We start from the raw sequence: 60,948 nt of genomic DNA on the forward strand, positions 1-60,948 counted from the left end.
TTTCTTGTAGTTTTTGATAATTACTTTTTAATTAAATTAAAGCCCCGAAATAGAAAAAATAGTATGAAAAACACGTGTCACAATGCTTTATTGTAATACTCCTATCTTGTGGACACTCGTGGCTCCGCTTCGCTACGCCACTCGTGCCACAAGATAGTCGTATTACAATAGGTCGCATTGTAACACTTGTCTTCCAATATACTATTTAATATTTCATTTTCAACAATAAGGCAGCATTCAGTTGTTTTTACTTCAGAAAACAAATGAGGCTCATTTGATAAATTATTTCTCTTTTCGATGACATAACATGTTAGTGCCCTTATACAACAAAATTCAGACACGACGATAATCGCGCGATTCTCACGGGGATCTTATTCGTATGAAAATGTTCCAAATTATTCAGGCGCAACCGCGCGAGACCCGAGTAAGAATCGCTCGATTATCGCCATGTCCGAACGCAGCCTAAACCTTCAGACAAAACGAGATTAGCAATAATTGCTGTAGCAATTTCTCCCAGAATCTTCAGAATAGGTCTAACTTGTTACGTCATCGAAAAGAAAAAAAGATCTTTATCAAACGCTATTTAAACAAATTCAATTGTTTTTCGTTTCTCATTTGTTTTATGAAATAAAAAAACTGAATGCTGCCTTATTATGGGTAGAAAATATTAAACAACAACATTTATATAGAAATATTTTGTATACAGACTTGATTTACCGAGGTATACTATATTCCATACATAGTGGGCACCTTATACAGGGTGGTGACTTGCGTAACGCATCATAGGGATTTCAATGTAAAATTCATAACATGCGATTTTTGGCTCTCCAAATTATTTTAGAGCAAAAATGAATTAAGGTTTTTTTTAGAACAAATTTTTTTACGTCAATCAACCGTATTAGTTTTCAATTTTTTGCATAATAAAGACGGAAAATTGGAAAAATAAAACCCCCATCTTTTTCAATATTCTGTGATGCCATGGAATTTTATAATACAAAAACTACGCCAATATCCGTCATGCCATGGAATGTCTGCTATAAAACAAATCAAATTCTATCAAAAGTATGTTATGAATTTTACATTGAAATCCCTATGATGCGCTACGCAAGTCACCGCCCTGTATATTACCATCATATCATATAGGTACGTTAACAGTCTGTTTCAAATTAAGTCGGCACTATAGCTAACTTTCTTAGTTGTAGAGCTAGAAAGACGATTAAATTACCAAAATTGGATATTTTTGTCTACTGAATCCAACTCTAGAGTGAAAATGTGAAAAAAACAAAACAAAATCGCATTTTTCAAATAGAAATTTTTCATATGGAACGACTGGTATATTATTACATCATATGACAGCTTAATAAATTCCGTACAAAAGTTCTTAATCTGCCATAGCCAAACTACTTCAAATAACCAAGATTTTTCAATCAGTTTCATTTCGATCTAGTTGTCCATGAAAATGGTAAAAAGACCTTTTTTGTTGTAAAGTATTTGACAACTAACTTTGAAGTTTATATACATAGTGCTGTTTAAGTGTATTTCTTGCTTTTTATGCGCCCTATACTACTTTAATATTTTACTTTAATATACAGGGTGTTCCATATAACAAAGTCACATGTTTGTTATTATCTGAAAAATGCGACGTTGTTTTGATTTTTTAATGTCAGATTTGCATTTAGTAGAAAAAATACACAATTTTGATAAATAAACCATTTTTCTAACTCTACAACTAGGAAAGTTAGCAATAGTGCCGACTTAATTTAAAACATACTGTATAGTGTATAATTATACATCTTACATTTAATCAGATCTTATGTTGTCCTCATTGTTATAAGATTGTTTGTCACTTTCGTCTCTCTCGTTATCTTACTTGGTTGGAACTGTGCGTTCCCGAACAGTTTTTGCAGGTCACTGCATCCGTTTTACATCCCCGAAAATCTCTTTGTCATTTGATAGTAAATAAAAAATCAAATGGCCATACAAATATACTAAAATCAATTAAACCTTTAGCTGGTTTCCAGCTGCACTTTTACAGGATATTTTACAAATGAATGACTATCGTATAATTATAATAGCAGCCATTTTTATGAGAGCAAGTTTTTCTAAAATGAGATGGCTTCAAAAATCTAAACAATACATAGTCCATGAATTCATCCAAAGATGCAATTCGTCGAAGAATCCACTAACAGGTTTTTGTGTTTTGTTTCAGAACCTTTGCCGGGAGCAGGTAACTCAGGATACCATTTGGGCGTACATCATCTACTGGTAAGTGAATTTTACTCTTTTCACAGCCACGTAAAATTTTTAAATGGCATTCCCCATGTGCGATATAAAAATTCAAAAATAATAATAATAATAATAATGTATCAACTCTTGGCAAATAGTTTGCAGTTTTACCCATTGGGTAAGGTGTAAACAATATCAAACAGAAATAAAAGGCTAACTGGCTTATGCAAAAGGAAAGCCACGTAGAAAGTATTTCGGACAGACACATATTTTGGGCTGTATATGTATTTTATAGTCTGTTATATCTTGAATTACTCCTCCTCACAGTTACTATCGTTCAACAGGATTTTTTTTCAGCGTTTTTCGCCTCCCTTGTAACTTATATCTTATTGAATATGACAATACCCTTTAGAAATGAAATCAGTCGTTGAATATTGTTGCGATCGTCATGAAGGACTTCTTTCAGGTTTTTAGATGATCCGTGCGTTTTCCGTTTAATTTCATGGCAACTACTACAATTTTTTATTTCGTACGTACTCACACAAAAAAACAAAAGTTGGAAACTGTTCGTTTCAACAAGATGGTGCACCCGCGCACATCTCCCTAATTGTGCGAGAATAACTGTAGGACATATTTTCCATTTTCCCGGAAATTGCCCGATTGGTATTCTCGCACGATTACGCCGTTGTGCGCGAGTGCACCATCCTGTTGAAACCATCAGTTTCCAATTTTGGTTTTTTTTGTGTGTGCGCCCTACATCGTTGTATTCTTAATAAAAAATGCTACTCAATACGGTATGTACTTTTTTACGGACCATATAAAAAATAAAGTTGATGATGATTTTTCCGAAACGAAACGTTGTATTGAAAATCTCTTAACGCTGTCTTGCAGAGCTCAAAAAGTGGCATTTTTAATTTTTTGTATACAGTGCGTTTATCTTAAACTGGAACATACGATTTTGCATGCAGTGTTATTTCCCTATGTTCCATTTAAAAATCGTATGTTCCAAAACGCACTGTATGTTCAAATAGCATCAGAAAAAAATAAAAACAAAATCGGCATTTTTCGGTCTTTCTGACATGTCCTCGTATGTAATCGGAATTTTCCGGTTCTCTTTAAGACATGATAATAACTCTTTAATTGCGCATCTTTTCTCTAATTTGACCATCGTCGTATTTTCTATGGTTTTAGAGATCCCCATGATAAACGTGTTTATTTAGGACACTCTGTATACATAATATCGGGTGATCCAAAAGTAGTGCGGACAGTTTGAATTTACCGTAAAACAAAAACAAGTTTAAAATGCCATTGATTTAAAAGCAGTGGCAGATCAATTTAAAGGGCAACTAAAAACAATCACAATTAATTAATTAATGAAAATTAAGTTAAAGTTTACAATTAAGCACTTCATCACAGTGATTGTCAAAATGTTCACCACCATGTTCAAGACACAGTTACACTCGACGGGCAATGTTGTATATTATGTGGTGTTGTGCTAGTTGCGTTATTGTCGATTTATTAATTTCCTACATAAAACAGACCAAAAACGAAATGAGTATGTGTACAATAAATAACGACGATTTTCTTGCAATGATCTTTTCAATGGGCAAAAGCAAAAAGTCTGTTCTGAGACATTTTATTACTGTTGAGCTTTATTTTCGTAATGGATTCCGGATGTCGGGAATTTGGATCATATTCAGGTACCTTTGGTTTCAACTGTGAATTCGGCATGAGATCATTAGGTAGCGTGGAAAAAGCAAAATCGGGATGAGTACGTGGGGTTTGATTTATTTCCGTAGCTCTATTTTGATTCGTAGGGCCGAAATGGAAGAAGCGAATAAACGATTAAAGACGTCCGTCTGCGGTAATAAGTCTCCATTTTGTAGGCGTGAATTAGTTAACACTAATTAAGAAGGGGATAGGCATTTATTGGATTGAATAAATTGTTTTTTAAAGATACATCTCCGCCCAAATTTAAAAAAAAAATGTTTCTATAGCATGTATTTTACCATTTAAAAGCATACTATAATAGAAAAAACTCAGTTTGCCATTTAATAGTTATTTACATAACAAGAGTGCGAAGTTCAATTTCGCGCATTGAGACTGAAGGTATTTTGACGAGGCGAAGCCGAGTCAAAATATCAGTCAAATGCGCGAAATAACTTCGCGCTAGCGTTATATACAATATTTTTTCTACAACTGAACCGATTGTTAATTAAATTTGCTGTTTAAGTTCAACTTTGTCACGTGCGCGAAATACTTTTTTCACTGTTGACGATTTCGCGCACGTTGTCAATAGCAACCTTACTTATTAATTAACCGTTTAAAAATCTAGTACTTCGCGTTTCGAAATCCGTCAGAAAATGACAGGTTTTTTTGACAGTTGTAGAAAAAGTTGTTTTTTTTCCGAGTTTAATAAAGAAAATTTAGTGGATTTTTTCTGATTATTTTGAGGTAAACTGTACAATAGACATTTGTGCCGAATAAGCTTTGATTAAAAGTCAGGGTAATTAATAATAGAGACCGTGGCCACGATAATAAATTTGGTTAATTAGAAATTCATAAATAGAAAGGAAATCTAAAAACATTTTTCTCTTGCTTACAAGAAACTTTTCTATCTTCAATTGGCATTATTTTTGTGTGGATATCTGTTAGTGTATTTCATCCCCTCATTGTTTGGTCTTAGGCGCATTGTAGGTTAATAAACAGTGTAGGTATTCATTGAACTGTTTATTCTAGTGCCATTTCATAAACCAGTTGTAATGGAAAGCGTGTCCAATACGATCTCATGCATAATTAAAGCTATAAACTCCAATCGTAACTATTGCCCTGCAGTACTTGCTTCAGTGAATTAAATCTTTTCAGAAAAGTAACGTGTAACGTAAGAAAGACAGACAGTAGCCTTGTTCCAATATGCAATAAATACAACCACCCGATCGTATTCCCATTATTGTCGAGTTTATTACATTGCAACTGTGTACAATACGAATGCATCCAGCAGTAAGATGGACTTTATCTTGAATTGATAATCTCAATTTTCCGGCGAGTATGGAGCGAAATCAACAAGTTCCGTTAGATAAATCGATTTATAAACTTTACTTGTTAAAGTTAGCTAAGTTACACAGTTTACTTTATCGGTTTTATTTCAGGAAGGAAACTTTGTTATAACTATACATACTCGCACATTTGGCAATTTCATTACAATGTAATAATTGTGCAGCTTTTAATGCGAGGGTTCACTCTTTTGTCCCATTGAAAAGATCATTGCTACCAACATGCACATATGCGATGTACATTAAAAACACACACTGGCGCTATAAATAATTCATTGGGTGGTTCCACCACGTTTTTGGTCTGCATCATGTAAGAGAGGGTGGGAATGAAATTAATAGAACTACGCAATTAATACAACTGCAATAGCCTCAATGCAATTAGGGGGTTATTTAACTGAATCTGAATTTTTTAACAATTTAAAATGACCTCCGGATAGCCCTTATTATGCATTTTTCACCATGGCTTTCTCCTTTCCAAATTTCTGAAAATTGACTTCTAAATCTGCTTACTCGCGGACAATGAAGACCATAATCACCGCAAAAAAATTATTTTCTAGCCCACGGTCACGGTAAAATACATGCAATACAAACAGTTTTTGTTTAAATTTTTCTAGAGGTGTATCTAAGAATTTAAGAATTTTTTGCAGGTGACGATGTTGATACAAAATTAGGCTCTAGACAATCCCCCTTACAGCGACAAAGATTCTGGAAAATAGGCAACGGGTCTGTAGACTTCACGGGATATACGGATATTTTTTCTCCCTCCTCTTAACTTCGCGATAATCTGTATTGTCTCTGCGTGGATAAAATTGACTGTAACTAGTGGAATTTGCATTTTTAATTTTCACTAATCACTATTGGGTTCCTTTTTTATGCCCGAATTAGCATATAGCTTGAACTGTACGGTTAATGGATCCGCAGCTCAAACACAAATTAAACTAGCGCTTAGTGCTCGAACTAGAGCTCGTATCTTGTTCCACGTACTAATCATCTCGTTGCCCAAAATTGAATTAATACAAAAAATGTCTACCTCTATCACATTATCATCAGTTCATCACATTTGCGGAGTGAGTTTTTTGTGCTGTTATGTGAACAGATTCAAAAAAATACATTTTGTCATTGCCACTTTTTGAGTTGTACGAGACATCGTTGAGAGATTTTCAAGACAATTTTTCGTTTCGGAGAAATCGTCAACCTAATTTTTTTATATGACCCGTAAAAAAGTACACCCTGTATTGAGTAGCATTTTTTATTACGAAACTAATGATATACGGCACATACACACACACAAAACAAAAGTTAGATACTGTTGGTTTCAACAGGATGGTGCGCCCACGCACAACGCTCTAATCGTGCCAAAATACCTCTCGGATAACAGTTTCCAACTTTTGTTTTTTGTATATATCGCTAAAAAATGCTACTTAATACAGGGTGTACTTTTTTTACGGGTCATATAAAAAAAAAAGTTGACGGTTTCTCCGAAACGGTGTCTCGTAGAGCTCACAAAGTGGCAATGAGAAAGTGTTTTTTTGCATCTGTCCAAATAACATCCAAATCGGTAAATTTCGGTTTTTCTGGCATATCTTCGGAAGTAATGGGAATTTTCTGGTTTTCTTTAAAGCAATTAATTGAGCAACTTTTCCCTAATTTGATCATTGTCGTATATTCTATGGTTTCGGAGATCTCCACCATTATCTTGGAAACAGTGTATATGAAACTGAATGTACATAGTATATACATAAGATGTATAGAACGCTGGCTATTATTTTGCGTTCCAGAAGAATTTGCGATTTTTGATGTAAAAGTGATATCATAACTAATTACATGTTTTGTCTATTTAGGTACAATTAAGACTCATTTGTACTGTAATTTATAAACGTATATTTATAACACGCGAGCACGAAATACTACTCATCAATTCGGTGTCGATGTTGAAACTTAAACCAAACACAATTCAATTTGCTTTTACAGAACACAAAAATCTTCTAGCAAGTTCTCGAACAAAAACAAAATGTTTCTCGGAAACACATCCGCTTTCGTTTCTTGACTTGATGGCGCCCCGATGTCTGTATATTTCTAGAATATTTACTACAATATTAATGGAAATAAATTTTGAATAATAACCGACCATTCCTAAAACTCTCTTGATTCCTTCTTGATTTTTTGGCCTTTGGGTTTTAGTAATCGCCGTAATTAGGGTCCTTTGAAGTTTCCTTTTTCAGTAACGTTTTGCTTTCTTCAATAGGACTTGCCTTGAAAAATTCAGACTGAGTAATTTTATCGAAATATATCGGAAAGATAAAAGATCTGCCTATATTTTATTAATAATGTCGTTCATTAGGGGCAGTTTTTTTAATTTTGATGAGTCCCTTTATGCACAATATACTCAAGAAATTGCATTTTGAGTTGAAAGCTACTTTGTACATCCAAAATTTCGGATAATCTTAAAACGAAGTCCAAGTTAATGTTTGTGCACGTAATTTTATTACCTACTGATTATACAGGGTGTCCATTATGTATGGAATATAGCATATTCTTGTATAGCATATTCTTTTTCTATATAAAAGTTGTTTATGTCCCATAATAAGGCAACGTTTCCGTTTTTACGTGCTGCCTAATGCTATTAGAATTGCCCACGGTGACAAAGGGGTGTAAGTAGGACTCGACTAAATATATAATTTAATGGAATGAGATATTCATAAGTGTAGTGCAATTGCTTTGAAAGGCACTTTTGATGTTAAATTTACACTTACGGATTGCGTGTCAAGGTTGTACGAGGAAGCTTTTTACTGCGACAAACGCTGGCGCCTGTGTCTTATGCACCACATCTTTCACGTCATAATTTCCTAAAAAGCACCCTACACAGTGTACCTCGATCGTCAATGTCGCATATTAAGTATTGGTTATTGTCTCGAACGAAATTAATAGTTAATGACCGCGCCATTAACTTAGTTATTATTATGCTGAATTTATTAGCATATATTTATAACGCTAAACGACCTACACCAACATTCCTTAGCGTGAGGAATGTTGCCGTTTACACGAGGATACGTTAACCCTTTTTTTCGACATTCTTGGTCGTGCGACATATTATCCATTGTTAATGATTGTTGACACGTTCCCGAAATCGTTTCACAATATTTTGGCAGGTCGATTTATAGCTCGATATTAATTACCTAAATGGCACGCCGCCTCTGTCTTTGGACATACGCTGTAACTAATTGCTGAATTGACACTTACAAGTGTAAATTTACTGTTTTAAATTGACGCTTATGAGTAGGTATACACTTGTAAATTTGTTCAAAAACTGACACGTAAGTCGAATGTGTCTTTTTCCGGACTTCGGAAACGTGCTTTCTTAAGGGGTCTATTTTGTATATTGTCGTTAACAAACGATATCGTAATCGTAACGATTTGATCTTGAACGACAGCTATATCATCACTGTTATATGTTATATGTCATACAGAATAGAGAAAGTCGTTGCCGAACGATAACCGTTGTGTAACGACATCGTTACGCGTTAGAGAATTTTATGGTTTAGCAAACTGCAAGTGCAAGTGTGAGATTGGTGGCCTATAGGACTGTCGGTCAGAAAATAATATTGCATTTTACAAATATGTTGATATTTGGTACTTACAAAGGGACGAATAGAGCATGCTACTACCTTATAAACCAATTATTTAGGTACTAAACTATTTCGGTTTAAAAAATGCACTTTAGTTGTTTTTAATATGTCAGAGTACAGTTTTTAAGCCACTTTTGTTGGCAGAGTGAACATGTACTTTTATTTCGTAAACGTTACTATTTTCAACAATGTCCGGGTCATAAAACCATAAAAACTCAAAATTTTAAGTGGGCTAACTATGTTCAAAGCCTTCTAGAATTTTGAAATATTTTCAAAAGTCTTCAACAACCCTAAAGAGTTTTTAGGGATCTTTTTGAGATTGATTCAAGAGTATCAAATGGCCCACAGCATGTTAATAGCCTCTAGCTTCTGATGGTACCTTACTAAGAGAACTTATAATATCCTTTAAAAGTACCTATTTAATAGTCCAATTAAAACCCTTCGCGAACTTTAGACATATAAAGGTTTTCAAAAATGTTTAAGGGTCTTTAAGAGTTACAGTTTCTAAAAGCACCTAAGAGACCATCCAAAGGTTTTAAAAGCCTCTATGTGTTTGCAAATATTTACTTCTTTGCCTTCTAGACGCTTTTAAAAATTAGAATCTTTGAGATCCTTTACAGCTACAGAGTTTTAAAAAACCTTGAAGGACTGAGCCTTTAGAGTTGAAGGTCTTTAAAGGTTTCAGAAGTCTCAAAGGAGCGGTTAGAACCTATATTACTTTTTAAGAGCCTTTAAAACCCTTAGTCTTTGTGAACCTTTAAGGGTCTGTATGAGTCATCATTAATCTCATAGAGGGTCTCCAAAAGTCTTTGAAAGTGTCCATGGGGACTGTATTGCTTCTTCTTCTACTCGGAGCTCACAATCCTAGGATTGGTTGGGGACGCAGTCTTCCACCCTTTCCAATTCTGCCCTAATCTTTTCATTTCTACATAACTGCATTTCTACGACTGTGCTTTCCTCGGGACCATAACCAGCCTACTTTGTTGAAAGTGGCATGGCATCTGCTCTGTCTCATATATACTACTTAGTTTAAAGAGCCTATCTTGCACTTTTGTTCCCGAATGTTCCCTATCTCTACAGCTTCTCCTGTTGCTTTCCCTACCGTTAAAGTCCTTTATAGTTTTGTCGAACTCTACCCTAAGTATTCAAAATCCTAGTTCTTTATCTGTGATATTTGGTTACTCTAATTCTGATAACGGTTCTTCTGCCCTATACAAGATGATTCAAATTTGAGGATCACCATGGGGATCTCGGAAACTGTAATAGATAGGTAAATGCCGTTTTGAAGCTGAAAAAATTCCGACTACTTTCGGAGCTCTATCTCTTTCACCTTCGTGCCCAGAAGTTGGCATATAAACCTGAATCGCTATCATGTCCACTCCTCGGTACTCTTCTGACCAAAAATCACCCTCTTCTTTCCACTTAATTACACTTAACTCTACAATACCTAAATCTAACCTAACCATCTCTTTTTTTAAATTTTCTAATCTGCCTATCCTCCCAAAACTCGTTACATTCCGTGCCCTTATTCGCATAAGGTGCTCCTTAAGCGTTTTTTGCCCTCCCCAGAGAGGCTGACTGCTTCGTGCAGAGTAGTGTGTACCATTTGGTAATACACCTTATGAATATTTAAGAGCGCCCATAAGGAATTCTTTAAATGTGTTGTAGCGAAAGTTATGGTCAAAAATCCGATTTCCAAAAAGGAAAAAAAGAAAAGGTAAACGTTTGATATGTTCAATCTTCAATATTTTGGTCTATAAGAAATAGTTATTTGCATAAAAGTCAGGAAAATGGCACATTACTGGATAGGAAATATTAAAGTACGAGGCCCCTTTGGGGCCGAGTGCTTTAATTTACGAGTCGAGTAGTGTGATTTTACTGACGAGTTTTGTATTAAATTTGACACAAAAACCGCATTTTAATATAAACTTTCAATTTCCATATTCATTAATGTTAATGTGTCAGTGATGACAGGAGTCATTACAGACGTTACCAATGTGACAGCACAAGTGCGACAGGAAACGTGACGGGTGTGGCCGGTACAGTGACAGGCGGCACGAAAAGTAGCCTGGTCTGCCTCTGTCATGGAAATTTAACTTTCCTGACAAAGTAGTCATGAAAGTGAAGGTTTCAGGACGATTTTGGGTAAAAGTCATTTTCAGGACGATCTAATATTGATCGATTTTTAGTGAAATAGCAAGCTTCTTCTTTAAAAAAGGTGTTCATTTCACATGCATTCTACTGAACTGCAGAGTACATAGAATGTGTCACGTTTTGTTCTCTTATCGATTTATATACCGTTTAAGTGACCTTAGATTTGTGTTCTTATTTAAATTTTTTACTCTAATGTATTCTCACACCTTCTATTTCCTTTGTAAACCCTTTTAGTGAAATGATTTCTTGTTTTCTAGATTTCTTATTACCGTAGTTCTTTGTTTCGCCGTTAGAGGCCCTCTGGTACAGTTTTCTATTACCTGGTTCTTTGTTTCATCGTTAGAGATTGTGATCGTCTTTTCTTTTTTTTCCTACGCCTTCTTGTTAGTGAAGATTCTATCTTCATATTGATTACATGTAAATTATTTCTTCGGTAAGCTATTACTTTTCTACTGACTTCGCCTCTACCTGTACGATAAATTTATTTTTCTTATATACACTATTAAGTTCTTTAAGCAAGGCATCAATTAATCTCTAACATTAAACCTAATCCACTTTAAATATTTGAACACCTTTAAATGAGTCTGCGGCTGATCATTCCCACATCCGTAACTTGAAGATATTCCCTCAATAAACCACCGATGCTTCTTCGAATGCATCACCGGTCCACCTTCATCTCCGAAGCACGTGACATCCGTCGAGTTTTTAAAGTCTTCACTGCAAATTTGGTAAGCGGTTAGTGGAGTTATTAAGCTGAGCAGTTTCAGCTTTTCCTTGCAAACTTCGATCGGAATTAGAGTTGTGCGAATCTTCTTCTTAATGGTACTGCTATCCGTCCCCATTTTGTTCGATCCAAAGCCCGTCGTGTATAATGTCTCCCCGTACGTTGCGAGATCCTCTTGGGATTTTGGGAGGCAAATGGGACGTACATAGTCTAAGGCTTCATTATAACTATGGGTTTGTATGAACGTGCGACTTACCAGTAAGTGAGACTCGTTTGTCAAGTCGTAAAAGTGCGATATCGTTGATGAAAGTAAACCTATTATAGAATGGGTGAACGATTTCTTCTTCCACCTCGTATTCCTGAACGTCACTGCAGTCGAGCAAATCGAATTGATTTAATTGGACACAATCGGTTAGGTTTTTGAGGGTGTAATCGCCCAGACGTACCATTATCCTAGAGACGACGTTTAAGACAAATTAATTTGGGCGCCACTTACTTGTCGTCTTCGTAAAACTGCGAATCGCACTGTCCAGAGGTGAGGACGTATCGTTCCGTTATTAAAGTTCCTCCACAAATGGCGTCCCTTTGATCGGGCAAAGTTGCGTTGACAATTACGGCTAACCACGGAAATTCGTCTACTGATATGAGATCGCTTGATAAGTAGTAGTCGTCTCTGTGCTGTAGCCCGCAGTATTTAAAATTGGAAATTTCAAGGTTCACGTCCGGAGTTTCGGGAGGGATTTTAAAATTCGGTTCAATTCCACAACATACTTTCAGCGTGTAGAAGTCTCCATCGGAATCTTCATATTCGTATTCGCAGACGAAATCCTCTAAGGCATCTACGTTGCTTGGTGAGGCATTGGCGAACGCGTCGTTTAGCTTGGGACAGTCGACAAGGTGCATGCACTCGCCCGTTTCGTTGTACGGAGTGTGGCACCGTTCTAAATTGTAACCAGTAAGCATAATTATCCGCATCAGAGAAATACTCACCTCCACCCATCGCTTCTTGGATCCATTGCAAGTAATTCGATACGCGGGTATACGTTTTGATTCGTTCACCCTGAGACTGAAATCCAAGGAGATACCATCGATTGTTCTGTAAAGACATGGCTGGAAACCCAATGGAGTGATCTTCCAGTTGATCGTCAGTGGTAGTGCACATCTCGTAGCTCGTGGTGGGGTATCCGGTGGCGCATTCTTCATTAGAAATATATCGATACTTGTGCATTCGTTGAAGCGAAACGTCGCTCCTCTGGAAGGTTCGATTCCAACCCGCAGTATATAACTCTTGTGGCGATTTTAATCGGTCAGAGGGTAGGGGCAAGCAAATAGGTTTAAGGGACTCTGCAAGTACTCTGAATTAAGTAAATGCTCGTGAGAGAGGATCATACCTGAAAAAATTACTCGCCTACTCAATCTCAGTATGGCTATGTCGTTTAGTTTCGTTTCACTGTCGTAGAAGGGATGAATGGTGAAAACTTCAATTTCGTAATTATCGAAACCGCTACACCCTGGCGAGTATCTGGTTGTCTTACATTCATTTTTTGCATCGTGTGCGTTGATTCGTACGACTGGAAGGAAGCATGTCAGCAACAAAGCGATTGTGAGTGTTTTTTTTTAAAATAAACCAATGGTAAAAAAACCTTTCAGTTTGGAGCTATACCTCCAAAATCAAGTAATACATGAAAGTGTCGTAGTGCTATCACAAGGACCGCGTGCCCCTAAAAATAGGGGTTGATCAGAATCCTACATTGAGCAAAGGATTGCAGTTTTGTAACCCTTTTCTTTAAATTCTTGGTTAACTATACAGGGTGATTTTTTTCACTTTCACTAATACACTCATAAACCGTAAGAGATGCAAAGTCGCTTCAATGGGCAAAGCTCTGCAGAATTTCCAGCTGATTAATTTTTCTATTCAAAGTTTCTTGCAGCTCTACAAATAGTAAGGTTATGGTAAAAAAATCGAAAAATGTCATTTTGGAGAATGCACTGGCGTTCAGTTATTTTCAAAGATATCAAGAAATTATTTTAACATACCCTTAGTAATTTTTTACAAAACTCACCCTGTATACCCCGGATGTATAATATTTCAACTTATTTTTTACAACAGTAATGGCATCGCGTAGTTTACTGATTGAGAATCACAGAAAAAGATCGTTAATTAATTGTCTTTCACCTTTTTACCGGTTGCCACTTTATTCAAAATCTTTTCAGCAAAAATCCGATACAACTGAATACTGAACGATCCTCGGGATCTTCACACATACATACCACACCGCATTTGGAAATTATATAATTTAATGGTACTGTGAGCCCTATTTTGGTTGAGACTGCAGTGTATTTCAGCTGTTTAAGATAGGCACCACTTTTTTGTACAACCACAGACAATTTTTTTTCGGGGCAAAAAATTTTTTTTTCCAAAAATCGACTGCACCAAAATTTCTTGGGAAAACACTTTTTCTTATTAATTTTGATGCGTAGAATCCAAAACAATTCGTACTTTTTCGATCAGACTTCTCAATCAAAAGTTATAGACTAGAAACCAATTTCCTTGCCCTTGGGCCACATAGAGATTTCAGGTTTTCGGTAATTGATAGCTGCTGTGGTCTATATGTGCCCGTTACCCATCATTGACAGTTACACCCACGAGTGAGTTAGGAAACATTTTTTAAATTGTAGCCATGAAAATCAATAAAAACCCTATTTTTTTACTGTTTTTAAATAGTAGGTCATGGCGATTTTGTTTTGTTTATTGTATCCATAGTATCTAAGGCAACCCATGCCAATCAATAAAAAGGCTAACGATAGAAACATGTCATGAAAATTTTTAAAATATGGTATAATATCTCGTAATTGTACAAAAAAATAGAGGATGTGATACATAATTGTAATCAGCAAAAATAATGCAAAAATTGACGTTCAGATATACAGGGTGTTGCATTTAAAAAATACCAGCCTTGGATCAAACCACAAAAACAGTGGTCTCAGAGACAAATGCAGCTAGATTGGTTTCACAAAATAGTTGCACAGGGTCGCAAAAACCGCAAGTTTCTATCTTTAAAAACAACTAAGATACACTGCAGTGTCAACTAGAATAGGACATGCAGTACAGTAGTTTTTTATGATGCGGCCACCCGCTATATGTGGAAACCTTAAAATGGTGCTTGATGATAAATGAGTTTGACACGCCTGAGACATAGCCGAAAAACAATAGCGACCTTTCTTATATCTTGAAGAACATGTGTATCAATTTTTAAAATGATCGGATGTTTCTGCATCAAGTTATCGTGCACACGGACAGACAGACGAACAGATAAACGAACAGATAGACCATCAGGCAGACGGACAGACAAGCAGCAATATAAAATTATAAACGATCTTGAGGATCGTTAATAAATAGGTGTACAAATTTGATTGATAAAACTGTTTTTTTAACGTAACTAACCACTCCAAATATAACGTAATGAAACGTTCTATAATTTAACACCTTCTTCGTCATAATTTATTTTTATGCGAATACGCTACTCCGCTTATATAACGAAATGAATTTTTCGCACCATTCACGGTTGAAACTTATATCAGCCAGTAGTATTATTATTAACGTACTAGCAACTCGTCACGAATTTAAAACGCACTCCCAATAATAATTTCGTCGAAACGGCGACACAGTTTTCTCGATGTATTCCGGCAATTAGCTTTCACAATGGCATGCTCCGTTGCTACGGTTTTTAGAACCGGCAATAGTGTAGCGTTTCGACTTTTACCTGCTTGAACACTCGTTCTTATCTTAACGCTCTTCATTTTGTTGCATATTAGTTCTCTTTCCTTATGTAGCGGCACACGTATAACCATTTTCTATATCGGCAATTTTGTAAATTGAACAAAATAATCTAAAGCGACCACCTGTTATAATTTCCGTCAAAAAAAGGGTGGACGGGTATTTTTAACCCCAATGCAATTAACCGACAAATGCCATTTTTGAGACTGCGCTGGCATTCAGTTATTAGATAGTTCCCTGGAACCGACCGCGCAATTTAAACAGTCTAGGTATTTCTTGAACAGGTCTCGTATAAGGATAGTCGACTATCGTTTCCAAAAACATACAATTGCTAGTCATATAACTAAAATAATCAATTTGGTACACTTTTTTCTTACACATTTTTGTGGGGTTGCAATTAACAGTTATTCACAGGAATATTAAAACGTTTTCTGGAGTTTTTAGAGTTGTACAGGGTGGTCCAAGTTGGACACTTTCTTATGGTCCTTTATTTGAAGGGATAGAAAAAAATTGGATCTAGGTATCTGTAGCTCAATTTTAAAGAGAAAATCACCGGCGCAAACAGAATTCAGCTATCTCTAATCGTTTGGCTGCTAGGGGGCGTTTCTCGAATTTAGTCGATTTCTTTAATGCCCTTTCTTATTATTAAAGATAATTGAGTTTGGTAAAATCTTTCTTAGAGCACTTTTTTATGTAGAATCCATGTCGATGCACAGTTCTTATACAGGGTGTTTGGTTTTTCGTATACGATCTTAAACTACATTTTTTCATATCCATAGGTCGCTGGTCAAATCCGGCTCGAAAGACCAAAATTAAATATATGTAGCGTACAAAAGGTTGGTAGTTTGGGGTAAATAAACAGAGAAATATCGGTAAAAGCTTTACTGCCTATCGCAATACAAAATTAAATAAATCAATAATTGTAAATACAATACGGTCGGTTAACTAATGAAATAACTAAAAAGGCATGTGAAATGTGCAAGGACTTACGGTTCAGTTTTTTGGGAAACAATCTTGTGACAATGGGGAAATTTTCTTCTTCTTCCTTCTTAACTATTTATTTACTTATATATTATATTATTTATTTGTTTTATTCGCATGAGTTTTCACGCCCTCTGTTTTTTGTGTGTTATTTGAAATTAAAAATATTTGGAAGGAATAAAAATTTCCAAATAACCAAGAAATTGTCATTTGTCATTTGTTCGCTATGGAAATCTGGATGTCTGCAGTAAAAATATCTTAATGTATAAAAAGCAATATCGCAAATAATATTTAATATAAATACAGGGTGTTTACGGTCTTCTCTGTATCCTTTTAAGGAGATCAAAAGGAGTCGACAAACCCCAAAACACCTTAGTAAAAGTTATTTAATAAGCCAGATAATATTTGTTTTATTTTTTACATTAAACGATTAGTCTGTGTACAAATCTAATGGCCGTTTGCACCGACAAATTTAAGCGGAGCTTAGCTTAAGTGTAGCTTAAAATCCATGGCAACGATTATTGGGACAATGGTTGCCATGGATTTTAAGCTACGCTTAAACTAAACTCCGCTTAAATTTGTCGGTGCAAACGGCCATTACATTCCTTTTAAGCTGTACTGCCGCCCAGAGAAGACCGCAAACACCCTGTATAACAAGTAATACATCAAAATTTAGGAAATTTTACGGTCTTTTTAAAAACTCCAAAATATATGGTGGTGGTCTATATGAAAAAATGTAGTTTAGGGTCGTATATGAAAAACCATCATAAAGTGCTCTAAGAAAAGATTTTTCCAAAATCAATTATCTTCCATAATAAGAAAGTTATGCCGCATTAAAGAAATCCCCCCCCCCCTCACGGTCACACAATTAGAGACAGCTGAATTTTGTGTGTGTCAGTGATTTTCTTTTTAAAATTGAGCTCTTGGCACTAGGTCCATTTTCTTCTATCTCTCAAAATAAAGGGTTTTCCATAAGAAAATGTCCCACTTGGACCACCCTGTAAGAGCGGTTTAGCATTAGAGAGCATAAGAAGCACTCTCGCTCTGCAAAGGCACATAAAGCCATCTAGGAGGCTGTCATGATCTGAATAGCTTTCGAATGCATTAGAAATATTCTTGAAGACGCTTTGCATAACGTTATCGGCCATTTTCCGAGAGCATTGGAAAATTCTACTGAGGTATAGAAAACTGCAAAACAGGAACAGAGATCTTTGTAAAAGCCTAGAAAGCGCTGGGAAGGGCCTAAGTCTATAAGAAAATACGTTTTCTAGCGTATTTTCTTCGCTTTCTCGGCTCTTTCAAAGAGCTTAGGCACCAACAAATCTTTTAAATAAATTCTAGAGCCTTTGTAAAGTTTTCGAGAAATATCTTGACTTTTTTAGGTCTTTCCAAAGCTAAGCATGTTTAGGGTTGTTATAATGAGATCAAGGAGGGTGTCTAGTTTCTTGAACTGGAAAGCCTTCGACTGGAAAGCACATAATATTATAGGGAAATACTTGCAGACTTTCCATAACGATATTTGGACTTTCCAAACTAGACAAGTGTATAGGAAAGTGCCTCCATGAGTCTACGGAAGACCCAAAAAGCTCTGGAAAACCGTAAAAAATTCGTTTGAATATTATTTTTTATAAATTTAACAAAAAACCACCAAAAGAATGGCGTGGGTGGCACTTTTTTCCAATGGTTCATTTGTGAGGTAGAGCAACATTACTTACAGAAGTTTGGATCGTTCAGTATAACGCTATGGTGGCATTGCGCAGAGTAGAGCACATATCTCCTGTTGATGAGAGCTCCGGTACAAGCGACTTTTTCAACCCTATTCTCTTCGTGGAGCCTATTGTCAACGGTCATTATTTGAACCAGCCAAGGAAAGCTCGTGTCATTGCGAGCGATGCCGCACTTTTTACTATTCGTCAGTCCTTTAGGATCGTCCTCGTTGACCTCGAGGTCTTCATTTTCAAAAACCAAAAAATCACTAGGTTCTGGACAACACACCTTTAAACCCGAATCATTATCGGAACACACAAACTTTTTCAACGTATCGTCGATTCCATATTTCGGATTAGTAAACGACCATAAAAGCGACGAGCACGATCTTATCGGGACACATTTCCCTAATTGTCCCATCGGCGTTTTGCACTTTTCTGAAATGTCTTTTTTGCAAATATTAGAAACAATAAATTATTCTTACCTGCCGTTGCAAGTGCGCACAGTGCGTAAGTCAGCAAAAGGAAGTACATATCTACTTTTAACGGTCTACACGAAAACCTGATTATTTGTATCGTCACATTAATTAGGTAAAATTTGGTTCATTTCATTAATGGAATTACCATCAATCGTTGAGCGTGCTTGGGTTTGTACTTCGCATTACAGTCTAACCTGTTTTTCATCTTATATATTTATAAACGAGTTGTGGTGGGGTGGTGGATCGCTCGTACTCGCTATTGCCAAAGGTACCACTATAGTAACAATAAATAAAAGGTAACACTTTGAGGCGAGCAACTACTGCTTTTCATTCGGGAAGTGATTCATTACGACTCTCATCCGTGTACGCTTTCTCATAATTTGCAAGAATTCCAGAGAAAATTTGGACGAGATAGATAAAAATTGCATTTTTTTTGCATGGCCATCTCACTAAAAGTGAGATTTTTTAATATGAAGTTTTGCAACTTTGGATCTAGAAAAAAAACACCCTGTAAGCTATGATTTATAGTAGATGTATTTATTTGACTTTTACTTAACCCAGGATAAAGGATATAAAACCTGGAATCAAAATTTAAGTATTAATTTTGACAATATACTGACGCTTGCAAATGCCCATTTTTTCTTACAAATCGAATTAATTTAAAACTACTAATTTTTCGGATATTAACCATATAATAAAAAAGTCGTACGTAAAATTCAAAAACGTATTCAAATACAGGGAGTTCTATTTAAAAAAATGTACCATTTGGGCGCCCTACTTTGTAGGCGCACCCTGTATATTCCAAATATTTTTAAAATGTGGAGAATATTCAACCATATCATAATACAAAAGCAATCTATCGAAAAGTCTTATCTTCAATGCATTAAGTTACTCCGCGCAATCGTTGGCTCACCCTGTACATTAGGTAACTAAGTCAAATAATTATCATTTGCTATTTCTCCTCCTTTCCATCCTCTCAGTCTCCTTACCTCCCTCTTCAAATCCTTACCATCCCTTGTTCATGCACGCATAATTTTTACGTCCATTTTGTAACCCTTTTACGCCCTCTTTGTGTTTCTTTCACGTCTTGTGCAAGTACTCCCTTACGTTATTTTTATACCTGCTCCATAATCACTTCTCCTTCAGGTTTCTTCACGCCTTCTTTTTCCCTTTTTCGCACCTTTTTGCGTCTTTTGAAATCTGTCTCAGACTTGCTTTCCACTCTCTTCATTCCAGATTTAAATCTTTCTTTTTTCATACACGCATTACTTCGGGCCCGTTAACTTGGCCCCCCCACTGAGAGATTTCATAGTCGTATTATTTTGAAATGAATACGCTCGTTATGCGCTCATATGCGCCACCGATAATAACTCTTGCGCCATTATCGTTTTTTAGAAATCCGAAAAAACATCTGGGGGGGGGGGGGCAAGGGAACGTAGCCCCCCCCGTACGTATTTTGTACCTTGTAACTAGGTCACGTGATACATTTGGTTATGCGCTCAATTGCGCCACTTGAATTAAAGCTAGCGCCATTACGGTTAAGCCGTGACAAATTTTCAAAAAGTGGGGGGGCCAACTTTGCGCCATTATTGTTTTTTGGTTATCCTTAAATATATTTGGGGGGGGCCAAGTGAACGGAATCCCCCATAACGCATTTTGCTACCGGTATTTGTGCCACTTGATACATCTGGTTATGAGCTCAATTGCGCCACTTGAATTAAAGCTAGCGCCATTACGGTTAAGCCATAAAAATTTTTAAAAAGTGGAGGGTCTAACTTCGCGTTTTCAAAAGTTATTTCCGGAAGTGCGTCCATTTTGAAAATATTTTACATCGATTCGGCCTTCGGAGTAACTCCTAAATACAAATTTTTCAAAACCTACCTATTTTACTTTCTCAGAATCGTTTAACTAAAGCTCCCAAAAAACACCCTGTATAGTGTTTCTGAAACACTATAATGGCGCCAAAATTTTTGTTTACGGCGCATTTTAGCGCATGATGAAAGGTACGACGTAGTAGAAAAAACATGTTAAAAAACGTAGCTTTTGAAAACGTTAAGTTAGCCCCCCCCATTTTTTAAAATTTTTTTATGGCTTAACCGTAATGGCGCTAGCTTTAATTCAAGTGGCGCAATTGAGCGCATAACCAAATGTATCAGGTGACCTAGTTACAAGGGACAAAATACGTACTGGGGGGGGGCTACGTTCACTTGCCCCCCCCCCAATGTTTTTTCGGATTTCTAAAAAACGATAATGGCGCAAGAGTTATTATCGGTGGCGCATATGAGCGCATAACGAGCGCATTCATTTCAAAATAAAACGACTATGAAATCTCTCAGTGGGGGGGCCAAGTTAACGGACCCCATTACTTTTTTACCTTTCCCTTCGTACCCTCTTTACATCTTCTTTAGGCCTACTATTAGAAGTTTTATTCAAAATGATTTTTTAGGGCTTGCTTATGTTCTTCTTAATTGATCATTAATTAATGCCCTTTCTCTGGTTATTTGTCCGTTGTAAAAACACGTAACACCTGAGATTAGTCATTAAGAAAGATGGAGACATTTAAGAATAATAAGGGCGTTCAAGAATCTTTAAGAACTTTCAAAGGTTTTTGAACAACTTATTTTCAAGTGTTTTCGGGTCCTGTAAAATATTAAAAGGTAAAAATTGAGGAGCGTACAAAAGACTATCGAATAGAGAAATAAAATAGTGGTAGCTGGTTGAAAAAAAATAGTTATGACACTGAAATATGGAAATGTTACTGTTTTTTGTGAACACCCTGTAAATTCAATTTTCTCATTACCAAAGTGTTGTCTTTTGTTCAGATTCACATTATTGATCAATGTATTTTCTAACTTTCAAATCAAGGTGGCTACGATTTATCAAAGTGGGGGTGGCTTATAGAGAATTATTCGGAAAAATTAATAATTTGGCAACATTGACAAAAAATCAAATAGTGATAGGTTTCCATGCAGAAGTTAAAAAATGACATCGAAACAACTAAACATATACAGGGTGTTCCATTCAAAAAATCAGTTGTCTATTAATACCGTGTACCCTGTACATTTAAAAATAATTTCTGTTTCATTTCATTTACAATACGATTCAATTTACAAAACAAAATGGATTTGAGCAAAGAGTTCTATCCAAATACAAACGCAAATATGAAAACACGGACGCTTTCGGTAACGCAAATCGATAAAACAAAGTCTGGCAAAGCGTATTTATGACAATAACAATCGAATCGGTTGTTTTTTTCGTTGAATCGGTGCGATATAAAACTCCCCAGCCGAAAAATAATTTACAACGAACGCTTTACACACAAAAATTCCTCTTTATATCGCTTACTAAAGCAAGAATAAACACCAATTTGTGGGGAAAAGCCCCGAACTCATAATTTTTCATATCTCTCCCGCTCTTTATTTACTGCGGAAAATTAAACCTCGATAACCTCTATTGGAAATTTTTCTCGAGCCATTTCATCCCGCGCGCCGCGGAAGGGATCTTTTCGGAGAGGAAACGCGGAAACGTTCCAAAACGTGAGATTAAATAAGTAATTTCGGTACTCCGCGGCCCCGAAATCAATCGAACTTTTCCCCTACAAACTAACGAAAGCGTGACTAACGGTCCCTTTCCTGGAGGGGTGAATGAGTCATACGTCACGGGTAGGTATTTTCGCTTAGTTAACCGATTATTTTGGGGACATTAATTGATTTTGCATAACTCGAAAATGCGATTCGGTGACTTCGCAATTGTCGACGAAGACAAATTATAGCGCGAGAGGGAAGGTGTCGGGGCCTCGCTCAAAAGTTGAAAGATGCAACAGCAGTTTAGAAGCAATTTCGAATTCTGACGTCGCGTCACGTTTACTTTAGACCAAGTTCTGAAACTATTTATTCTCGAGTATGAATACAATTTGCGCTACACGAGCACTGTTTAGTCAACGTTTACGTTTTATAGAGACAGCGAAAGGGATGGCACAATAATAGGTTTGGTTGTATGCTTTCTAAGCTTTATTCTATTTGAGCGCCTTAAATTTCCATTTATTGATTTTAAAAAGGGTTGTAAGTGAAAGTTGCATTGATTCCAGGGGGAACTTGGACTTATTTCATTTATGGGTAGATAAGTCAACACTCACCAAGCTTTTTCAATTATTATAGAGCGAATTCTTGCCAAAAATTGAGTATCTGCGTTACAACCAAGAAAAGATTCATGCAAAACAAGAAGAATGCCGCCACATTGAAAGGTAGTAAGGCATAAATACTATAAAGGAAACATAAACAATCAAAAGTAAATGACAAAGAAGATGGAATACCCCCCAGCAATACGAAGTTTTTATTACCTTTTCGCAAAGTAATCATGTCAGAGCGAGCTAGGGGTGTTACTAAAAAAATGATCAAATCCTCCTTTGCGGAGATAGTCCAGGCCCTAGAGCTCAAAACAGGGGTCCACCTTGCAAATTTCTGAGACAAAGAACCAAGATGCAGGGTTTATGTTTTTTGGGTCGCTGAATCCGAATTTGACATTTGCACAAAAACCCCCATGACGCGGGATCCGCCATCTTGGAAAAATGGCGGAAAAGCGGCGGTTTTTCCACAAAACCCGAAATAACTCATTTGGTATCGGTTTTTTGGCGAAAAAACTTCAGTAATAAATTAAAGTACATAAAATTTCCTGAGGTCGCGAATGACGTCAGTTCCGTTTTTTGCGTGCGAAATTTGAAAATTGAGAAACGTCATTTTTGGGCCGAATTTCGTCGCACAGTAGTGGCGTTAGTTTTTATCCGATTTTCATGAACAAGGACTCATCTCAAAGGAAATTTTATGTACTTTAATTTATTAATGATGTTTCTTCGTCAAAAAACCGATACCAAACGAGTTATTTCGCGTTTTGTGGAAAAACCGCCAATTTTCCGCCATTTTTGCAAGATGGCGACTCCCGCGTCATCCGAATTTTTGTGCAAATGTCAAATTCGGATTCAGCGTCCCAAAAAACATAAACCCTGCATCATGGTTCTTTGTCTCAGAAATTTGCAAGGTCCAACCTCTGGGGCCTGGACTAAGAGTACTACTTTGGAGTATTACATACATGGTATGCAGGGGTATTCCATATCATGTATGGAATACTCCCCAGTAGTACCCTCAGCAAAGGAGGATTTGATCATTTTTTTAATAACACCCTTGGCTCTGACCATGTATGGAATACCCCCCAGTAATACGATGATTTTATTACCTTTTTGCAATAGTTATCAGTGCTAGGGGTAATATTAAGAAAATGATCAAGCTTTCCTTTGCTGAGGGTACTTGGGGTATTCAATACGCCCCAGAGCTTCCGGTGCTATGTTCTTCTACAAAAACGAGTAATGTTTAGCACTCCTACAATAATTTCTTGTGGGAGAACGAAGTACCGGGGGGTCTGGGGGGTAGCAATACGATAATTTTATTACCTTATCATCTCAGAGCCAGGGGTGTTATTAAACAAGTAGAAATTGTGCACAACTCTTGTGCAGATAAAGCACATTTTTTAACCGAAATAGCCTTTGTTTTGACCACCAATGGATATATTTCTTGCAGACGTCTCATTCGCCCTTTGTGAGTACTCTCTTCCGAGTACCCGATCATGATAAAAGATCGAGGAGGAAGGGCTATGGTCGGTAGAAATTAATTCCTTTCGTTGAGGTTCCGTCGCTCACTGATCTCCAAAAAGAGTCGCACGGGAAAGTTATCGTTTGTACAAACCAATTTATTTCGATGAGACCTTTCATTAGAATACCATGAAGGGTAGAACATGTGCCCCCCAAATAAGCGAGCATTTGATGGAATAAAAGATTGCCTTTTTTACATCTTTTAATGTCTGTAGAACATTGTTTGTTGTGTTAGTGGATTCCAGATGTCTGGAAACGAGATGTTGGGGATTTGGATCGTATTCAGTTATCGTAATTAAGGCCATTTGATTACAACCGAGAATTTGGAATGAGGTCGTGGAAACTGCCTCGTAGCATATATGTGGGTCATATTTGGGAATGATTTAATATCTTTCTTTTTTATTTGATTCGTCTGGCGAGAATTAAGCAAGCGAATAATTAACCATGGCCGTCTTGGTTAATAAGAAGGCATTTTGTAAGCATTCTTTAATTAATAAGGGAAAAAAAAGGACTAGTTTTGGGAAAAATTTGTTAAGATTCATGGTTAAGCACACACCGAGACTAGTGCGTGGTCTTTATAACGAAAATTAAAATGAATCAATTAGCGCCCGTACATAGGAGTCTTCTTCGGTCAAGGACAGATTAATTAAACGCATTGGGTTTTTTTTTCGCTACAAAAAAATCGCCATTAGTGAACAAAGGGGGATTGAACTTCATTGTTCGAATATGGAATGCACGCAATTGAAAAAGATATTAATCGAAAATTAGAGCGAAAAAACGTCTGATTTAGTAAACGAAATTCTCTATTTTTTTGTGAATAATAATAATGTTCACACTGATTTCTGAGGCCCGTTAATGACCTTCCCGATTCTTACATGATTGCAATCCATGAACACAAGGATTAACAGTTCTAAAAACAGAACTTTTGATTTCGCTGGATGATTGTTGCCATCGGAAGGTTCCAATATGCATCTTCAGGATTTATTTTCTCTGTGTCATTTTAGGGAGTCCGTTCCGACTGTATCATTGCCATCATTGGTTTTAAACGAAATTTTATGGTTTGCAAATTTGCATATTTGAAAAAATCTCTAATTTATTTCATAGAAGGGAAGGGTGCATGCCTGTTGCACAGAAGAAAGACAATTTCGCGCTTGTATCAATTTTGGGTGTCGATGGAAGTAAGTTTAGTATAACCATTGAATAAAATTTATTCAAAGGTAATTCTTGAATAAATGTAAATTACTTCTAGTGTAAGTACTTTGAAATTTCAAAAGCTAAAGGAAAAAGATGCGGACAAATGACACCACAAAGAAATAACTAACTAACTAGTAAAATACGATTAAATTTTAACAGCTTTTCAAATCACACTTTACTGATTGGAATATTAAAGCCCGGGGCTAACGTCGTCCGAACGACCGACTGCATTTGAAGCTTGCGAATCGATTTCATTCCCATTAATGAACGAAAATGTAAGGTATGTAATTGACTCCCGCCGCGCCGTTTCAAAAGTTATTCCCGATGGAAAATTAACTATACGACAGTTATATCGGGCGTCGTGTCGGTCGCCGTGAATATGCAACCACTGCAGTGTGTCGCTATTAAAAAAAAGGAAACTATTTTTCCAACTTTTACATTTTTACATAATTCCTTGCCATTTGCATATCGTCAATGACGAGCTTGCCAAAATTTGCATTTCAAACAAACTTTAATATCATTAAAAATGGCTCATCAAAATTCATCATTCTTATTGCCCCATTAAAGGGCACATTAGCAGGGTGCCATGCGTTTATTCTAAACGCGTCCCCTTTTCATATTACTCGCAACTTCAAAAGAATTCATCACTCAAGTGTCCTTTTTTTTTAAATTATTTAGAGAAATTCTTTGCGACACGGCCTGTCCAGGGTTGAAATCAAGCAGCAGCGATATTATTACTAAAGGAGGAAATATAGCAGGCGGATTCCAGTTTCGGTAATTTACTTTGAGTGTCTCCCACGGGAGATGCCAACGGACACCTGTAAATCCCCCTCAAACGGAATAACTAAGCTTGTTCATTATTTAATATGGATAAAATATTAATTAGCGGACGATTTCGCTTGTAACGTACGTGCATTTCTCGAATTTAGGACGTGCAGTTCTAGGAACTCATCACGAATTTGCTTTCTACCCTTTTGTTTTATGGACTTTCTTTTTCTACAAGAACATCTTGAAATCGTGCCTGTTTACAGTGGCACATGCAGGAATTGAGATTGGGAGGGGCACAAAAAGCTATTTCATATTATTCTTTTTCTACGACCTCCGTAAAAATAACGTATAATTTAGAGGCATGATATAGTATCCATTACCTACACCCGTGCGTAATGAAAAAAATTAGGATAAATCATGTACGTTTGGAAGTGATAATTATCTACAAATGTCAAAACTGTCAACTGTGGCCATTATGTTAGGTTCGATTCTTCCAGGAATCAATTTGCCGTAGTGATGTTCGATTCTTATATCGATTATTATACATAACAAACTCAAGCGAAATAAGCGGTAAATTTTCACAAATGGCTGCCTATGACGGTTGGAAAACTCCCGGGATAATGCAACTGTCATACTTCGCTACAACGCACATTAATTTCTACGCACTAGTTTAACAATTTCAGATATGCGATCACTGTTAACAATTGTACTATAATATTAATTTTAAATGTCGATTTATTTACTTGGCCCTCATAAATATATGACCGACTGCTTAAAAATAAAAAATTTAACTCGCTAATATCGACGCCTTATCTCTCATTCCATTCTAAAAATATCTTCGGTATCGATACAATAGGATTTTCTATAATGTACAAAAAAAAATGGACAAAACGTAGCCTGTTACAGCTTTGATCCTTCGGAGCTTGTGCTTGAGAAACGTTTTAATCTGTTGCAGTCTTTGTGAAAACGATATCACTTAATAATTCATAGTTGAGCGTTTACCAGTAGCACGCGAAACAAAGACAACAATAGACATTTCCGACAAGCTTATTTTAAATATCTGTTATTAGGTAATCTGCATTCTAAGGATCTATATTCCACGCGGGAAACTGATAATTACGTACCTGTAATGTCATAATGAGCTTACACCGTGCCTGGAATCTTTTCCAACAAAGAATGTAGCTGAATATAGCTACGAGCAAATTCTGATTGCGATCCCGTCTTTCTAGTCAACTATACTGAAGGAATAATAAGATCTGCGTTTGGTTTGACCAAAAGCTCGAGCTTTGAGAGTTTCCCGATTTGACAGAGATAAAAAAAATTAAGACTTTCTGACAAGAATCTTGGCTAGCGTGTTCGATAATTCGAATCGGTTTTCGCATTCTCTGCGAAACATTTTTTTCGCATGCCAAATTTTAATGCGCCGAATTTATCGTTAAATATCAAACGCTTTACGGCGACTCGTATTCATATAATGTCGCATAAAAGTTGATTCTCTTTCGTCGAGTTTCAACAGCAGGAAATTAACGTTTCCTTTTAGTCGTGTTTTATGTTATCAAACACATCTCTGACGTTACAAAATGTTATAAAATATACTTTTAGTACTGCGGGATTTCGAATGATCGCCTTCTCTTTTGTACTTAATCCGTTTTTGATGAGAGCGTCGCTGCGAATCGTGCTTTTTGATATTTGCACGTACCTTCCAATTTTAGTTCGAAATTCGAAGAGTGAATTTAGCATGCAGCGATTTTGATGCTGTCAATAGAACTGGCCGTGGGCGTTTAATTTGTGTATTTCATCGAACTTATTGACAGTTAAACAATAGTCAATCTAATAGAAGTTTATCAAATCCAGTACATCTATTTATATTATCGTGTAATTTAAACATAGTTTACGCAAGGAACCTAATAAAGTCCTTTGTAGTTCATGGATAGCTTTCATTGTATCTAAATTGTTCCAGAAAGAGTATAATCGGATCCTTGATGGCTTGACTTTTCAATAATAATGCAACGCAAGGTGACTGATTCAGCGTACCTTTGAGAATGTCTAGTTCCATTTTCTGATGTATAGACCACTGTGGCGTTATACAGAGTGTCCATTATATATGGAATATAGTATATATCTATATCTTGGTAAAGATCGAATGTATACATTTTTCCATATAAAAGTTGTTTAATAGTTTATGTCCCATAATAAGGCAGCATTCAGTTGTTTTTATTTCAGAAAACAAATGAATAGCGAAAAACAATTGAATTTTTTTAATGGCAGTGCACCTTTTCATTAGGCTTATTTTTTTCTCTTTTCGATGATGGAACATGTACTTACCCTAGTGCACCCTAGTACAAGAAATTTTTTTCAAAAAAACTTATTATAATCACATCAATAATATTAATCTAGATATCCGGCGTCAAAATAACACAAATGAATGTATACGTTTGTTATCATTTTATTGCTAATTTCATTTTGTCTTCAAGGTTTAATAAGAAACGTGCACGTTCATTTGTTTTATTTTGATGTAGGATATCTAGATTAATATTATTGATGTGATTATAATAAGTTTGTTTGAACAATTTTCTTGTATTAGGGTACTATCGAAAAGAGAAAAAAAAACCTTTATCAAATGAGCCTGAAAAGATGCACTGCCAATAACAACAATTCAATGATTTTTCGTTACTCCTTTGTTACCTGAAATAAAAACAACTGAATGCTGCCTTATTATGGGAAATAAAGTTCAACAACTTTCATATAGAAAAATGTTGTATACATTCCATTTCCATATTTACCGAGATATACAGGGTGTAGCACCTAAGATCCCTCGGATCATAATTCTTGTACCATAAAAGATACCCAAACGAGCTACCCAGAGGTATAATTTGTTTAGGGGGGTGCTATTTGAATTTTTAAAAAAATATGACATTTAGCGAAGGTCACTCAAAAAGTTCATTTTTTTCGTGTGTTTGTGTGGCTCAGTCCAACAATCATCCGCCTGCGCGATTTAGTTTTTCTCAAAAAAAAATTTGAATAACTGTCAAATTTTGAAGAAAAAAAGTTATAAAAGCGAAATCGTTAAAGTTAGGGGTATAACTTGTTACATAAAAAAAGAAGTACTTTTCAAGTACTCTCCAAATTACTATTAAAGGGGTGTTCTATTTAAAAAAAATGCAAGTTTGATCCGTCACTGGACTACAGCACGCCCCTGGTGACAACAATATTTTAGAAACATACCGGCGGTAATTGTGTATAATTTGCTCTAAGACTTTCTTCGGTATCTTTTATGGTAAATGAGTTATGATCCGAGGGATCTTAGGTGCTACACCCTGTATACTATATTCCATACATAATGGGCACCCTGTATATTCTTAACCTTTTTCTAAATCCTGCTTAGCATATCAACAGTCTACTAAGTTATAATAAACCTCTAACAAATATACAGGGTGGGGGGAATGTTAAAGGACCCTTAAGGCTACAACCTAAAAATATTTTCAACGAAATTGCAATTGTTATACAGGGTGATTTATATTAAAGTTGCATTTTTTAAATGGAACCCCTGTATATTATGACACATTTCGATTCCTTGGTCAATTTTAGTGTGACTTATGTATTACACATGATATCTGAAATGAGTAGTTTAGCCGTCGTTTTTTCAAAAAGTAAATGTCCAGTAAAAATTGAATATCGCAGTTATCATAAAACTTAGAAGGCCGTGACTTTGCAGTGGCACTAACCATGAAATGTACTAACATACGCTGAAGAGCTAAAGTTAAACTTTTTTGTGTGTTAAAAGAAATCACTCCGTCAATTTTCAAAATTTCAGTCAGAGGTAACTTGATTTTTTTAAATGGAACTACGAAGTTTTTTTTATTGCATGAAATGTAAAATTTTATTACCTTTCTAACGTATATATCTCTTACCTATTTTTGTAATTCAACAATTTCTAATAATTCAATGTTTTTGCGATTTTTAAACCCTCTCAGTAATCAGTAGGCCGTTAAAAATTAAGAACACCAATTCAAATGATAAAACATTTACCCCCAATAAAACAAAACAAAAACTCTTGTTTGTCGTAGCCCATTTTGAAAGATAAAATAATGAATTTGCATTTAAACCAATGCGTGAACTTGTAAATAAATCAATTTGAATAGTAAGCAACGAAAGCCATATTAGAAAATATTAACACAAAATAAAATGAAATAACATCTGTCAGTTTAGTTTATTAACATTTACAATTCTGTTGATTGTTGTGTTAGAAAAATGGAATTTGAATAACATATTTTAAACGGTGCTCTTTACTTTAAATTTTTAAGTACTCTTTTTTTGCTCTTCTTCAAAATGTTCTGGTGCACATCGTAGAAGAAATGTGGTTTCAGCACGACGGTGCCCTACCTCATTTTGCTATAAACGTTAAAGAATGGCTGAATCAACAATTTCCTGGGAAGTGTAGTCTTGAACATTTATTTAAATAATTATTTTTCTCTTATATTTATTTAAACTTTTTATTTTGATTTTTTTAAGTTTTTGTTTTATTTTATTTGGAGTAAATTTTTTATAAATTCAATTGTTTATATTTTTAACGGTCTATTAATTACTGAGAGGCTTTGGAAATCGAAAAACACTATGAGTTATTAGAAATTGTTGAATTACAAAAAATATGTAAAAGATAAATATCGACATGCTGATTGTAATAAAATTCTACATTTGATACGATAAAAAAACTTCGTAGTTCAATTTAAAAGCAACTAACAGGGGTGCATCTCCACCACTTTTGTTGCCATTGAGCTGTGGTTGTCCATGGCTTGCTTCCTGTTCGGTGACATGGGCGGTTTATGTCCTCCCTGCTGCTTCCTTGAGCGTTTCGGCGGTCCTGTTCTCCTTTGTTCCCGATCTCGTCCTGCGCCTTTCTATACTCCTCCCTTTTCTTCTCCCCTATCAGAAGTTTCACAGCCCACCATTCAGTTCTCCCGCTTTGCTCTCTGTTCTTTCCTTCTTATTCGCTCCCTCCTCCCTACTCTCGCCCTTACCATTATGTGGTCCATACTCCTACTGTCTTCGTGATGCTTATTTACTTCGATGTGGTCCTTACTATGTGGTCGATCTGTGATTCAGAGTCCTTTTAATTCAATTTAAATTTAGCCTTAATTGTAGGTATCAAGTATCACTTATCTGTACCCCTTTGTTGTCATGTTAGTTGGATATTCCTACACTGTCTTGATCCTCACAATTTAATTAGATCCTCGCGCGTTACTTGTGTCTTGATAAAGACAACTTCCGCTTGAGCTTCGAATATAAGTTGGAATTATGCCTGGACCCGCCTCGCCTTTCAAAATTACGAGTTAAAGAGCTCACTAAGAAGTACGTCTGCACTCGACTCCTTGATAGGTTTAAGAATGGCGTATTTAGAAAAAAATAGAAAATGGTATGTTTCTATTTAAAAAACCAAGATGGCGCCAACTTCCGATTTTTACCGAAGCGTCGCCATCTTGAAATTATTTGATCTCAATTCTAATAGATTTGGGCCTATAAAATCCAAAACAATAATACTCGGCGATTTTCAATAGTAGCGCAGCAGCTTAAATTTCCAGAGTTAAACTAATTACTGGCAAAAACAAGCTTGGAGCCCACATGAAGGTCCTTTAAGTTAATTTCAACGTTACAGCCAAATTAGCGCTTTAAGAGAAATAGAGCTTCAGCCTAAGTAAGAAGCTCCTTCAGTAATTACCCGTTCAACCACTACGCTACATTGAAAACTCGTAACAATAATATATCATCTCTAAAACTATATTACAACATCACTCAGGAAACTACGCCGCTAAAACAATACGCCAAACTTCTCTGCTTTCATACGAGGTAGGTGGGTAGGTAGGTACATTGTCATAAATTAAAATTGAATTTGTAACAACGGGAAGGGTTATTTATTACTCCGTGTAACCACTTTATTGTCGGAATATGCTGAAGTTTCGACATTCTCCGCTTCCGCAGCGAACTCCGTGTCAACGTAAAATGCGAGGTAATTAAGTGCGGAAAAAGTCCTAATCGTCGAATATCCAATAAAAAGTCAAAGTTGAATCTATAAATTACAAAAGCTACGGTGTAACAAAGGCAACAAAAGTTATCCATAATTTTGTTAAAATCCGCATCTCGCTAAACTGAAGGATTCTATTATACTAGGCGAAAACGGCAAACTCCCTCAATGTAAAGTTTCGAAAAAGGAATTAGCAGAATGCTTCCTTTGTTTTAGAAATTTAATATCTTGAAAATGTTTGCGATGGGAAACTTAAAAGTTTGCCAATTATGCATTTTTGCTGGCGTTTGTTGTGCAGGAAAACCTAAAACCACCCCGTGCTGTGTTGCAATTGTTCAGTTATGAATGGGGCAAAACTCGCCGCTCATTTTCGTTCTCTTCCCAGAAACATGAAGAACGAATAAGCTCCCTTCATAACCTAAAATAAACCTCTGAAACCCGATTTGCTCGCTCGCCCCAACTTACCAGCAGAAACGTTCTCATAGTTAACGGACTAAAGCCGCCCACCGTTAATGCAACTGGAGTTCTTGCCCTCTGTATGATGAAGCGCAGCATCTTTTGAAAGTGCAAATCTTGACCCACGAATTCGATTTCGAAGCAGGTATCGCCGATTGCCAACGATTCGTTGATTAGCTCACTTCCCCAGTAGCATACTACGAATTCGATTGTGATCGCCGTATTGGTCAGCGTGAACATTTGGGCAAATTTGAAGTTGAACTCTTGTATCTGAAAAGGAAAATAGATAAAGTGAATCAGATGAGTGTGCATTCTAATGACATCTGTCATTCTTATTTCAAATGCACGTTATAAACTGACATCCGAAACCTATGACAATTCTGTTTCTGTAGAAACTCTCACGACGGTAGAACATAAGGTTGCTATTTTTGACGTCTCTAAATTAAATTGTCAGAAGCTTTACAATGATTTATATGGCTTCTCCTATAAAATAAAGTTTTGTATTATACAAGACGATAAAGGGAAACTAAAGATCTCGTGAAAGTTAATTCACTCGTACAAAAATTAACCTCTATCCTACACCCCCCCCCCCCATCACACTTTCGATTTTTGAAAGTTGCACTTTTCTAATTCACCACGTTTTTGTTTACTTCAATGTTGCAGACTTTTGATTAAAACTTAAAAAAGTTTAAAAATAATAGAATGTCTTTACTTCCATTTATTATACAGGGTCGCTATTAAAAATAGAACCAAAGCTCTCGCGCTCAAACGTTTTGAGAATGAAAGTTAGAACGCTTCTATTTGAAATTATTTCACATATTTTGAGGTTAACCAAAATTTTTGAGTGCGACCGCCATCTTGAATTTTTTAAATGGCAACATAGGCCATGTGTTACATCATTAGCAAGCTTATTTTTTTCACTTTCTTACTGCCTGAATGAGGAATGGTGTTATATTAGAAAATAATGGAGAAAAAATTCTGTCATATTTCTGTTATTTCAACAAATTAAGATTTATTTTTCACGTAAGGCAATAGGTATTTTTTTTCAAAATGAGGAAAGTCTCTAAAATTGAACTTAATCACGGAGATACTGACATCTTTTTTTACAGTTGAGGTATCTTGAGGGAGGACATTACTTTTGACCACGACTGTACATCGCAAATAATAAATCCTATAAAGTGCTTCATTCGTGGGCAAATAATTTATGTTTTCAAATCATACTAATTATTTTAATATTGTACAATATTAGCTAACCGTAAAAATACTTTTAACGGGGTAATTCAAACAGTACCAAGTACTCAGTATCATTGTAATCACAAGATTAATTTTCGTAAATAACCGCTCGGGCCAGTTGGTGTGCAAATCAATAATCGTCAACTATTTTTGCAGATTCTATCGAATTTGCAAGCCGCGAGACTGCCTTCCGTTACCAGTCAACTTCAAAGAAGATTTTCCAGTCAATTCAAAGGGCGCACCCGTCTCCAGATTTGAACGGCTGGTAGGCGTTTTAAAGTAGGTAAGTGAATCTTTATTAAGAATCCTCAGATCCTTTATAGTTTTGTATCGTTGTCGGTCCGTCCGTACGTAAACGTAATCGTAAAACTACTATCAGAGAACTCTTTTTTTTGGATAAAACACCCGTGAAATTTACCCGATAACTCTTTTTAAAAGTGGCCGATAAACCGATAGATAGAGATTGGGTGTACGGGTACTTTGGACATTACGGTAGGGCGTTATTGATTTTCAGGAAGTAAATCGGGAACAGGAAAAACTGTGGGCTTAATATAGTAGAAATCAACATACTCGTACATAGGGATTTACGTATATTGTTTTTCCTTATGTCTACTTTTAAATGACAAAATCGCTTCTGAAGGACGCCTAATTTTATGCAACCAAAATAACTTCTTAAAACAAACAAACATCTGACTGTCATTATTAATTAATTTGCATATTGTTGCTTTTGTTTCACAGAAAATGCTCTTACGTTCCTAGTACCTATCAGACATGTTTACTGCCCAAGCATATACCCACATCAACAGTTGATAGAATTATCAAAAAGATTCGAATTTTGATGCTTTCCAAACAGATTTTTCCTCTAAAATAATTGGGAAACCAATAGTTAACCTCCTTCAAATTTACATGGGATTTCCTATGTTCCGCCTGTCGATGCAATCACACTGTATACATTTCCTGCACATGGTGTCCCATTCTCGACACTCTTCTAGGGTAATGGTTAGTGCTTTCAAAAAAGTACTATAGGCGTCAAGTGATCTTTTTGGTTTAAGATTCAAATGGTAAAATCAAAATTTGAAAATAGAGTGCTCACTTAAAGAGATACAGGGGAGAATAAAAAAATTATCAATTTCAGAATGCCCAATATTTTCTTTATGTTGAATAATCTACCGCTTTGAAAATAAATATACGGTGTCAGGTAAAAAAAAGTTTAATGGAACATCATATATATAAAAGATAGAACATTAAATTCTCTTTTCAAAAATATAGAATAATTAAAAAAAGATTCGAGTCATTCAAATATGATTTACAAAATTAAAATTTTTTAAAATATTTTTGAATAAATATTGATTTTTTTTTAAATGTTTTTAGTAATATACATGTTTGAAACGACAGTTTAATGTGCTATTTTTTAGAATAAAATAAAAATTAACCAAAAGGAGGTCAGGTGGGATAATTTATGTATCTGGCCCCGGGTCATTCTGAAAACAATGATTTATGACACAATATGACTCTTTATTAGCTATGTCAATTAAAGGAATCATCATTTTGACATTTTGTCAACGCCTACTACACAAAATGTTAAAAATTTAATAACAAGCCTTTTTTCTGACTTAAACAATAAACATTTTATTCTTTTTTTTTTCACCAAACCTCAAGTCATTTGAGTGTTCTTAAAATTGTATAGTCCTTTATAGCTTTTAAAATGCTTTAAGAAATTTAAGAAACTTGGTTTTTAAGAAAACGTACCATTTATGTGGCACTTTTTTCAAGAGGTTTTAATCGTGTCCTTACCCCGTTAAGTGTCCTCGCCCCTGCTAATCTAGATCTGAAACTGAATGTTAAGTTGAAGTGCTTTATTCATTTTTAATAACATTACGGGGCATTAACCAATGCTGTAGCAAACTTTCTGGTGCGACATCAAGGCGCCATCAAGTCGATACAGGATTAGCTTAGGATTAGAATACCATTCTCGGAGTCTACAATCCTACTATAGTATTGGTTGGACTCAGTACTACACCTTTCCTATCTTGCGCTAATCCTTTCATTTATTCTATCTACCGTAAGCCTCGGGCGTTCTACACCTCTCTGGTCATCTGACCTACCTTCCATAGCTAGGTGTACCAATCCTCCGTGTCTAAGGGCGTGCTTTAATATTCTGTCTCGTCTTCTCTGTACGGTTTTCCACATTCCCTATCTTCCTGTACTCGCTCTAAAATTGCTTCGTTGGTTACCCTATCCATCCAACTAATCGAATGCTTCTATTCTACTTTTGTCTTCTCTGCCTATCGTCCAGGTTTCTCTCTATATTATGTACCGGGTGACCCAATAAGACTGTTCCTCGGCCATATCTCGAGAACCGTTTGTCATATGACTTAGGGGTAAAAAAAATTATTGGGTAAATCGGCCATGAAGAATCGGTGGAAAATATTTTCAAGTTCTAAAAATGACCAACAGAGGGCGTAACTGTCATCTTTAATTTTACAATTGCATTTAGTTATTTCAAAAACAAAGATGGTGTGGGGCGTTCAATTGTTTTTGCAATAACCTGCTTTAACTTCCTAACCGTTTGACCGATTTTAACAAATTTGGTATGGTTGAAAATAACATTCCTTGGGCAATGAGAATTAAGCAAAATATAGTGAATTTAGTTGAATCCTTCTCCACCAGGGGGCTAGTTTTGACACTATGACCCAAAATCAAAAAAATCAAATGGAATGATATTTCTTTATGAAAAAGTAGCTAAATAACATCTAAAGAGGCCAGTGAAAACCGTTTTTCAAAATCTCGTTCCTAACCTCAAATATTGGGAAAAAGAGATTAATTAATAAATAAAAATGCTTAAATTGTATCTTAAATTTACTTTTTACGTATTTCTGGTATTTGTCGATGGCGCGAAAGTTTGTTTGAAAAAGCACCCTACACTTTTAGGTAGGCTAGGAAAATGAAACAAATGAAACACGATGCATTATAAAATAATAACAGCCGCAATTTATAAATTATTCTGTGTTAGGGTACATTCAGAAAGTGCAGTTTTTTGAATTTGTAATCTTTTCTAAAATGCCGATTTCTTGTTGCCCAAGGAATGCTCTTTTCAACGATACCAAATTTGTTAAAATCGGTCAAACGATTAAGAAGTTAAAGCAGGTTATTGCAAAAACAATTGAACGCCCCACGCCATCTTTGTTTTTGAAATAACTGAGTTTTTGTTTTTACGAAAATGATAGATAAACTGGTTCTCTTTAAAAATGTGAAAAAATAATGTTTAGTTTATTATGCGAAATTTAAAGAAAATGCCATTTTCAAATTTAAGATGGCAGTTATGCTCTCTGGTGGTCATTTTTAGAACTTGAAAATATTTTCCAGCGATTCTTCATAACCGATTTACCCAATAATTTTCTTTACCCCTAACTCATACGACGAACGGTTCCCGAGATATGGGCGAGGAGCAGTCTTATTGGGTCACTCGGTACGTTTTTCTAATTCCTATATTTATCCCGACTCCCGCTTTTTCTCAAATACATTTTTAGCCTGCGACATCCTGGATTTTATATCTTCCTTACTACTTAAATAACAAAATTCCTTTACATGCTTTAAAGTCTCGTTCCCTATTCGGATTTTTTATCTTTTTCCTATCCTCCTTTTTGCTAGAATTGCTATTTCGCTATTATTGTTTCGCCCTAAGCTAAAATCCTGCCTACTCTATTTATAGCTGCTTCAATGTAAAGGTCTGTCTAACCCCCTTCTGCACCGTGACTTCCGCCTCCTCGCCCTTTGTAAATTCCAAAGGAGAATATGATCATTAAATATTATCATAATTTGTACTCGATGTTAAGGGGGGAGGGGGTGTCAAGGAGTGGAAATATAAAAATCATTCTTGTTGGCTTCCGGGCCGAGCGAAGGCAGTTTAAGAACCGAGTTACATAGTAAGGTGCAAATTATTTACAATTAAATTAGAATTTGGGCTCTGTACCAAGAACAAAACAATAACGAAGGGTCATTGCTATGGGCCTATGGAAAAGCATACTCGCATATAATTACGAACCTTCGTCTTCGAGTAATTTGAATTATTAATATTCCCGCTAAGACATATCCAGTGGCGTAACTTGTGTCTTTTGCATAAAATTTATAACAAAACTGTCATATATATATCATATTTTTAAATACATTTGTTTCCATGGAAATTAACTGTTGCATAAGTTTAACTGGAGCATGAAAAGGTAGCCCGTAGTGGGAAATGTTAACATTCAAGAATAGTCCCTTAAATAAAGTTACTGCTACGCAAATGCAATGGACACTTCAGCAGCTCTTGCATTTTGATATATTTACTTATTATTTAGATACAAAAGGCTTGTTCTTTAGAGACCTACCCAACTTGTAGAGTTGGATGCTTCTAATATAGATACTAGTCTTCGATACAGCGTGTACCTTCCAGAATTTCATTGAGTTTACGAATTCACGAAAGCCTTAGTTTTTATCTTATTTTCAGATCCAAATAATTACTACTAAGTATCCTGTTCTATTAATTACACAATCTAAATTAAGACCATGTAGACCCATTTCGCGTACGAATTATAACCATACCGTTGTTCTAGGAGGTGGCTAAGCGTGTTACTGGAATAACCACAATCGTGAGAACATCTTATGGATTACAAGCGAATTTGCGGCTATCTACTCTTCGAGGTGTTCTCTACTGCATGTAAGTACTCAAAAAATATCTATCAATTACTATTTTGTTTTCTTGAATTCGTTTTTCTCGTTTTCTTTTTGTACTTATATCTTTGTCGATCGATTATTTGCACTCATTTGCCATTGTACGAATTTTACGAAACGTTTTAAACGTCGTAGCGTAATATTAATTGTAATGTTTAGCTAATTATTCGGTAATTCTCAAGAGGCGTTAAATAAAATAAAAACGTCAATTTGATAGGTACTAAAACACGACTGGCTTTATTAGTAGGCTGACTCAATGCCTTCTACAAATGGTAACTAATATGCAAATCAAGTAATACATAACACGTCCTACCTTTAACAAAATTAAAAATAACTAAACAAATTAGAACACAAACTAATAAACGATAAATAATTACATATCAAACTTTTTAGGTGGTTTTACAACACGACCACAACGAGTTACTAATCTGCTTTCTCTGGTATTTCCATATTGATCATTGCCTTTTCCAACATATTCATCACTATCATCTTCTTTTGTTACAAAAGAGTCATTAAAAGGAAGATAATTGGAAGTCGATGATTGAGTATCTTGCTCAAAACTATCTTGTGTCTCTGTGTTTTTGTGATCCAATTTTTGATTTATTTTAAGTGGTTTTAGGAATCTTCGATTTCTTCTGTACACAGCGTCGTTCAGATTAACCAAATAATCATAGGGTCCTGATTCTTAAATCACTGTTGCAGGTTTCCAGTCTCTCATTCCTTGTTGCATCAAAATTAAAAGTTTTTTACATTTTTTGTCATAGTGTACTTTTTGTTTATGTTGTTTGCACTTTCATGCTTGTTTAACCTTTTTTGCTGAATATTTTGGATTCAAAATACTGTTGGCAACGGGCAGTGTTGATCTTAATCGTCTTCCCATTAACAAAATACTGGGAGATGGAAAATCTTGCTTCGGAGTAATGTTATAATTTAACACCGCGAGAAACGGATCAGTGCCTTCTTCAAATGCTTTGGTAAGTAAACCCTTAACAGTTTGAATAGCTCTCTCAATCATTCCATTTGATGCAGCGTATGTTGGACTCGAGGTCGTTAATTTAATGTCATATTGTTGAGCAAAATTAAAAAATTCTTTTGAATTAAATGGAGGTCCGTTATCTGACATAATTTCCTGTGGTAGACCAATAATAGCAAAAACGTTTTTAAGAGAGCTTATCACACTTTCTCCCGTTTTGTTTGGTAATTTGTTGACTACCACGAATTTGCTAAAGTAATCAACAATAACAATCAAATTTAGAGGACCCAGGCTTTTAAAATCAATTCCAATTTTTTGCCAAGGCAAATCTGGAACCTTGTGTGGTTGTAGGGGTTCTCGTGTGTTGGCTTTTGAATATTTTTGGCAAATCAAGCAGGACAATACTAAATTTTCTATGTCTGTTGTTAAGCCAGGCCAATAAACGGATTCTTGGACAAGCAGTTTGGTAGAAACTACTCCCTGGTGAGACTTATGCAACAATTTTAAAAATTCATGTTGCAAATTTTTTGGCACAATAATCTTTTCTTGTAAAAAAGTATGTTTTTGTGAAGATAAATGTCTTCTTTTATTTGCCAAAATATTTTGAGTGATGGTGGTAGGTTACACTTGTGGGACGGCCAACCATTTCGAACATAGTACTTGATTTTTTGTAGGTCACAGTCTTGATCAATTTCATTTTGCAGGCGCTTTTCGTTCTCAGCTAAAGTTGTAATTACCGAAAACATTCTTAGATTTTCTTCAAGGTAATTTGTATCAATGTGGTCTTTTAAAGGTTCTCGGCTTAAAGTATCAGCTATTTGTTGATTTTTTCCCGCAACATACTTGAGACCGAAAAAATACCTTAGTAATCTATGTGCCAACCTTTGGATTCGAGGAGACATCTCATCGAGAGGTTTTTCAGTAATCCTATTAAAGGTCTGTGATCACTTTCAATCAAAAATTTTCTGCCAAACAGGTAGTAATGAAAACGTTCGCAACCAAAAACTAGAGCTAAAAGCTCTTTGTCTATGTGATTATAATGTTGTTGGGTTGAAGTAAGTGATATTGAAGCGTATTCTATTGGATGTCCTTCCTGCATAATAACAGCTCCAATACCGAAAGGACTTGCATCGACAGATAATACAGTGTCTTTATTTGGATCAAAATTGCTAAGGGTTGGTGATGACGTCACTAGCTGTTTCAGACGATCAAAAACTCTTTGTTCATTAGCAGACCATTGCCATTCCACACTATTTGAAAGTAATTTTCTTAAAATTACAGTCTCAGTTGAAAGATTCGGTATATATTTTGACAAATAGACAATCATACCCAGAAAGCGTTGTAGATCTTTTTTGTTGCTGGGTGGTTTCATTTCTAAAATGGCTTTAGTTTTACTGTTGTCAACTTCAATGCCTTGTGAACTAATATAGTGCCCCAAAAATTTTACTTTTGTAACACCAATCTTAGATTCTTGTAAATTTAAAGTTAATCCAGATTTTGCAATTTTTTGCAGAGTTTTTTCCAAATTTAAATTATGTTCTTCGATTGTTTTTCCATAAACTAATATATCGTCAAAGTACGCTATTACTCCCTCAATGTCATTTAAGGTGTCATACATAAATTTCTGAAATATTTCCGGCGCAGAACTCAAGCCATATGGAAGTCTTAAATAGCGATAGCGTCAAAATGGCGTAGATATAGTGCATAATAAAGAGCTTTTATAATCCAACGGAATTTGCAGAAAAGCGCTGGAAGCATCTAACAATGAAAAATATTTTGCACCCGCCAACTCAGAAAATAAAGTATCTTGCGTAGGAATTTGAAAAAATTCTCTTTTGATATAGAGATTTAAAGATCGAGGATCCATACACACTCTTATACAATGCGATCAAAAATGAGTTGCTGTCGAGTTACCTTTGGAATTTTTGTTTACGTGAAAAATCGTATTTAACTTGAACTTCCAAAGGCAACTCGACAGCAACTCATTTTTGATCGCCCGTTATCACCATTTGACTTGGGGGCTATGACTATGGGATGTACCCAATCAGTTGGTTCTGTTACAGGAACAATAATCTTTTCAGTTATCATTTCGTCAAGTTTTTGTTTTACTTTGTCTTTTAATGCTACAGGTATTTTTCTTGTAGCAGATATTTGAGGAATTGCATCTTCCCTTAGCGTAATGCTATATGTTGTCGAAACTTTACCAATCCCCGAGAAGACTTTTTGATACTTGGAAACCACAGTGTTCGTACTTTCAATTTTAGTTGCACAAACCTTGAGACCCAAATTATATTTTACGATTTTTAATTCACTACTAGACTTTAGTCCTAAAATCGACGAATTTTTGCACTCAGTGAGCACGTGGAAATACAAATTTTTGGTTAACCCGTTATAAGTGCAATCTAAGTTTATTTGCCCTATAGTTTTAATATCATGACCCGAATAGGATGAAAGTTTTGTTCCAGTTTTGCTTAAGCTATAGCTACAAATTCCAAGTTTTTTAAAATCTGCATAGTTCAAAATATTAACTTCACTACCAGTGTCTATTTTAATTTTAATTTCAATGTTTTGAATGTAAATTTGTTCATACCACTCAATTGAATTTACTGTTTTGTGATTAGGTCCAGAAGATATCATCCAAACTATGTTTGAAGATTCATTACTGGAATCACAGTTACAACTATAATTGTGTGAACATTCACATTCATCAGAATCAGATGACTCAGTTTCTGATTCATTAATTGCGTTGATATACTTATTTTTACAAAATTTTGATATTGCCCTTTTCTACGGCAGCGACTACAAACACGAAATAGCGCAGGGCACTTACCTTTTTTGTGTTCTAAACCACAGTTTTTGCATTCTGTTTTATATGATTTTTGTGATCCATAGGGTTTGTAATTCATCACTTGTCTACTACTGGTTCCCTGATCATTTGCACTATAATTATTATTTCGAAAGTTATTTTTATGTTTATGCTCCGAATGTACCGTATTTACGGCTAGAAATTCACTTTTAGCATCGCGTGAAATCTGTCTTTGTGGCACTGCACTACTTTCGATAGCATGACATAACGACACAGCTTTTTCGAGGGTTAGTTTGTCTTCTTGTAATAATTTTTCCTGTGTGCGCGTATCGCGTATTCCGAGCACTATACGGTCAAGAATCATTACGTCTTTTTCTTTAAATTCACACGAAAGGGATTACTGTTTTAAAGCCGTCACAAACTGATCAAATGTTTCTCCTTGCTGTTGTTCCCGTTTGAAGAACTTAAAATGTTCAAAAACCAAGTTTTTAACCGGCTCGCAATAGTTCCTGAATTTGTCAAGCACGACCGATAATTGTTTGCTGTCATCTTCGCTCTCAAATTCGAATGTATTAAAAATTTCGAGCCCTTCATCGCCCAAGAAATGTTGCCACTTTAACATTGTCCACTTTTGCATTTTTTCCACTAGCAAGCATGTACAGATTAAATTTTTGTTCCCATAAGCGCCAATTTGCAGCTACGTTACCTTTAAAGCTCATTGAACCAGGACATAATGCATCAGACATTTTAGACATTCCTCGAATAAGTAAAACCTTATTTTTGTTTGTTCTTCTTTCTCCAACGTAAACCCGTTAGACCGCGCTTTTTAACAGATTCGTTTACCTAGCACCCAACACGTTTTTTAACGTTTTTTACCGTATGCCACCATGTAATGTTTAGCTAATTATTCGGTAATTCTCAAGAGGCGTTAAATAAAATAAACGTCAATTTGATAGGTACTAAAACACGACTGGCTTTATTAGTAGGCTGACTCAATGCCTTCTACAAATGGTAACTAATATGCAAACCAAGTAATACATAACATTAATGAGTTGCAATAATGGGTGTCTTTAAAGAAAAACGGCACATTATTTCCTTCCAGCTTTTGTTAATGTTTTAATGTTAATTAAGGATACTGATATTCCAAAGACGGAGTTCAAATCCCCTTATGTCACTCACGGTGCAGTAACTTAATACGAAAGTTTTTTCTGGTACATTGCTTAACGTTAACCAGCAAAATCTCGTGTATAATGTAAATAAAATAGAAAAGGGGACATGAAAAGCTTACCAACATGACGTAAAACGTGCAAGATGCTATTATTATTGACAACCCACAGAAATCGACAAGCAGCGTAGAAGAAAATCTTCTCGTAAATTCTTTCGCAACTTCATTCAGCCATACGTGGTACTTGATAATTTCCTTCAGGTTGCGACGCAGTTGTGGGGCCTGAAAATGTTAACTATTGGCGATCGGTAAGTCTTACGGTACCTTCATACCCCCTTGCCGGTGCTACGTTTGATGCAAGTTTTAATGCGGTGCTGTATAATTTTGCAGTGGAGCGTTAAGGTTATGACTGTGCCGCAAATGGCGACGACGATCGCCATGTAGCATATGAACGTGACGAAGTTCAGTAGATTTTGATAAATTAGCGCGATTTCGTAATTCGGGCTGGTAGTAGTGTCGAAAAGCGGAAACGCACCGAACGGCAGGATCCAGTGCGAGGAGTTGGTGGAGGTAAGTCGTTGATGGACGCAGGGTGTGTTGGCGAAAACCATGTAAACGAATGGGGTGAAATAGCAGACCCGCGCCTGAAATGCAGGTACCCAGTTCATCATGGTCTCGCTTGGGCTCCGTTAACTTAGCACCACCATTTCAAATTTCTGACTAAAGACAGATTGCGCTAGAATCTCTATGGCTAGCGCCACTTTGAGTTCAGCTAGCGCCATTATAGATTTTGCAGAAAAGCCCTTGACTTTCGGGGGGTGCTATGTTAACGCTAGCACCACCATTGCGTCCGATCATTTCCAAAAGCAAGCGCTGTGTTCATCGAACCTAGCGCCAGCTAGCGCCACAAATTTTATAGCTAGCGCCACCCCCCAATAGTGCGGGGGAGACTTTTTCCTAGCACCACCATTTTGTTTTTTCGGGTAAAATTTTGACGTTTTGTGTTCTGCTGACCTAGCGCCACAATTTTAGAGCTTCCATCACCCTTCAATAGTGTGGGGGGGGGGGGGCCCACTTAATTTTAAAATTTCCATAGGTATTACGGTTTCTTGTGAAATGTTTCCGTTTTGTGCTCTACTCACTACACAATTCTTTTTGTAAATCACAGTATTAATTTCACTACCACAATATTGCGAGCTAAATCGTTTAGAACACAGCGCAGTGCAAAATTTGAAAATGTCAACGAACGTACCTACTCATAACCAGAGCTGGGCAGTATTCGATTTTGTAAATACTTTTTAGTATTCAAATACTTTGTAATTAAATACTTTTATGGAAGCAGTATTTGTATTTGTAACTCAAATACTTTTGCAAATTTTTAGTATTCGAATGCTTAGCAAAGTATTTGAATACTTTCAAAAGTATCGCATCATTTGAATACTTTTAAGTAATTCAAATATTTGACAACTATTTAGAAATTTTTAGAGGAAGTTTCCGTTATCACAAAATCAAATATAAAAATCCGATACAACATGAATACCGAACGAGCCTGGAGTGAAACTTTTTGACCCGATACACACGGACAGACGGACGAACAAAAAAGGATCTGTTTCAAAATCGCTAGAATTAATTTCAGAAAGGTGTACGTGTCATGTGCACGATGTACGATCGCTTTGAAAACTGGTACACGTATTCTTAAGGATATAACTAATATAAGACAGGTCCTGGTACCTCCTATATAATAATATAATAACAATAATACGCTTTTACTCCCCTTAAATTTGTATATAACAATAGAAATATAAAAAAAGCTAACCTCAGCTCAGGGAAAGGGACTACATTCAGTGCATAAAACGCTGTTCTTCCATGTTGCCTCTATACAAAGTATAACTTGACATTTTTTAAGTATTATTAAGACTTTTATCTAGTACTATTTTAAATTTTTAATGTATTTGAGTGACAAGTATTCGAATACTTTTTATAGTATTCGAATATCTTTGGTAGTATTAGAATATTTTTGAAAGTATTTGAATATCTTTGAAAGTATTCCCATCAATCAGCATATTTATTTGTTAATTCTGCTAAAAAACAAAGAAGATTCTTATATACTTATGTGTAATGTGCAAATAATCATAAGGCATATGTATTTTATATGATTAATACACTCCATTAATATACGACCAATCAGCTTGGTGATTGTTTCAAATTCTAACCAATCAGATGATTTTTTATCTGATTAAACGCCACGTAGCTTTTTAACAGCGATAAAAATGCGTGTAGGAATGCGTAAAATATGTAGTGGTTATAAAATTTACTGTCTTTTATTAATCTCCCTAAAATACACTCGACCTTGGTTTTAAGTCAGGATAATTTTATTTTTAATTCACTCAAATTTTGTTGCCTCCTGGAAAAAACTCTCGAAAAGGATAATATTAATAAAATCGCTCCAGCTAAAACTGTCGCGATTTTATCACACTTTTGGTCTCGAGTTTTTTCGGTGGCAACAAAACTTTCGTGTAGGAATAAAATTATCCGATTAAAAATCAAGCTCTTGTATATTTGCTCCCGATAAATTATATACCTATGTACGTCGCGTCGACTACTATCTAAAGGTGTTGTTTTTAACAATACAGATATACCAAACTTTACACAATTGACGCGCCTGTAAACCCTTGATGGGACAAATAATTTACAACTTTTGCGCATTCATAAAGGATTTAAGTAAGTTTGTACCTGCATACCTCACCGTCTGTTTACTTTGAAATGAAGGGATGTTCATATTTACAATCTTGCTACTTTACATACAAATTTTAGTATTTTTATTGGAACTTTTGTACTTTAAACAGAACGATCAATCCAAAAAGTAAAGGATTTCAAATTAAAATAATTTGTTTATTATTTCCGACCCTAAGAGGGACAGATTTGCACATTCGGGTTTAACAAGTTAAAAAGTAATCGTAAACGATTTACATAAAGCGCATTTCCACTTGCATTCATTTCCCATTTGTAAGATGCAACTTCTGTTAAAATCGTAAAAATCCGCCCACAAATATGAAAGATATGGCGTTGCACATGGGCAATCCATTTTTGACGTGCTACTTCAATTTCAGTTTATGAGAAGAATTTCATTTCAATGCTTTCTAAATAAAGAAAGTTTAGAAACTGCGCATGCGCAAACCTAAATTTTAAAACTAATGTTAGATTTTCCTTTGTTCCAAAGCGCCTAAGTATCAATTTCAACTTAAAATAGTTCCATAGATAAAAAAGTTGGCACGCGCATGCGCAAAATAAAATTTTGAAACTGGCGCTAGATTTTCCTTTATTCCAAGTGCCTATGTATCAAATTTCATTTAAATTCTTCCATAAATAAAAAAGTTGGCACTGCGCATGCGCAAAACCAAATTTTGAAATTGGCGTTTGATTTTCCTTTACCCCAAGTGCCTATGTATCAAATTTCGTTTAAATTCTTCCATAAATAAAAAAGTTGGCACTGCGCATGCGCAAAACCAAAATTTGAAATTGGCGTTTGATTTTCCTTTATTCAAGTGCCTATGTATCAAATTTCGTTTAAATTCTTCCATAAATAAAAAAGTTGGCACTGCGCATGCGCAAAACCAAATTTTGAAATTGGCGTTTGATTTTCCTTTATTCCAAGTGCCTATGTATCAAATTTCATTCAAATACTTTTATAAGTAAAAAAAGTTTGCAATTCGGTTTATAAATGGTCGAGATGCGAAAAGGGCACTGTGAATTTTGAATCGATTTGATTCAACTTTTGGCATTGCGTATTATATGGTTAAAGCTATGCCCATATTGAATTTCATGCAATTCAGTTCATAACTAACGGAGATGTAAAAGTGATCGAACAAAGTTATCGTTCACACGGACAGATAGATGGACAGACAGACAAAGGAACAGACGGACAGACCAACAGGCAGACGACAGATAGCAATGCAAAATTATAAACGATCTCTAGGATCGTTAATAAACGGCAAAAGTGTAAAATTATGGAACATGTAAAAAACGGTTTTTTGTTTTTTTTACAATAACTTTTTTTGTAAGCGGTACAGAAAAAATTCCTTCCTTGGTACAAGACTCGACACCATAACGAACCAAATAGCGAAAAAAGTAGAACAATAGCTCTTAAGATAAAAAACTAGTAGCGTCGCAAAATTAGCGGACGGACGGACGGACGGACGGACAAAGTGGCCTCAATAGCGCATTTTTTTTTTATTTTTGTGGAAATGCGCTAAAAATGGTAAAGAGTTTGACCATCCCAGATGCGGTGTCTCTCCGTCGGTCCGTTACCACAATATCCCGATAACGAATGGATCGATTACGATGAAATGTTGTAGTTGGATTCTTTATCAAATTTGTAGATCGAAGTTCGTGAATGGGTAATGTATCCCAAAAAATAAGGAAGGCCCTTTTGACATCTGCGTGAGTTTTGAACCGAATTGCATGAAGTTCAATATGCGTATACCTTTAGCTATATAACACGCAATTCCAAAAGTTCAGCCTAATCTATCAACAGTCACAGTGCCCTTTTCGCATCGACGTGTAAATAAATATAGAAAACGAGCTCCTGGATATGGCTACAGCATGTGCAAAACCAAATTTTGAACTTGGTGGTAGTTTTGCTTTTATTTAAAGTGTATATGTATGAAATTTCATTTAATTGCTTCCATAAATAAGAAAATTGGCATCGCACATCATGCACAAAACCAAATTTTGAAACTGGCGTTAAATTTGCTTTTATTCCAAGTTGCTATGTATCAAATTTCTTTTAAATGCTTCCATAAATAAGAAAGTCTTCAATCCGGTTTGTAAATGGCCGAGATGCGAAAAGGGCACTGTGAATGTTGATCGATTAGGCTCAACTTTTGGAATTGCGTTTTATATGGCTAAAGCTATACGCATATTGAATTTCATACAATTCGGTTCATAACTCACAGAGACGTCAAACGGACCTTCCTTATTTTTTGGGCTATATTGCCAATTCACCAACTCCGATCTACAAATTTGATAAAGAATCCAACTACAACATTTCATCGTAATCGGTCAATTCGTTATCGAGATATCGTGCTAACGGACAGACGGACAGACACCGCAAAATTATAAAACTAGCTCTAAAATTAGTGGCGCTAGGTCAGCAGAGCACCAAACGTCAAAATTTTACATGAAAAGACAAAATGGTGGTGCTAGGAAAAATTGCTCCCCTCACTATTGGGGGGTGGCGCTAGCTCTAAAATTTGTGGCGCTAGCTGGCGCTAGGTCTGACGAACACAGCGCTTGCTTTTGGAAATGATCGGACGCAATGGTGGTGCTAGCGTTAACATAGCACCCCCCGAAAGTCAAAGGCTTTTCTGCAAAATCTATAATGGCGCTAGCTGAACTCAAAGTGGCGCTAGCTGGCGCTAGCCATAGAGATTCTAGCGCAATCTGTCTTTAGTCAGAAATTTGAAATGGTGGTGCTAAGTTAACGGAGCCTCTCGCTTGTCTACTTCTACCTGTATATTCATTATGGAGGTGTATCGATCTTGCAATTTCTGTTCTTCCTTGTCATCTGCACAGAAATTGTTTCTGGTTAACTGTAAGAAACTGTCACGCAGCTTGTGACGTGTGTGATATGTGACAGCGATTTTAATCGACCCTGTAACAAAACGTATCAGAATGGAGTAGAGTGTCAATTTCTATACCTATCAGCAACGCAGTACCAATTGTGAAATTTTCAACAAAGGTTGTGGTATTTTCAACATCTTCTAAAATCATGTAAACGTCCAAGTACCATGATGTTGCAACCATGGAGAAGATAAAATAAGAGTAAATCTTGTAAAAATAATCTTTTTCTCTTTTTGGCAACATCCCCGTCCATCTCAATACTAACGTTTCGATTTCGAGCGGCTCCCTCTTCATTCCTTCAGCGTAGCCGGACGGATTATGACTGTTCTCAATAAGTTAATCTACTTCAATAATCCTGTCGTTACAGTAATAGGGGTTGACTAATGACGAAACTTTCGTACAAATGGAAGCGACATGAATAAAACAGACCCGATAAGCGAACGAACTTAATTTCCGGGAGATGGCAATATCTTTGATCGTCGAAGTTCAAATGGAAATCCTTCGAATTGATTTCGAAACGTAACCGACTACCAGAACGGCTAAGTCTAACCTGTAGCCTGCAAGGAAATAAAGGCGAATACGTAGAAAATATGCCGACATAAGCAAAGAGACCCTCGAGATTCTTCAGCGTTTGAGTGAGTCAATATAATTCGCGAATATTTCCTTTACCCTCCACAAGTTGCTTCGTATATCTAAAATCCGACCCCTATATTTCAGAAACTTGTATATAACTAAAACCCCGAGGCGACGGAAGCTCGGCACGCACCGCAGTCTGGCCGCCTCCGAGGGGCTTATCACATACATGATTCATGAACCTCTCCCGATTTAATCGCTATTCAATTCCCGAAAATAGGGAAAAAAAATGCACTCCTCGCCCGGTCCGCGCGATTATCCATCATTTCGAATGGAACGCAAGGTCCGCGCCGTTTTTAGGGGTAGAGCACGAGAATAAAACAGTTGCAAACTTGGTAAATACAACTCGAAAACCTGCGCTGTTTATAAGAGGCTTATTATAAGCTTTGAAAGAAAGAGATTCCTCCAGGAACTTTATTAACGACGACGCTCGCGTTTCAACCTTTTTTGCTTAATCTTGTTTTTATGTCATTTCCTTTTTTAACGGGACATTTTATGTGTACCCAACTTTGTTGAACAGTGATCTGTTCAGGTTGTAGTTGTACGCGTCCTGCTATTTTAATTACCCACGTTTGCAACAGGAGAAACTTTTCTAAGTACCTACTTGTTCTTTGTTATTTGTGCTGGTCGAAAATGACAAAATCTTTAGGTGCCCGTGTAGGAGCGGGAAAGAATACTCCTACTGCAGAGACACTGCATGTCGTAAGAGGCGACTAATCAAGAGTGGTTCGACCCATAACACAAGAAGTAGGGACGGTTTGTGGTTGGTAGTCTTAAAAAAAATCAATTATTGTTTTACTGACGGCTAGTCTAATATGTGTAAGTAGTGTACTCACTGTAGATTTAAAATTAACTACAAAATCCTTGACCGTTTTTTGACTTGTGCGTAAAAGAAACAACAAATGGTAAAAAATTTACATGTTTCCCTTATGCACTTTCCTTTTACTTGACTTTATACAAATCTGATGTCGTAGGATCTTCCATTTAAGAGTAAATTTAAGTGACCACTTTTTGTTTGTGAAATACATCTAACTTAAATTCCAAAATCTGAACGATAGCTCCAAAAATAATGACGAGACATCATCTATTTCAATTTATTAAAGACCCCCCTGTACTACGTTTTACAACACGTTTAGTTCGAGCGTTCCCAAGATCGTGGGGGTGTTCATGACTCTAAACACTTTGAATATAAAAGTCGCACCGGGAATCTTCTGGGTGGGATCGGAATACCCCCTCCCCCCAATCTAGAAAAGGCGGGTACGGAACACTCTTCAGGAAATGTCTGATTTTCTAAAAAAACAACCATCGAATTCCTGGAGGGTATTCCTTACCCCCCAAACTCCCCGGTACTACTTACAATACATTCCCCCATTGATGGTTCTAAACGTTTTCAATGGAATAGTAGCACCGAGAGGCGTGGGGTTATGGAATACCTCCCAGCCAGAAAAGACGTCCCTTTTAATTTTTAATTTTTTTTTATTTTATTGCCCTTGTTTTATAGTGAGAGGAGTGTTAGCTAATTCACTAATCTTCCCACTCAACCCATAAACTTTTGAGGTACGCAGGTCGGAGTGAGAAGAAAAATAGCACCAAGGGTCATCAAATTCGGGGGGGGGGGCATACCCTCCAAACCCCTCGGCGGTGTTACATTTAGAAATACCTTCCAGAAAAGGTTTTATTTTTTAAAAGAAGGTCATCGAATTCCTGGGGGGTGTTCCATACCTCTCAGACCCCCCCGGTACTACTTTTTACAACACGTATAGAAATTCAAGCATTCTCAAGATCATGAGCTGTTCATGACTCTAAACATATTAAATGGAAAAGTAGCACCAGGAGGTCTGGGGGTATGGAATACCTCCCAGCCTGGAAACCCTCCTTTTTTTAAGGGAGGGTGGGAGAAAAATGAGCACCAATGTATCTAGCGGGTCCCGGAATACTCTCCAGGACAGGTCTTATTTTTAAAAGAAAGCCATCGAATACCCCCCAGACCTCCCGGTACTACGTTTTACATTACATTTGGAAATACCTTCCAGGAAAGGTTTTTTAAAAGAAGGTTATCGAATTCCTGGAGGGTATTCTTTACCCCTTAGACTCACCGGTACCACGTTTCGAAATTCGACCATTCCCAATATCATGTAGGTGTTGATGAATCTAAACGTTTTGGCTGAAAAAGTAGCATCAAGTGGTCTGGAGGGTATTGAATACCCCCCCCCCCAAGTCAGAAAGGTCTCATTTTTTAAGCATTATAGCAGAAAGGAATCTGGTGGGCGCGAAATATTTATTTTTAAAAGAGTACAATCGAATTCCTGGGGAGGGGGGTATTCTAGACTCCCAGTACTACGTTTTCAAACGCGTTTAGAAATCCGAGCATTCTCAAGATCCTGTGGGTTTTGAAGACTGTAAACGTTTTGGATGAAAAGGTAGCACAGGGGGGTCTGGGGGTATAGACCCCCCGAGCCAGGAAAGATCTCACTTTTAAGGGACGCTGAGAGGAGATATAAGCGGGTACGGAATACTCTCCATTCCTGGTGGGGGGGGGGTATTTCAGACCCCCTGGTACTACGTTTTACTACACGTTTGGGGAGAATACTCACCAGGAAAACTCACTTTTTAAGAGAGGGCGCGAGGAAAAATAGGCGGGTACGGAATACTCTGCATGAAAGGTCTTATTTATTAAATGAGGGCTATCGAATTTCTGGAGGGTGTTCTATATCCCCCAGACCCGCCCGTATACTATCTTTTAGATCACGTTTAGGAATACTCTCCGGGAAAGGTCAAATCTTTTAAAAGGGAACGATTGAATTCCTGGAGGGGATTCCATACCTCCCAGACCCCCTTTACTACGATTTACAACACGTTTAGAAATTCGAGCATTCTCAAAATGATAGTGGTCATGTCACTAAACGTTTTGGATGGAAAAGTAGCACCGGTGGGATGGGGGGGGGGGAGGTCTGGGGAGTATGGAAATTCCCCCCAGCCAGGAAAGAACTCATTTATTAAGAGGACGTGAAAGTAAAAATAGCACCAAGGTCTCTGTGGTGGGTACGGAATACTCCCCACGGAAGGTTTTATATTTTAAAAAGAGGGCCATGGAATACCCCCAGTCAAAATCCCTAGCCAAGGAAAACTTTATTATTTTTAAGAGAAGGTGAGAGGAAAAATAGCACCAAAGTATGTGGTGGGTACGGAGTACTCTCCAGGGAGTGTATTATATTTATAAAAGATGGCTGTCGAATTCTTGGGGGGTATTCCAGAACCCCCGGTATCCTGGGGTATTTATTTACTTATTTATTATCGCCATTCTCTAGATTATGGAGGTAGCGTGTCTGGGGGGGCATGGAATACCCCCCCAGCCAAAACCCTTAGGCAGGGAAAATCCAATGTTTTTAAGAGAGGCGAGAAGGAGAAATTGTACCAATGTATCTGGTGGTTACGAAAATACTCTGTAGGGAGTCTTATACATTTAAAAGAGAGCCACCGAATTCCTGGGCGGTATTCGTTTGAGGCCCCCCCCCCCCACGTCGCGATAATACGTTTCCCACCACGTTTAGAAACCAGAGATTTTTAAGTGAGGAAAAGTAGCAGTGGACACGGAATTCTTTCTAGGGAGGGTCTTGTATTTTTAAATGACCCCCCCCCCCCCCCCAATCCATGGTACTATATTTTTCACCATGTTTTCAAATCCTGGCATTCTCAAGATCATGTTGGTGTTGATAGTCCTAAACGTTTTGAATGGAAAAGTAGGTCCGGGAGGTATGTTTGGGGGTATTTAATAGTTTTATTACAGAGGTAAAGTTAATTGTTTCAAGAAAATTTTTACCAGTGCCATAGAGGTTCAATTTTATTAAATGCAAATAAGAGTCTTCAACCCTTGTAAGTGTAACTAAGCTTTTACAACCTCATTATATTTTGATCTACAAAAATGTAACTAGTTGTTCCAACCGTCTGATTGTTAAAAAGAGAAAACGCCAAGTTCGATCTTTTTGGGACGTAGCTCCTAGACGAAACATTTTGGACCATTAGTTTATGTTACAAATTAAACTTCCCCGTAGCTATCTAAATAGACGTGATTTTTTCAATTTTTGATTTTTTTAAAATTACCAATTACAATATTGAAATTTATTTGCCTTTATTTTTGGGTGGGCGGGGTTTCAGCCAAGGCTGCTCTACCAGCCCAACCCACTATACATTTACAAATATCCATGCCCGAACCCGGATTCGAACTAGGGACCTTAGCACCACAGTCCAGTTTCAACTGAATTGCGCCACACGGGCCGGTACATTCCGTATGTTTAGACAGCGCGAGATAGAAAAAAATTCGTTATTGTTTTTTCGATTTAATAGCCCTTATGGACATGGACAATACAAACATGAAATAATTTTTAATTTCTGATCGAATGACACCAATACCAAGTCTGTAAGTGGTGTAGTTCCGGAGCCTTTATGACTCAGACAGACAGACATCAAGAGCGCAAAAGTGCACTATTTTTTATTTTTTGAAACTGAAAGTGCACTAAAAACTGTATTTACAAAAGTTGTGGAGTTTATCATAAATCGCTAGAGAATGCAAAGTAAAAAAACAAATAAATGTCACCCTTCAAAACTTCTTTCTGATTTCATAAATCTGTTGTGTATCCGCGTTAACCGTTTTTGAAAAAAAAATGCTGATCATATCCAACATCTGTAAATTTTTGAATTGAAGACAAATATTAAGCAATAAAGTTTGTCTAGGTTATTTCCAGGGTAAGAATAATAATATGTTAATTAATAAGAAATAATGATAGTCATTTGTTTTGTTATGGTAACTGCGATTTGGTAAAACAATTTGCAAATAAAAACAATAAATGCTGATAGAAGCAAATGTCAACATGTTATCTAAAAGATCTATTCAATTTGTGAAAAATATACAGGGCGTTCCATTAAAAAATCGGAAAGTACTGTGATACCATGCAATGGGAAACAAAATTATATGAAAAGCTCTTACCAAGAATATACCGATTGGAAAGATTTCCCACCTCGAAAAAGGTGGGAGAACAAATATCTTCAGGCATTAATTGAAGTTTTGGTGATTGTTTATGTCATTCAGTGTGAATCACGCTACCAAACAGTAATGGAAGGAAGATCTGCGCATAGCAAATATAACAGGGTACTTCTGGTACTACTGAAATTGAAAGCGATCGATGATTCCACCCAAACTGACGTTTGATTAACTGTGGGAAAGCGAGTGATAAATGAAAATAAGGTAATGAAGTCTGTTAAACGCAAACGTGACCCAGACACGCAGTCAATTGACTGGAGTCCATCCATCAACATGAAGAAGTCGCCTAGTTGGACAAAAGTAATGCTCAACTAAAATAATTGTTTTAAACCGTTTCTAAGATTCATTTACACTCGTTTGTTAAGTGATCTATAAAATTCATTGTTTCTTATACAGTATGTCGTCCTTACTGCTTCATTTTCCGTACCTAATTTTGTCGACTCTATTACCATGGTTACTACCCCCGCCAGCCTTGTGAAACGTTTGCCTCACATGATAAAATATTAATAAAAGACGATGTCGGATAAAATAATAAGCTTCAGTGTTGTTAAAAAAAACTTGAACATAACATGGTGTTTTATAGTTCAAAGGGCTCTGCCCATTAAAACTTCGCTCCCTTCGGTCGCTAGGATTTAAAATGGACATCGTCCTTTATAGTACGTACACCTAGTTATCTTAATAGCTATTAGGGGACATTTTTATGTAACCTGCCCTTAAAATCGTACTAAAAATGTTCAAGCGTTTGAAGGAAAAGAAACACATGTCGATATTCTTACAAATACGTTTCGAACTTCTGTGAGTATAGGGTGTATAGTATAGTATAGGTTTGTTGGAAGCCGTTATAACTGGAAGCATGTTGCTTAAAAAATCTATTTGACTTCATTTTAACCATAGCGTCCACAGAATAAACTTTTGTTTTTTCCATCATCGATACTGCCAGTGAAACCATCATGTATGTTTGTATGCAGCGGAAAAATCTGGTTTTCAGTTAACAAAACTTTGTTGATTTCATCCCAAACAACCCACAAAGTAATATGGTTCCGCTGAATTTATTTTTAGTTTGAAGGAGTCATTCTACCGCCTGAGTGTATAATTCAATTCTGACTCTAAATTTCTGATTCCGAGCAAACAATGGTCGAGATCAAATTCCTTAAACTCAAAAAGGTCATTCGTCAAAATTTTGAAAGCACTTGAAATGAACTTTGGGCACTGATCAACGAAAATGAATCGTAATTGAGTATGAGCTCTGAATCGTTAAAGGGATCGAATAAGCATACGACTTGTATGATTTTACTTAAACAAAATTTATTCTTCGACTACAAAAGAAATTAAACACAAAATACTATTTAACAAAATTGGGTTACAGCGTCCGAATAAACAAACCGTGAATATGTGATCGATTACAAATTAAACAAACTTCAAGAAATCGTAAAATTACTTACAGTTTTCGAGTTCCAAAAACCCAATTAAATCCGGGCACACTAATTACTAACAGTTTTTTTTCTGATTAACAAGCCACCTTATCTCTAAGCAATTACATTAACTTTATATAAAATAAACGAATAACCTAATAAATCAAGTCGGAACTGTCACAAACGCATGAACAACACTAGACTCAATAATGCACTCTCCCTTCTCCTTTTTTCCATCCACAATTTTCCTTAACAAAATCTGTAATAAACAAGAGCACTTTTGTAGTACAAGAGAACATTAAAATCTCGGCGAAATCAAGAAAATTGTTTTCAGAGTATAAAAAGCACTAATGATCGATGAGAAGGGGGCGGACTTGCTTCCGTTTAGGTGAAACAAAAACGTCCAAATTAGTAAAGCGTACCTATAGAGCGGGCGCCATTTCGTATAATACTAAAAGTTTACGTAATACATGTAAATTACAATATAAAGTTGAGAACGCTTTGCATATGCAAAACAATGTAATCCGCGTAAGAAAATTAACCATTTCCCAAAGTGGCGTTTGAATAAATAACAATATCGCTTTGTTATGTTGCTCAAATAACGCGCCGTATTATTACTAGAAAACAGTAATTTTATTATGCATTCTAATTATTCTCTTTATGATAATCGTGCTAATTAAACGGGCATACGAAATTAGAGCTACTGAAAATCAATTCTCTTTCGTTTGCATATGAATCGCTTCTCTTAGTAGACCAGTAGGCATATTATATCAGGGCCGTACCCAGCGCAGGGCCCATGCCTGGTATATATTCTGCCCTTCCTGGCGATTCTATGAAAAATATCCATGAGACAAACGAAAATAGGATGTGTGGTCCGTGATCGCACAGAAAAGCGCCCTTTTTTAAACCGAAATAGTTTAGTATGCTATATTTATCCCTTTGTGAGTACCTTCCTCCGACACTCCACTCTTGAGATATAAGGGATTATTATCGAGGAGGAGGACTGTGGTTGGTAGAAGATAATTCTTTTCTTCGAGATCTTTCATTAGAGTACCATGAAAGATCAACTCCCCTCCCCAACACCCCGATTTTGATAAGGGGCCAAGGAGTGGTTGGTAGAACTGGTAGTTTCTTTTGTTCAGATCTTTAATTACAATACCATGAAAGATAAGACCCATCTCTAACTCCCCGCCCCCCACTCGCCTAATAATCTCGAAAAGGCGTCGCGGAGTTTGTAGAAATATATCACTTCCGATAAAAGTAGCTTGCCCTTTCACAGATTTTCGCTGCCCTTCCCCGAGATAGAGGCCGGCTACGGACCCGTAGTATTGATTTACACTCTAATTTGGTCCTGCTGGGTTCTGGTTCCTAGGAAGCATACACTCATACCATTCTTGACCGGTTTAGAATGTAACGAGAGAATTTACTTGTGTAAAATTTTTGCGAATTTTCCCTGTGAATTATGTGGAAGAAAAATCTCTCAGTTTAAAAAGAGTCAAGGTTTCAAGAACATTTCACCAAACAAATATTACCTACTTAAGTTCGCGGTATGTCTGTCGCCCCATTGTCTAGCGTTGGTTTTGAATTACACACTGGAAATAAGTCGTGTTATTTCTGCAACTTTGCAAATTAAGCGCAGCTGGGTAAAAATAAGCTGAATTCTGAAGCCCCGTGAACCAATGAAAATTAGTAAAATATCGCCACCATTACTATTCGTCCATTAATAGGTGTTGAAAAATGTTTCTCACGAAATTAAGGCATTCGCGTTTAGAGAGTCAATGCGAACAGATTCGGTTATTGGCCTTAAGGGAGTGCACCTACTACCCACGCCTTACGTGGATGAAATTGAACTTTTACTTTGACCCGCCATTTTCGCAGGATTGACAGTGGTGAGCGTCATGAGATAGATGGAGTTTCTACCTTACCGGCAGATCCAAGTGAAATTACCGAATTACATGCAGTTCATTGACCTACACTTCGATAATTGTCATTGCAAGTATTAACGAAAGCCCTTTGGAGGTAAACGATCTTGTAAACTGCTCGATATACCTGATTTTACTTACGCTACTTGCTTAGCTCTGAAGAATATACCATCTGACAACCGATTTTGTTGACGATTACTTTTGTTACTCAAATAGTTCTTTTCTGTTGGTTCGATTACATTGTATCCTTCATATTAGCGGTGTTATACCGATATTAGTACCGTCGCTTTGTAAATTAATTTTTGAAATTACTCAGACTTGGTCCAAAGCCGATATTTACGTTATTTGTTTTACTCCGAAGGATTTGCTCATACTAATTTCTGCTTTTACTGGTGTAAAGTCATTCGAATTATTGATTCATTTGAGTATTAAATTACAGTTTTAATTTTACCTACTTAGTGTCAGACGTTAGACATTGCTATTTCACAATATTTTATGTGCAACGCGATTCACTACCCCTGTTATTTGTTTGGGTGTTGTTGTATTAATGTATTTTTTCGTGAAGGATCCACGTGGTCTTTGATATGTATCTGAAGTTAGCGTTCAACGTACGTTATTGCGCTTGTCTGGTGCTAGAAAGAGATTGGCGTAGTATGTTGAACGCTCATTTCAAAGGCCTCGTGGATCCTTCGCGAAAAAATACATTAATTCTGTTCGCCTATCATGCGTTCAAGCTGGGACACACTGTATACATTACAGTGACCTATTGGTAATATTTTTGAGATCAACCACCATCGATTGTGATTATTGTTTATGTGCTACCCCTATCAAGTATTTTATTCCTTTAGCTTAGGACGACCGGAACATGAACTTGAACCATCTTATACAGGGTGTCCATTTTTCGAGTGCCACTATGGGGATCTCGCTTATCTTAAGAGATATACATTTGGTTAAATGAGGGCAAAGTTGCGAATTTTCGTGTTGATTAATAATCTGAAAAGAAATTTAAAATATCTTCAATAGTTTTGAAAATATGGCAAAAAAAAGAAAATTTCTGATTTTCGTTTTTAATTTTTTCATAGTAAACTCATCGTTCTAGACATTTCTAATTAACACATTATTCAGACACTTTTTAATGGAGATTTCGAATATGGCATCCCGTTTTCAATAGCTTTTAAGATGACGGAGAAACACGTGGCGACTTTAATTTTTCTTATGGGCGCCGTTTTGGACATTTTGAGATTACGTCTTTTTTTCTCTTTACGATATATCACACATGGTGGTTTAGTAACACATTTTTCCTAAAATTACAATTTTCGTTTTCTGCGAAGAGTGCTTTGAAAAAACAAAACGTTCTTTTGTTGTGAACAAAAGGTTGTCTTATTTCCAGTAGTGTAATTTACGTTTGTTTAGATTTATTGCGAAAATATTATTTATTTGTTCTAATTTGAATTATAATTTTCTTGCAAAACGAAGGTTCAAATCTATTCAGATGAAAATCTCAACACAACTAGGTCCCGGCCAACGCTCCAACCAGACATATGGATCAAACTGTCAAACTTTTGTTCACGATAAGAGAACATTTTGTTTTTCCAAAGCACTCTTCCTGAAAAATTAAGTGTCTGAATAATGTTTTTTTGTGATATTTTCAAAACTGCTAAAGATATTTTTAATTTCAGATTATTATTCAGCACGAAAATTCGCAACTTTGCTCCCATTTAACCCACTCTCTATCTCTTCAGCTAAGCGAGATCCCCATAGTGGCACTCGAAAAATGGACACCGTGTATAAGAGGGAGAATCGTAGAAAAAGCAGCACTTGTCGATGGAAATGGCAGTACAACCAATTACAGTCGAAACGATAAGAAGGGAAGAACGCTCCCTAGGAGGACAGGTGAATCCCGTCCAAACTAATTCCAGAGAAGATGGCAAGTAGAATTCCATGCGTTCTACCTTACTTTCTCAGCTGTTTTTTTTAATCGACGTGTACTTCAATACGGTTTACGAAGGAAAACAAGAGACAATCGACAACCAAAAATCAAGTCGCTGGTATTCTGCGCGGAAAATTGCGTGGTGAAATGACCGCTCGACGTGGTTGACGCTACCTAATGGTGGGAATAGGTTTCTCGCGCGAGTTGCTGTCTGATAGCACTGCCGAGGTGTACATACTACCCTAAGTCGGACGTACCCGTTCCCCATCTCCAAAGTCCAATGAAAAAATGAAAATTAAAAAGTCGGAACAACTCGAAAAAACTAAAGAAACAGCATAAATTTAAAAGGATACGTGATGGGATGTAACTCAAGCATCCAATGAAACTGAAAAATCGGACGAGGTCGAAAAACAACAATAAGTTTCTGAAGGGTTTTTAAAAATCCAAATAAAATAAAAAATTTCAAGAGTTCACAAGTTCGAAAAGGAGCAATCGGAAGAAAAAATATCACATCCCTTAAATATCGTCAAAACTTTACGTATTATAATTTAAATTGACTTTCTATTCGCCCTAATGAGAGAATTTTTCCTACTCGACTCATTTAGATACTACAACAAAATCATCTATCGGATTTATTACGGATGAAACCTTCGCTTTAATTACCAGAAGCGCAATTAGGATTTGCCCTAAATATGC

General features: G+C 36.2%; 2 protein-coding genes across 2 annotated transcripts; both read right to left on the minus strand.

Moving 5' to 3' along the window:
- Positions 1-11,566: 11,566 nt before the first annotated feature.
- Positions 11,567-18,922, minus strand: LOC116168504 (phenoloxidase-activating factor 1-like). The gene is made up of 7 exons (XM_031484394.1): positions 18,734-18,922; positions 18,258-18,686; positions 13,175-13,354; positions 12,774-13,127; positions 12,280-12,724; positions 12,040-12,236; positions 11,567-11,993 (listed from the first exon to the last, which is right to left on the minus strand). Exons 1-7 carry the CDS (start codon positions 18,780-18,782, stop codon positions 11,587-11,589), a joined length of 2,061 nt encoding a protein of 686 aa, XP_031340254.1. The 5' UTR covers positions 18,783-18,922; the 3' UTR covers positions 11,567-11,586.
- A 13,791-nt stretch (positions 18,923-32,713) lies between these two features.
- Positions 32,714-50,121, minus strand: LOC116169159. The gene is made up of 8 exons (XM_031485184.1): positions 50,084-50,121; positions 49,683-49,874; positions 49,395-49,639; positions 49,206-49,348; positions 44,028-44,339; positions 43,819-43,977; positions 32,815-33,075; positions 32,714-32,767 (listed from the first exon to the last, which is right to left on the minus strand). The coding sequence occupies exons 1-8, from the start codon at positions 50,119-50,121 to the stop codon at positions 32,714-32,716; spliced, it is 1,404 nt and encodes a 467-aa protein (XP_031341044.1).
- Between the last annotated feature and the right edge of the window lie 10,827 nt (positions 50,122-60,948).

The sequence above is a fragment of the Photinus pyralis genome, unplaced genomic scaffold (assembly GCF_008802855.1).
Source record: "Photinus pyralis isolate 1611_PpyrPB1 unplaced genomic scaffold, Ppyr1.3 Ppyr1.4_LG4, whole genome shotgun sequence".
Taxonomy (NCBI): domain Eukaryota; kingdom Metazoa; phylum Arthropoda; class Insecta; order Coleoptera; family Lampyridae; genus Photinus; species Photinus pyralis.

Coding starts and splice junctions, on each gene's coding strand:
- LOC116168504 (XM_031484394.1), bottom strand. CDS start 18,782: ATGTACTTCCTTTTGCTGACTTACGCACTGTGCGCACTTGCAACGGCA. Junction 13,355..18,257: donor ACTGAACGATCCAAACTTCT/GTAAGTAATGTT, acceptor GCTTCCTTCCAG/TCGTACGAATCAACGCACAC. Junction 13,128..13,174: donor TAGGCGAGTAATTTTTTCAG/GTATGATCCTCT, acceptor GAGTACTTGCAG/AGTCCCTTAAACCTATTTGC.
- LOC116169159 (XM_031485184.1), bottom strand. CDS start 50,121: ATGTATGTGATAAGCCCCTCGGAGGCGGCCAGACTGCG. Junction 49,640..49,682: donor ATTAGTCAACCCCTATTACT/GTAACGACAGGA, acceptor TATTGAGAACAG/TCATAATCCGTCCGGCTACG. Junction 49,349..49,394: donor TGGTACTGCGTTGCTGATAG/GTATAGAAATTG, acceptor GTTTTGTTACAG/GGTCGATTAAAATCGCTGTC.